Source organism: Trachurus japonicus, chromosome 3, assembly GCF_045865225.1.
Source record: "Trachurus japonicus isolate A0001 chromosome 3, Traja_1.0".
Taxonomy (NCBI): Eukaryota; Metazoa; Chordata; class Actinopteri; order Carangiformes; family Carangidae; genus Trachurus; species Trachurus japonicus.
The window spans coordinates 3989563-4061651 of record NC_140909.1 but is presented as its reverse complement, the minus strand read 5'-3'; the positions used below and the strand labels follow the sequence as shown (position 1 = coordinate 4061651).

The following is a 72089-nucleotide window of genomic DNA, read 5'->3' as shown; positions in this document are numbered from 1 at the left end:
AAAAAGCTCCGGCCACTCAAAGCTCCTCTTTGTCTGCTGCTTCCCCACCGGAGCTGTTTGAGGACAACCTGCTCACTGAGAGATGACGAGGCAGCAGAGGCCGGGTTGTCTGTGCACAAACACACACACACACACACACACACACACACACACACACACACACACACACACACACACAGACACACACACAGAAAAAATGCACGTCGCAGACACACTCCAAAAGTGTGAGTAACAAGGTCGAGCGGGGTCAGAGCAGGACGATTCCTCTGCAGCAGCTTCCTGTAAGTGTAAGTCCCTCTTTTGGAAAAGTGCCCTGTCTGTGTGAATATCATCACCTCACCCCCCCTCCTCACCCCTCCCCTCCCCCCTCCTCACCCCTCCTCACTCCCCTCCCCCTCCGGCAGCTTAATCAGGAATTCATTAACGAGATGATCTGCAGCCTCTGTTTTAGAAGACAATCACTCAACAGTTGGTCGTGACAACAGGAAAAGACACAGACGTTTTCACATGGGTCACAAATTCTGTGCACGTCTGCGAAGCCTCGTCCTGCAACACACCAACAAAGTGGCTATTTTTTCATTGTGCAGGGTAAACAAGATGCAGACTTGTTTCCTACTTTCCTACTTTTCCCCCCGTCGGCTGCAAAACCTTCGTCTTGTGTCTTAACTTTCTGCTACGGCTCTTGTGTTGAGGTCGGTTTGACCCGAGTCTTAAATCAGCTGTAAAACACACTAAAAACTTTTTTTTCCCGATCCAATTTGTTTTTCTTCTCTTGGTTACGTTGTTAGGCTTCCTTATCCATGAAAATGTTGGTTTTAATATTTTTGTTATGGACCCCTGGGCCTTTTTTGTCAGTTTACCCCTTGTATTTAATTGAACCTTCCTCTTGTAGCTTTCTGCTGCATCTCTTGTGTTAGTGTCGCTTTTGACCCGAGTCTTAAATCAGCTGTAAAACACTAAAAACAATTACTTATCATCCCATTGTTTTCTCATCTCTTGGTTACGTTGTTAGGCTTCTTTAAGGTTGGTTTTGCACTTACACATGAATTCAGTTTTAACTCTCACACTACAAAAACTCAAAATCTTACCAAGAATATTTGTCTTATGTCTAGTCAAAATGTCATTTCTAGTCAAAACAAATCTCATTTTACTTAAAATAAGACTCATCACATTAAAAAGTAGCTTGTTTTTAGACAATTTTTACTTCTTTCAAGCAGATTTTCACTTGAAATAATCTGATAGTGGATCAAGTTTTTCTTTCTTATTACAAGCACAAAAAACTTGCTTTCACTGGCAGATTTTTCTACGCATTTCAAGTGAAAATTAGTTTGAAACAAGTGAAAATGATCTAAAAACAAGTTCATTTTTAGGTGATGAGTCTTATTTTAAGTGGAAAGAGTTAAGTTTTTGCAGTGCATTATTGTTCTTACCGTTATAACCGGGTCAAAATTGACCCTAACAACACAAATGTCATAATTTTAACCAGAGCATTTTAGAATTTTGTGGAAAAAATGTTTTTGTTTTATTTTGTTTAAAGTGACTATGAGGAGTTTTGGAAAGCAAAGAGTTTTCACACTATTTTTAGATTAGCCGCCTATGGACTGGTGTTGAAAATTAGCACTTGTGCTAAACACACTCAAGCAAAGCATCTGGTCTGTCCACTGGAACAGTCTTAATGTATTTGTGATGTCCATATCAAATAAATAAACATAAACATAAACACTACATTTCCCATGAGCCTCCAGGTGCACGGTGAAAATTCTTGGACCGGTGCAAGACGGACGAATGTGAAAACATTTGCCAAACAATGTTTTCAGGTTGATCAGGTTGGAAGACGATCAGATACCATCGTAGCTCCGGCCATAAACGATGCCGACTAGCGATCAGGCGGCGTTATTCCCATGACCCGCCGGACAGCGTCCAGGAAAACGAAACTATCGACTTTCGATATATTTATTGAAAATGGACCCATTAAAGGGACAACCAGGAGTTTAGTTAAAGCGAAGTGTTTTCTCACTACATTTATGAGCCTCCGCACCGTGAAATTCTTTGACCGGTGCAAGACAGACTCATGTTTTCATTCATCAAGAATTAAAGTCAGAGGTTGGAAGACGATCACATACCGTCGTAGTTCCCACCATAAACGGAGATTCATACGGCGGCGTTATTCTCATGACTCGCCACGAAACCGAAAGTAAAGAAACGCTGGTCGGCTCGCCCAGCATTTCCACCACCACTAATAATAACAAAATAACCATAGAGACAAAACCATAGATTTATCTAAAATGGACCATTAACAAGTGGTAACGTAGATTCATCCACATTAATATCAGACTCTTTTAGAACCAAAAACAAACTCCTCGGGGGAACTTTAAATAGAGGTTCCTGACAAAGTCAAAAAGTCTTGATGCAATAAACACATTTATGTGGTACTTTTATGCATTAACAACCTAAAAACGGGTCAATGGCGACACGAATACAAGAGGAAGGTTAAACCCCCCCCCACAGGGAAATGGACCGCTCCTCCTCTCCATGTTGAGTGACATCACAACCTCCAAACTGTGGACAGTGTGTGTGTCTTAAAGACTTGCTGTGCCATGCAAACACACCAACAGAAGAAGTGCAGAAAAGGAAACACACGTGTTCTCAAAAACATATTTACACCTCCAGAGAAAAAAAAAGGAAAAAAAAGAAAAAAAAAATCCAGACAAGGTTTCCACATCTCTGAGGGAGGGGGGAAGGAGAAGGAGAAGAGAAGCAGCCTGCTGGCCAGAGCTCACGTCAGGTCTGACTGGTGGAGGTATAAACAGTGACTGGATGAGGACACACAGCTGTGTGCAGAGGTGGAGGGCGTAGGTCAGCAGCTTCACTGAGCTCTGGACTCAGCCTGATGTTCTTGGATCAGGACGGACGCTCAGGAAAAGGTCAGGGAGGTGAGACGTCCTCACACTGCCCAGGAGCTTCACTTCAGACTCAGTTCATCTGAACACGTCCTCTCAGATCTACACGGTGATCTAGTTTCTACATTGTCTTAGTCTTGAAGCAGAAGTAAGCGATCCGGTGGTTTTGGCTAATGCTGCGTTCCAGGCAGGCTTTTGAAACCGTAAATTACAGCTTCAAGTCACGACTTACGACTTTGTAGCGTTCCAGGCAACCCACTCGTGTTTCTCCGACCTGTTTTACCTGTGAAAGTCACTATAACAGCCACTCGTAACTTCTGACCCGTGAAGTCGTACCAGATCCAACTGGTACCACTTCACAGGTCGGAAAAACACGAGTTACGAGTTGCCTTGAACGCACCATAACGTCTTGTCAGCCGATGGAGTTAGCAGCCCCCGCCCTCGTCATGGATCTATTGGTCCTCGTCCCTACGTCGCCACATTCACGGCGTCCCTTGGCTGCACACACAGAGAGGACTGCCCCTTTATGCCGTTCTCTCTCCTCATTGGATAAAGGTTGTAGGATACAAGGAAAGTTTTCTCCTGGGCTCAGAGCAGAGCAGAGTGACTGACAGACCCGTGTTTCAGACCAAACACTCTATAGAAGTGATTGCTGTCGGAAGATACAACTATTTAAGACTTAGATTAAAGCAGATATCACTGGCACGGCCGTTTCGGCTAATGCTGTGTTCAAGGCAGGCTTTTGAAACCGTAAGTTACAGCTTCAAGTCACAACTACGACTTGGTAGCGTTCCAGGTAACCCGTAGCTCGTGTTTTTACCGTCCTGTTGTCTGTGAAAGTCACTATAACGGCCACTCGTAACTTCCGACCCGTGAACTCGTACCAGATCGAACTGGTATGACTTCACAGGAAGGAAAAACACAAAGTACGAGTTTCCTTGAACGCACCATGAGTTAGCAGCCCCCGCCCTTGTCAGGCATCAATTGGTCCTCGTGCTACGTCACCACATTCACGCGCATCCCTTGGCTGCACACACAGCCCTTCATGCCGTTCTCTCCCCTCATTGGATAACACTTGTATCCCACAAGGAAAATTTTCTCCTCGGGTTACAGCAGAGCAGAGTGACGGAGAGACTCGTGTTTAGGCTGAAATACTTCATGTAAGTGATTGCTGACGGAAAATAGGACTATTTAGGACTTATATTAACAAAAACATTCCACTGATATCTGCTTTAACACAAACATTCTGCTTACTTCTGCTTTAACTTTACTCTGAAAACTCTTCAGGTGGTGCTCAGGTATGCCTATTTTCCCACAGTTCTAAGATTTTTCTCAAAATTAGGCCCTATGTTCCCAATTGACTCTCTCTACCTGGCCTGTCTAGGCTCTACCCGGTCTTTTCACTAAATTCAACCAACCTTTTCTTCATTGCCTAAACCCAACCAATGGTGGGACCAAAGGGCTGTGGGAACATAGGGCCTCATTTTCAGTGACAACAAAAGTTAGAAATGTGGGAACATAGGGCTGTGGGAACATAGGACTGACCCCCAGGTAGAGACGTGATAGAAACATAGACAACAAACCCTCTGGACAGGGACAGACGTTACACAGATGTTACTTTGAGCTCTAATGTCGACTCCAGGTGAGTTGGACAATGTCAAGAAAAGAAATCAGTGTTGTAAGATTTGATGAGGACCAAAACCAAACTTAAAGGAGAGTGAATATTTGTGTTATATTCAGTACTTCACCAGAGATAAATAAATGATAATGTTTAGCCCCACTAACGTCAGACAGGATCTCGGTCTCATTTGAGACTTGAGTCTGAGTCTGTGGAAGGTGAATTCACCTCTGACGGATCAAAATGCCTCTGAATGCAAATGGACAGACCTCAAACCAATCACAGCAAAGATCCAGATCCAGACGACGTATGCAAAGTAACGAAAACATGATGCTAATGCTAATCTTGTGTTCACTTTTTAGTAAAGAAGAAGTTTTGCAGTCTCTCAAAATCGTATTAAGCGACAGCCAATCCAACGATAGCTGCTCTTCGCTGGCTGCCATGCTGCAGGTAAACAAACGTTTCTAGACGTCTATTCTCTGTCGCCATCACTTTAAAGGGACAACGAGGAGTTTCTATTTGGTTATAAAAAAGTCTCACGTTAATGTGGATGAATCTACGTTACCACATGTTAATGGGCCCATTTTTGATAAATATATGGTTTTGTCTCTATGGTTATTTTGTTATTTTAATTAATGTTGGAAATGCTGGACGAGCCGACCAGCGTTTCTTTACTTTCGGTTTCACGGACGCTGCCTGGCGAGTCATGAGAATAACGCCACCGAATCTCCGTTTATGGTGGGAACTACGACGGTATCTGATCGTCTTCCAACCTCTGACTTTCATTGTTGATGAATGAAAACATTCTTGGCGAGACGTCCGTCTTGTGCCGGTCCAATTTCACCGTGCGCGCTGAGGCTCATGGTAAATGTAGTATGAGAACACTTCGCTTTCCAAAACTCCTCGTTGTCCCTTGTATATTTTAAAAAAAATCCATTTGCAATTGGTTGTCAAGTTTTAGGTCTCAACAGTTTCTTCTCCGGACAGATCTGCAAAGAGACATTAGCAGGTTCCTCTGGGTTGACTCAGGATAGATCATGTTGTTTTACATCTGGTGGTTCTGTAGTTGAAGCAAAGCGACACGTCACTGTTCAGTTTGTGTCAACATCAAGGTTCTTTGTTTGTCTCCCTGGGGAGAAATTTGGTTTGGATGCAGGATGGCTACTGCTGCATAGACAATAAAAAAACGGCCACATGACAATAAATACATGAGACAGTGAAAACATAAAGAACAGCACAGTCAAACAGAACAAAAATGAGTGCAGACATACAGTAATAAAAACATACAGAAATCTGCACAAAACATTGGCCCCTCCTGAGCCGTGTTCGACCTTCAACAAATGTCCCCCAAAAAAAGTCACAAAGGCAAAATCATTCAGGTTTTGACTCTGCAAAGTGAAATAATACGTTGACATTTAACTTTGGAGTTGAACATATATAATTGATGAGAAGAATTTACTGATGATCTGAAACTTGAGACTTGTTTTGCAGCTCTGAACTTCAGTGTTGTTGATGAGAGGAGGAGTGAAGTGAAGTGAAGTGAAGTGAGTTCAGCTCTTCTCCCGGGGCGTGAGACACTTCAGACCTCTAACCCAGTCCCTGAAGTGCTGCCTTCATCATCATCATCATCATCATCATCATCATCATCATCATCATCATCATCATCGCCCCCTCATGTGTCAAGTCAAACCCTCGCTGTCACTCTCCAAAAACCAACCCCACCCAATCTGGTTTCCACGGTAACTCTGTATTGTGGCACCGTGTTGTGGAATCTGGGAGAAGTGCTTCGTCACGGCGCTCGTCTGCGACCTCTCGCCTCTCGGCCTTTTCATCATCATCATCATCATCCTCATCATCATCATCATCATCATCATCTTCCTCTTCTTCCTCTTCTTCCTCTTCTTCCTCTTCTTCTTCATCTTCAGCAGCAGCAGCAGAAACAGATGAACTTCACATCCTGTGCAGAAAAATTCAGACCGGAGCGATGACGAATGCTGACAACAACCTCAGATTATGTTGCTCAACCGTTTTATTTTCTTCCTGCAGCTGTCCGACACCGACGCTGCGTCTTCTTCACTGTAAAAACTCAAAATCTTTCCAAGAATATTTGTCTTATTTCTTGTCAAAATGTCTCAATTCTAAGCAAAACTAATCTCTTTTCACTTAAAATAAGACTCGTCACCTAAAAATGAACTTGTTTTTAGATCATTTTCACTTGTTTCAAACAAATTTTCACTTGAAATAAGTAGAAAAATCTGCCAGTGATAAGTAATAAGAAAGAAAAACTTGCTCCACTATCAGATTTTTCTACTTATTTCAAGTGAAAATCTGCTTAAAAATAAGTAAAAAGTGTCTAAAAACAAGCAACTTTTAATGTGATGAGTCTTATTTTTAGTATAATTAGATTTGTTTTGACTAGAAATGACATTTTGACTAGAAATAAGACAGATATTCTTGGTAAGATGTTGAGTTTTTGCAGTGTTGTTGTCAGACTTGGGTGTGACAGGCAGACGGTCATGGTCCCAGCGCTGCTCATCGTGCCCTCCACCCTTCTGCTGCAAAAAAACATCTGCTGCACCTTCCACATCTAAACCTTCTCAACTGTCTTTTCACCTATCACTCACTCCTCCACTTATTCCATCCATCCATCTGCTCTTTCTCTCCCTCTCTCTCCAAACTGCCCATCCATCCACATGGTGAAGCCGGGGTGGAGTACCACACATTAAAAAGAAAACAAGCGCTCCCAGGGTCTCTACATGTGTTCAAGTTTGGCACCAACTACAAAGGATTTTCTTTTTTTTTCTTTTTTTTTTACATTTGGAAATTGTTCGAGACTCTACACAACACAGCTGCTTTTCACAGTTTTGTCTCTTTAAAGCACAAACACATTACTCATAAGGCCTGGTGAAGAACTGGCAGCACACGAGCTATACAGGCTGCACAGGTCTGATGGATTCTTTCTGTGTATTGTTTTTTTTTACCTTCTAACTCAAAGGAAGAGTGTGCAAACATGTTTATTCACCTTTGTGCTGAGATTTAAAGATGAACAATGCAGGTCTGGTGTCTCCTCCTCTGTGTCTCTAACCCTCCTCTCCTCCATGTGCTTCTCTTTCCAACGAAGAAGCCAATCCATGGAGCGGTGGATAAGGTTATTTATCATCTACCATGTTACCATGTGTATATCTGTGTAGTCTTATCTGTCATCAACAAGAGATTAAGGTTGGTTTTCAGCCAAGAGACACTAGGTGGAAGGCAGAGAGCCTCCATTCTCCCTGGAACTAGTTACAAGTCATTGATTTAACCAGCACTAGGACTCTGGAGCTGGTTAATCAAGGTAAAAATGTAGCATAGTTAAGATAAAAGATTCTTTTCAGCAGGTGATTAGAAATGACTCTCCAGTTCCTCCTGTAAAGGCAAGGCCAGGCATCTTTATTTAGATACCCAAACATATTGTTTTGACGCTTCAGTGTTTGTGCAGAGATCTGCTGATTCTGCACATCAGCGTCTGTCTGCGTCGTGTCTTCACAGGTACAGATGCCTCAGCCTGGTGTTCACCGCTGCCTGAGGCCGGTGGCTCAAGGCGCCGTTCGCTGCCTGCTGCTTGCACAACATACATGAATCTTGGACCCAGGGGTCCGGGGTCGAGTTGCATTGTGGGTACTGTAGGCAGCAGGCTTTGATAAATAAGAGAGGAAATCTTCATAGTCACTTTTTTACTGTCCATGATGTGTTCCCTCCAGCTGTGTTGTAGGAATGTGGTGCTAAACCGGAGGAGCACATGTTTAATTAAATGTATTTCCCAACAAAATGTTTAAATCTAAAACTGCAGATGCATTTAGTGCAGCGGTTCCCAACCTTTTTTGGCTTGTGACCCCATTTTGACAAGATGTGCCAGCTCAGATTTTATATGTTGCATTTTATTTGAACTCGATTTCTATTTGAGAAAGTAAAAGTATAGAATACAGTTGTTGAAGATTGTGTTGTCTGTTGTGTTTTTAATGATAATTTTAAGAAGAAGAATAATTTGTACAACATTGTGGAAAGTCAGGATACTACAATTTGTTAAAACAATATTTTTATTACTCTTTTAAATCAATTACTGGACATTTCTGGCGACCTCATTTGAATTCCAGGCGACCCCACGTGGGGTCCCGACCCCAAGGTTGAAAAATACTGATTTAGTGTATGTTTCTTTTCTTTTACTTGTGATCAACTTGCAGAGCAGCAAAGTGTTTTGCTTCCTAAGACACATTATTGTTGGGTGGTGATGCACTGCAGAGGTTTTCATATAAATCTGACACACAACTTGGTTCCCGTGCAAACGCAGCTTAGATTTCAATAAAAACAGATGCAGGGGGATTATTATCTAACTCCGTGTTGAAATGATTGGAAAATGAGTGAAAACAAAACCAAATCTGAAAGAAAACATTAACTATGCTGCAGCGGCTACTGTTATTATTATCCCAGATTCACAGTATCAACCAAAACAAACAGAGGAAACAATCAGAGAGCAGAGAGGAGGTGTGTTTGTTGTTGAAATATGGATGTTAAGTCTGAGGAGGAAGAAGAGATGAGGCGAATCGTTTCGATATAAACCAGGCTGCAGTCCAGAGGCTCTGACAGAGGCAGCTCATAAATCTGACACTGAGACCGAACAGCAGGAAATGAAGTCATGCTCGGACCCCAAACACACCGCGCTGCTAAAAACTCCTCGTCTCTTTTGTTCACAAATATTTAGACTTTCTCTTCACACCAGTTCCTCCATCGTCTGCAGAAGCCTGCACCTCTGCAGTACAGTTACACTTTACTGACTGGAGTTACACTTTTTGAAGCAATGCCTCAGATTGTGCATCTTGAAACCGTCCTCTGTGTGTATGTGTGTGTGTGTGTGTTTTTTTTTTCAACAAGTGGAAAATATGTGGAGGCTTTTTCCACACGGGAAGAAAATCGGTGACTCAGTTTCGCTCTCTTTAAAAACAAGGACAGTGTTTTCGCTGTTTTCTTCCTCTGTTTCCCCAAAACCATCTGCTGCCTGCTTCAGTTCATCCCTCATCCCTCATCCCTCGGCCCTCGGCCCTCGGCCCTCGGCCCTCATCCCTCATCCCTCATCCCTCAGCCCTCATCCCTCATCCCTCATCCCTCATCCCTCATCCCTCAGCCCTCAGCCCTCATCCCTCATCCCTCAGCCCTCAGCCCTCATCCCTCATCCCTCATCCCTCATCCCTCATCCCTCATCCCTCATCCCTCATCCCTCAGCCCTCGGCCCTCGGCCCTCGGCCCTCATCCCTCATCCCTCATCCCTCAGCCCTCGGCCCTCGGCCCTCATCCCTCATCCCTCGGGCCACGGGCCTCGGGCCTCGGGCCTCATCCCTCATCCCTCGGGCCTCGGGCCTCGGGCCTCGGGCCTCATCCCTCGGGCCTCGGGCCTCGGGCCTCGGGCCTCATCCCTCATCCCTCGGGCCTCGGGCCTCGGGCCACGGGCCTCATCCCTCATCCCTCATCCCTCGGGCCACGGGCCTCGGGCCTCGGGCCTCATCCCTCGGGCCTCGGGCCTCGTGCACGGCTCGGTCCACGTGCACCATGGCACGAACCAACACACCACAGTCACAGTGTGACACACACAGTAGCTGCTCCAGACCAGAGCCCAGATGAGTAAGTTCAGCTCCTTTCCTGCACCAAAACATCATCGCCAACACACTCAGCTTCACTTTTTCTTTTTTTCTTTTTTTCTTCCCCTCACGTTGTTTTTGAAAACATTTCATTTCTTGACGGAAAAGTTCATTTCCCATAACTGAACCACAGACTCTTCATGAGTGAATAATTGTGACCAATCAGACATCGACCATGTTATGTGTATAGACGGTTTAACCACTGATATTTTTCCCTAGGGATTCAAAAACTACAGAATAGAATAGAATATTATAGAATAAACTTTATTGTCATTGCACAAGCAGTACAATGAAAATGAACCGTGCTATGCCTGAATATAAGAAAATAAATGCACAAGCGCATGTACATGTACACAATCATCCAGTCAGTGAGTAGAAAAATAAATTAAACATTTAAAATAACATTGCACAAATTGTCCCGTTATTGCAATATGATTGTAATTATCCATTAAATGCACAGGTGCAGCTGTAACAACATGATTTTGAATGTGAATATTTCCCGTTGCTGGAACAAAATTACAGTTTTTATAATAATAATAATGCGTTTATTTGAATAGCATCTTCCAAAACAGAGATAAAAGGTGCTTAAAGCAGAAGTAAGTGATCCGGTGGTTTTGGCTAACTTCCTGTCAGCAGATGGAGTTATCAGCCCCCGCCCTCGTCATGGATCTATTGGTCCTCGTCCCTACGTCACCACATTCAGGCGCATCCCTTGGCTGCACACACAGAGAGGACTGCCCCTTTATGCCGTTCTCTCTCCTCATTGGATAAAGGTTGTAGGATACAAGGAAAGTTTTCTCCTGGGCTCAGAGCAGAGCAGAGTGACTGACAGACCCGTGTTTCAGACCAAACACTCTATAGAAGTGATTGCTGTCGGAAGATACAACTATTTAAGACTTAGATTAACACAAACATTCACCTGACTTCTGCTTTAACATTAAAAACTGTTGTTACACAAATAAAAGTAAAATATAGAATAAAATACTAAAAGAATCACAAAAATAAGAATAACAATCAGTGAAAAGGCGAGTGGAGAATGAGACATATAGTTGTGTATCATCTGCATAACAGTTGAATTTGACGTCATATTTGCGGATGATTTTCCAGAGGGGTAATATAAAGATTTTGAATAAAAGAGGACCCAGAGTGGATCCCTGTGGGACCCCACAAACACAGAGTTAATCAGTAATGCCAAAAAATGATTCTTCATATGTGACGTGTCGTCATTTTTTGTGACTTTTTGTTGCCAGAGTGAGGAAGTAAATATTTATAAGACATTATATATGATGAAGGAATGTTAAAAAGCAGTAATATTAACCCTGATACTTAAATTACTGATAACAAACGACCTTTGTCCTCCTGCTGTTCAATTTATGAGTGGAAATCTCTTCCTTCAGTTTTCAGTGAGCAGCTGGAGTTCAAGTTGGATTCTGCTCCGACATTAAAACGGATCATGTTTTCTGGGAAAAGTTCTGCAGACTGAACGTGAATTACAGACACAAGAGAAGCACTTGTTTTTTCTTTTCTTTTTTTCTTTTTCCTCTCTAACACACTCACACACTTGGCAAAACCAGACGGATGACAAATAGAGAAAAAACACCACGATGGAAGTGGAGCAGGTGGACGGGAAGGACCCAGACTGTGTGTGTGTGTGTGTGTACATATAGTGGAAAGTGACTGGGATTGTGGTGAGACTGACCAAGGTGTGTAGTAATGCCGATTTTTTATTTTTTTTTTGCATGCAAACATTTGATTTACAGGCTTTTTTTTCACTGTGATGCATTTAGCAGAAACTTTTACTGCTCGGTCGGTGTCACACATCCAAAATATTTCAACACATTTTTTCAGCGGTGGAAAAATGGCAGAAGCAGTGACTCAGGAGACTGTGAAGAGAAATGATGATTGTGTTTGATTTCTCAACTCAGACAGAAATACATGTCAGTGACCTTCTGTCTGCAGAACAGACAGTCTGAGGTCTGGACTGTCACTGAATCGGGAACAAGCTGCTGGATGTTACAGCAGAGTGTGTTCACGGCATCTTTAGTGCCATTCTGCGGGTCAGAAATGTTAGGGTTTTCATTTAATTATAACAGTAATTTCATGTTCATTACAAGTTTTCTAATAGTGAATTGAAGAAAAACTTCCAAGAGATCCTTTAACTGCTGAAAACAAACTCAGGAAACAGCAAAAAGTTTTTTTAGTTCAAACAGATGGAAAAACAGCTGCAGTGGATCAAAAAAATAAAGATGTTGATAAAATGGTTGACAGTCAATAAAACTGTAAAATAAACAGCTGGTCAAAGATTTAAAAGCCAATAAAAAAAGACTTTAAGAAATCAGTTAATGCAATCAGATGAAAATATGGTCGATTTACAGCTTTTATCATAGAAAAGTAAAAAAAAAAAGATGAGAAGACATAAAAAAAATTATGAATAATGACAGTGATCAATGGATCAGAAGGATTTGGTCATTGGTTAAAACACTGAGCTCAGTGGAAAGACATTAAAATGTTCAAAATGAAATTACAAATCAACAGTAGGTAGACAACTTTTCTCCAAGCTGCGTCCAACTAGGAAAATATCTGTGATGCAAATCCTGAATTGTTCAGTCAAAGTCTTCAAATAGTTGAATTTCACTATCGTCGATGTGTAAATGTGTTTTCCAAAGAAACAGACTGCAGCAAAACAGAAAGAGACAAATATAAGTGAGATCTTTAACTGTACAGCCACTTATTTACTACCAGTTATTTTGTATTTTAGCAGATGCTTTACATTTAACCAGGATATTTAGCAGCAGGAGGCCTTAAAACACCACAACAGTTTCATATTAAACCTCTTTAAAGCTCCTTGTTACAGGATTGGAGGAATAGAGCCATGTCTGTCTTATTTCATTCTGGAGGTAATTCCCCTTCTTACCTACTCCGTCTTTATGCTGTACAGTTATATAAATATCTATTTTTCTTTTTATAAAGAAGCATTTTATGGAGCTTTATTCCCTCATTCTGGGAACGATGTACTGGCGATAGATGATGATGATGATGATGATGATGATGATGATGATCTTTACCTGTTGTTCTTCATCTTCTTTGTTGCAGTTGAACCTGATGAAACTAAAACGTCCACAGTAAAGTGCATAAGTACACTGCAAAAACTCAAATATCTTACCAAGAATATTTGTCTTATTTCTAGTCAAAACAAATCTCATTCTACTTAAAAATCAGACTCATCACATAAAAAGTAGCTTGTTTTTAGACACTTTTTACTTATTTCAAGCAGATTTTCACTTGAAATAAGTAGAAAAATCTAATAGTGGAGCAAGTTTTTCTTTCTTATTACAAGCACAAAAACTTGCTTTCACTGGCAGATTTTTCTACTTATTTCAAGTGAAAATTAGTTTGAAACAAGTGAAAATGATCTAAAAACAAGTTCATTTTTAGGTGATGAGTCTTATTTTAAGTGGAAATGAGAAATGAAACATTTTGATAAGAAATAAGACAAATATTCTTGGAAAGATTTTTTGGAAGAGTTTTTGCAGTGTAGATTTTCAGTATCAATGTGTTGTTTACATGACGGAGCTTCCAGGGAAGAAAGGTGATAATAAACCCCACCCAGGTCTGTTTGTGTGTTTGTTTATCAGCAGGATGCCGTTTAAAAAGAAAGAAGCATTGAATCCATTTGCACCAAACAGCCATTAAACCTCCGGGTGCATCCAGTTGTGTTTCCACATCCAGGAATCTTTTTCTCTTTTATCTCTCTCTCTCTGCCGGTGCCAGATCAGACCGGACTGTTTACACATCTGTTGGTTTAGTAGAAACAAAACAAACAACAAACTCCTGCAGTGCACTCTGTGTTATAGAAATCTCTGATTCTCATCTTTACATCTTTTTTTTTATTATTCATGTAAGAAAATGTCTTACAGATGAGCAGTTGAAACAGATTTACATGAAAGGGAACCCCAAAGAAGCTGAACTGCTTATAAATAATATGTTTATGTAGACAAACTTTGTGCAATCATGTGCTATGGGATAGTGCAATTTAAGTCGGTCCTGCACTTTATTGGGGCATCGTGCAGTCAAATTAAATTCAATCTTGCACTTATGCACTCGTCACTTTAGCAAACAGCACTTTAGCACATAGCACTTTAACTAGCACTGTAGCGCTTTATAGCTTCTCAGTAATCTGTTGGTCCCCTTCCCCACTCTTTTAACCATCTATGGTCAGTTAAAGCAGAAGTCAGGTGAATGTTTGTGTTAATCTAAGTCTTAAATAGTTGTATCTTCCGACAGCAATCACTTCTATAGAGTGTTTGGTCTGAAACACGGGTCTGTCAGTCACTCTGCTCTGCTCTGAGCCCAGGAGAAAACTTTCCTTGTATCCTACAACCTTTATCCAATGAGGAGAGAGAACGGCATAAAGGGGCAGTCCTCTCTGTGTGTGCAGCCAAGGGATGCGCCTGAATGTGGTGACGTAGGGACGAGGGCGGGGACTGCTAACTCCATCTGCTGACAGGAAGTTAGACAAAACCACCGGATCGCTTACTACTGCTTTAAATCTCAGGCAGCACAAAGGTGAATGAACATATTTGCACAAGGCGAGCGAGATACATGATTCTGGGCAAAACATGATTATGGCGGAGGTTACATTATAAATAGTAGGGGAGAGTGGGGTAATTTGTGCCATGGGGCAAGTAGTTCCACCCCTGTTATCTAGAAAACCATAGAAGAAGTTGGTCATGTGACCACATATTTTTGAAGGGGCATCCATTTCACTCATCCTATCAAGAAGGGAGACACATGGCTTGAGAGGAAAGCACATTTATGTTTAAAAAACAAGTTTTTGCCCTCCAAAGTAAAATTTCTATGATGAAGGTTTTTTGATTGCCATGTTTGAACAATTATAGATAACTTTGAAAACAGTTCACACATGTTTTAGTGCTTTATTAAGCTACACCATGAGTCTATACAGTTAGCATGATGCCAGCTCAAAACAGCTGGGGAATCCTTTTTTCTCAAAATGCTGGGCTTGGGGTAATTTGTGCCAAAGGGCCTGGGTTAAGTTGTGCCAGTGGCAGTGCTGTCTGTGTATAGGAGAAACATGGCAGTGGGCACGGATTTGCTTGAAACTTGACATGTGTGATGAGGGACCGCCCCTGAACACACCTGCCCAGTCTGGTTGTGCTCGTAGCCTGGTGGATGAACAAAACATGGCGTTTCTTTGCACCACAGCCCCCAGCGTGCCTCAGGCCTCCGCGACTGCATGGGGACAAGCGAGGGCCCGATCATCGCCGCTTCTGGCTTTAATTTTGTATTGAATGTCTTGCTTTTATATAGCATTAACATTTGTGAGATTAAAATGATCTGTTTTACTTCAATTATCAATGGCACAATTTACCCCAGTGTATTCTCTCTAATGGCACAACTTACCCCGCACTGGGGGCAAGTTGTGCCAGAATTTTTTTTTTTTTTCTAAAGCTATATTTCTGAAACAGTTGATTTAAGATTCAAAGTGATTGTTCCCAGGGATGCACAACATCCTAAACTATATGTACATATATTAGTTGGGGGCATTATTATAGTCCCCTTGCTTTAAAGGCAATTTAAGTAAAAATTGGCACTACTTACCCCGCTCTCCCCTACATGATAAGACGAAATACATGACTGTGGCAGAAGTTATATTATAGGTACATAGGAGGACAGGAGTTTATTTCCAATATTTTTTTTCTGCTTCTGCTCTCTGGTTCTGGTTCTGGTTCTGGTCTCCCTGACCTCTGACCCTCTCAGCCCGTCACAGCTCTGGTCCTGTGGTCCTGTGGTTCTGTCTCAGCCGGTTCAGATCCCAGACGCTCATTCAGCTTCATCACTCGATGCTTTTTTTTATTTTTATTTTTTGCTCCTGTGGTTTCTTTTCTCGCTCCTTGAAAGTGAAGTGTCCAGTGTGAGAGTTGCTCACCGCCGCAGCAGCCGGGCGGGTCATCATCCCCCTCAGCTCCAGCCAGACCCCTCCCCTCCTCTCTTCCCCTCCTCTCTCCTCCTCTCTTCCCCTCCCCTCCCTTCCCCTCCTCTCCCCTCCCCTCCCCCCCCCTCTGTGGCGGTGTGTCTGGGTATAAAAGCAGCGCGCTCCCGTCCTCTCGGTCTGGTGCACCAGTTGCGAGCGAGGCGGCAGAACTGATCCGCCTGGAGGAGCTGCAACTGGCACAAGGGACAGAAACCAAACTTCTCCAAGCAGAAACAACTTTAAAAACTCATTTTCCCTTTTTCTTTTTTCTCTTTTTCACCTTCAAATCCTCTTTTTTCCCCCATCGCCCACCATGCCTGGTGGCCCCCTGACCGGGCTGCTGGTCGCGCTGTGCGTCAGCAGCGCAGTCCACGGTTTGCCCAAGAAGGAGAAAAGACAAACGGGTCAATACCAGGTCTATCCCGAGCTCATGGACCGAGCGGCTCTGGCTGCAGGTTGGTACAAGGGACGTTCAGGGACGTTTGGAAAAAAACAAAAAACAAACCTTGAGTCTCCTTCATGTATAATCAGAAGAATCAAAAGTCAAAAATAGTTTTATTTCTGCACAGTTCTGCCCATAAATACCACGAATCATGATTTTTATCCGTTTCTGTTTGGTCTGGAAACTTTAAAGATCAATTTAAGATGCAAATACAGAACAATCCTCATGTGACGATATTGATATTGATATTGATATTGATATTGATATTGATAGTAATATTGATAGTGATATTGATATTGATATTGATAGTAATATTGATATTGATGTGATCTCCAGTTGGCTGTGAGGAGAACGGCCGCTCGTACAGACCCAACGAGCAGTGGGAGAAGCCGTACCGCGGCAGCACCCTGGTGTGCACCTGCGACGGAACCGCGGGCATCAAGTGTCACAGTAAACCTGAAGGTCAGTGACACAGAGTTTATCATCACCGCTTGTTTGTTTCAGAGCCAGAAAGTGAAGCAGAAATCTGTGTAAATCTAAAAGAAACGGACCCGATCTGTGGGGAACATCTGGCCACCGCTGTGCGTCTTTACGCACGGCGGCGGCTGCAGGTTGTAGCGACCCAACAAAACAAAGAAACAAAGAAACAACCAGTCTGTTAACCTTTAGGTTGTTTCTGTGTCTCTCTCAGTGGAGGAGTCCTGTTATGACAAGAACAATGACCGGACTTACCAGGTGGGTGAAACCTACGAGAGACCGAAGGACGGGATGATGTGGGACTGCACCTGCATCGGTTCTGGTCGCGGGAAGATCAGCTGCACCATCGCCAGTGAGTTCAACACAAAACAATCTTATCAGCGCATTTCAAATGAAACTGGATAAAGTTGTTTGGTTGATGCATTAAACTTCTGTGTCACATCCAGATCGATGCCATGAAGGCGGGAGGTCGTATAAGATCGGCGACACTTGGCAGCGACCTCACGACAGCGCCGACTACATGCTGGAGTGTGTGTGTCTTGGAAACGGCAAAGGAGAGTGGACCTGCAAACCCGTGGGTGAGTGTGTGTCTGAGATGAACTCTCTTCATACATCTAGAGCCTCCTCGCTTTCTCTTCCATCTGCTGGTTTAACAGTCTGGCAGTGAAGGACAGGAACTGTTTAAACAACATTGTGAAAGTCTGCTCGAGAATGACTGGCACCCAACTCACTGAGTTGAACTCCCTTTGGGAAAGACGGGCAGCATGCATCATTAACAATCATGATCATGTTCTGCACTGCAAAAACTCAACATCTTTCCAAGAATATTTGTCTTATTTCTTGTCAAAATATCTCATTTCTAGTCAAAACTAATCTCTTTCCACTTTAAATAAGACTCATCACCTAAAATGAACTTGTTCAGATAGTTTTCACTTGTTTCAAACAAATTCACTTGAAATAAGTAGAAAAATCTGCCCCACTATCAGATTATTTCAAGTGAAAATCAGCTTGAAAGAAGTAAAAAGTGTCAAAAAACAAGCTGCTTTTTAATGTGATGAGTCTTATTTTTAAGTAGAATGAGATTTGTTTTGACTAGAAATGACATTTTGACTAAAAATAAGACAAATATTCTTGGTAAGATTTTGAGTTTTTGCAGTGAGGCCTGTGAATTTATCTTGATGCCATCAGGTCGGTGTTACATGCAGCCTCTCAGGAAGACCAGTCGCTATTCTAGGTCTTTTGTGCTTTCTGCCATTAGTTTGTTGAATGCTGAGCTGGCTTGAAGCTGTAGTTAGTACAAGTACTGTTGTTGACTATGTGTTTTTTTTTTATGTATATTGCCTTATTTATGTATTTATTGTCCTACTTTTTATCTTACCTGATCTTAATTTGCACTGTCTTGCACTTTCCTAATTCCTCCTCACTTGTAGCCTGTGTATGCTGCTCGTGCAAATGAATGTGGTGCAATGGTCGACTGTAGAAACAGAATCGCCCTATGGGATAAATAAAGTCATCTCAACTCAACTCAACTCCTCCCACATGAACTCTCAGAAGTGTGGGGGAAAATGTGATGTGTGTGTGTGTGTGTGTGTGTGTGTGTGTGTGTGTGTGTGTGTGTCCAGCTGCCACCTACACACACTGACAGACAAACACACATCATCATTTCTCAGAAGCATGACAGTGTTTGACATCCACACAGTCAAAGCAAACACAGTGTGTGTGTTTGTGTGTGTGTCAGAGCCACTTTCCCGTCTTACACCACAGTTATTGATCGGATGCAACTCTAACTAAATTATGACTCTGTTGTGTGTGTTTGTGTGTGTGTGATGTGCAGCCGAGCGTTGCTACGACAACAACGCAGCATCATCGTACGTGGTCGGGGAGACCTGGGAGAAGCCGTACCAGGGCTGGATGATGCTGGACTGCACCTGTCTGGGAGAAGGAAACGGACGCATCACCTGCACCTCAAGGAGTGAGCAGAGCACACACACACACACACACACACACACACACACACACACACACACACACACACACACACCTTTCTTTCTATCTACAGCTCTCTTAGTAATAAGCAAAACACGGAGGAAAATCTAAAGGCCGTCATTTGTCACAGATTTACAGAATCCCTTAACTCATTCTCTACACTCAGATTTCATTCTGTACTTCAGTTCCTTAAATAATGTGATATTAATACACAAAAAAATCACATTAATAAACATTTACTGTCTGAAATGACCTTATCCTTGTATCTTGACCACTTTTAAACACATTAATTAAAAAAAGGGGATATACACAAACTACAATTCCTTTTAAACTGAAAATTATTCCCATTTTTACCATTTGAAATATGTTAAAGCAGTACTTAAGAACTTTCAGTATTGGTTGAGTTTGGCGGCGCCAGTGGCCCAAAGCGGTAGTGTTTTGCCTGAAGGAAGACTCCATTTCCCATGAGCACCAGCGTGTAGCGCCGTAAACATCCTGATCTCCAGGTGCATGGAAATGAACAGAAGACGTCCAAACTAAGTTTCTGTTTCCAGCGGATCATTTCACAGTAAACACACAGACACAATCATTGCTGCTCCCTCCTCGTCGTGACTCACTAAAGTGAAAGTGAAAGTAAAGTGAGAGCAGGGTTCCTACCATGCTCCTCAAAGCTGCTTAGTGCCAGTGAAGGCGATACAGACCATAATGATACAGACCCCTCAGGCCACGACAGAGGTGTCATTCAACTTGTTGTAAGTCGATGTACCATCACAAAAGTTATGAAAATATTATATGAAGGTTGAAAAGTTCCTTAGTGTTGGTTTAAATTCATTCAATTCTAAGAGACACTGTTTTAACAATAGATACATACGTCTGTTTCTATATCTATGGTTTTAACTGCATTTTAAACTGATTTTATTATTTCCATGAGCAATATGAACTGCAGGGCCGGCTCAAGTCTCCACAGGGCCCTAAGCAAAATGTTATTATTGCCGGCAGATCGCTGTAACGACCAGGACACCAGGAGGTCGTACCGCATCGGAGACACGTGGACGAAGTCGGACACGAGTGGAAACCAGCTGCAGTGTCTGTGCTTAGGAAACGGCCGAGGAGAGTGGAAGTGTGAGAGACACCAGGCAGGACGAAGTGAGTGAGACTTTATGTTAAAGCAATACATCACGACAGGCCATGGTAGCTACTCTAAGGGGGTTCTCGTCCGCTTCGCGTCGGGCCGAACAACGCCCCTTAGCCATGGTAGAATGAGCATAGACCACGGACTGGAGTGATATATTGCTTTTATAAAACGGTTACCAATAATGACAATATGAAAGAGGGATACGCAATCAATTTCATGTAGTTTTATTCAACCAGAAATACATATTATCCAATAAAATAGCCTCACTGTGAAAAAACTAGTCCCACCTCTCCAGACGTTAGCTCCAAGTAGCTCTGTCACTGCTCAGTCCCCTCTACCATTGTTAACCCTCTGGAGGTCAAAGTTCACCTTCAACATGTCAATTACACTACTTTACTACATTTTTAACATCGTAAAAACATCGACTGTCTGTTGCTACGGACTGCAACAGTCCATTGTCATGGATACGTGACAACAACTTCCATTCATACCAGTCATACGTGCCTGAGGCGGAGTGATAGCCTACGCTGTGATAAGGCTTTAGAATAGTAGCCGTGGTAACTGCTCATTATACCACGGTTAACAACCAATCAGATCGCCGGATTTCACCTTTACGTTTTATAAGATCGATTAACCCTCTGAGTGTTTCACGGTCCTGATGAACCTCTGTCGTCCACAGCCACCGGCACGGCCGTGTTGACCCCGACCCTGGCCGTGATCGAGAACCAGCTGGAGGTCCCCGCCGAGGGAACGTGCCGCACCGACTCCGGAGCCAGTTACTTTGACGAGCAGCGCTGGATCAGGAGCCAGGGCAGCAAGCAGATGCTCTGCACCTGCCTGGGCAACGGCGTCAGCTGCCAGGAGCGGGGTGAGCATCGAGGTTCAGTCAATATTCACACCGTAAAAACTCAATCTTTCCAAGAATATTTGTCTTATTTCTTGTCAAAATGTCTCAATTTTAGTCAAAACTAAACTCTTTCCACTTAAAATAAGACTCATCACCTAAAAATGTACTTGTTTTTAGACAGTTTTCACTTGTTTCAAACAAATTTTCAATTGGCTCTATGCACACACTGCAAAAAGTCAAAATCTTTCCAAGAATATTTGTCTAATTTCTTGTCAAAATGTCTCATTTCTAGTCAAAACTAATCTCTTTCCACTTAAAATAAGACTCATCACCTAAAAATTAACTTGTTTTTGGATCATTTTCACTTGTTTCAAACAAATTTTTACTTGAAATAAGTAGAAAAATCTGCCAGTGAAAGCAAGTTTTTTGTGCTTGTAATAAGAAAGAAAAAGTTGCTCCACTATCAGATTTTTCTACTTATTTCAAGTGAAAATCTGCTTGAAAAAAGTAAAAAGTGTCTAAAAACAAGCTGCTTTTTAATGTGATGAGTCTTATTTTAGGTATAATTAGATTTGTTTTGACTAGAAATGACATTTTTGACTAGAAATAGGACAAATATTCTTGGTAAGATTTTGACTTTTTGCAGTGCAGCTCCACTACTTCCTGAACTTAATACTGCTCCTTTGTTTCCTGTTTTACGTTATTGGACAAACTGATTAATCCAGGTGTGTCTGGCCATTGTGACTACTCAGACACACCTGGATTAATCAGTTTGTCCAATAATGTAAGACAGGAAACAAAGGAGCAGCATTAAGTTCAGGAAGTAGTGGAGCTGTGCATAGAGCCTATTGAAATAAGTAGAAAAATCTGCCAGTGAAAACAAGTTTTTTGTGCTTGTAATAAGAAAGAAAAACCTGCTACACTATCAGATTTTTCTACTTATTTAAAAAAATAAAGAAAAATAGGCTTGAAAAAAGTAAAAAGTGTCTAAAAAAAACAAGCTACTTTAATGTGATGAGTCTTATTTTTAGTATAATGAGATTTGTTTTGACTAGAAATGACATTTTAACTAGAAATAAGACAAATATTCTTGGTAAGATTTTGAGTTTTTGCAGTGCAACTTCTTGCTTTTCATTCAAACTAATCGATCCTCTTCGCTCACTCTTCTGGTCTGTGCAGAAGCCAGGTCCCAGGTGTACGGAGGAAACTCCAACGGTCAGCCCTGCGTGTTCCCCTTCGTCTTCATGGGCAAGACCTACTACTCCTGCACCTCGGACGGGCGCTCCGACGGACAGCTGTGGTGCTCCACCACCTCCGAGTACGAACGGGACCAGCAGTACTCCTTCTGCACCGAGAGGAACGGTGAGACTGGTTTTCAACTTTATATTATAAATAACTCTGAACTGTTTCCATCCACTGATTCTCCTCCTTGGATCAGATTAGTCTGGTTTGATGACACGTCCAGAACTACATGCACAATACATGGAGGAGGTTGATGCATAATCACTGATAATATGATAAAGTTCAGTTGTGATAATGTCATGATTCATTATTATTAAAACTACATTATATAGACTACTAATAAATGATGCATTGGGCGACTTAAAAGGGACATATTATGGAAATATCACTTTTTGAAGGCTCTTTAACATATATTTAGGTGTTTGTCTTGCCTTCTGGCCCCAAAATGTGAGAATTGACACAAAAATCTGTAATTTTCAGGCTCTCTAGGTTGAAATCCATATGGTTTTACGAGCTGTTCCCTCATTTGTCTTCCAGTGATGTAATTAGTTTTCAAATTTGCATAACCCCGCCCCTACCTGGTACCAGTAGAAGGGGAGGGGCAAGTAGTGGCTCATTTGCATTTAAAGGGACAGGCGCTGAAACCAGCCGTTCTGAACAGGGCTGTTTTGAACGGATGAAAATGGTATTTTTATCAAAATATGTCACAGACATGTCTTTAAGACACCTGGGAACTATTTTAATTTGTGGAAAAGGTTCAGAATATGTCTCCTTTAAAGTTTCACATTTCTCAGTGTTTTTCCCTCTTTGGGCCTCATTGAAAGTGAATATCGGTGCAAATTCAGAAACCAGAATCCAGAAACCAAAACAAACACTGGCTGACTGTTGTGTCTGGTTTCTCGGCTGCAGCCATTGTGGCGACGCGAGGCGGAAACTCCAACGGCGCCCTGTGCCACTTCCCCTTCCTCTACAGCGGCCGCAACTACACCGACTGCACCACGGACGGACGCCGCGACGCCATGCGGTGGTGCGGCACCACCCACAACTACGACGGCGAGCAGCGCTTCGGCTTCTGCCCCATGGCCGGTGAGTCTGTGTGTGAGTGTGTGTGTGAGTGTGTGTGTGTGTGTTTTCAGATACTGTGAAGGTTGTAAAGACAGAAATAAAGGCTTTGGATTTATTCCATGTTTGTTTACATCAGGCCTTTTATCGATTACAATCTCACTCGGGCCAGACATTCTCGAATGAATCGAAAAACAAGTCATGTTTATTCATTGTTTCCTTTTAACATCTGGTCACATTTGACACACACTGCACAAACTCAAAATGTTTCCAAGAATATTTGTCTTATTTCTTGTCAAAATGTCTCATTTCTAGCCAAAACTAATCTCTTTCCACTTAAAATTAGACTCCTCACCTAAAAATTAACTTGTATTTAGATAATTTTCACTTGTTTCAAACAAATTTTCACTTGAAATAAGTAGAAAAATCTGCCAGTGAAAGGAAGTTTTTTTTGTGCTTGGAATAAGGAAGAAAAACTTGCTCCACTATCAGATTCTTCTGCTTATTTCAAGTGAAAATATGCATGAAAGAAGTAAAAAGTGTCTAAAAACAAGCTGCTTTTTTGATGTGATGAGTCTTATTTTAAGTAGAATGAGATTTGTTTTGACTAGAAATGATATTTTGACTAGAAATAAGACAAATATCCTTGGTAACATTTTGAGTTTTTACAGTGCAGGCTCATCAAAAAGTGCATGGAAACAATGAAAACTGAGCAGAAACTGAGGTAGAAGCAACATTGAACTCCACTTTTGAAATAAAAATGGACTTTAACATAACAATTCAACAAAGTGCATAAAAAAAACTAAATAGTGCCCAGTATTAGCAATAACTTACTTCCATTATGGATTAAAATGTGGTTTCTTGGCTGCATCACTGTTTGAATATGCCTAGTTTAAATGATATGAAACATGAAATCACGATAAAATGATAACAATATGTGAGTTTCTTTCAGCACATTTACACTCGGTGAAGTCGGGTCATGGGGTCAAAGTTAGAAATGTTCACATCTTTGTTTCACTAAATGCTTTGGTCTTAATCTTGTTCTCACAGATGATAATTACCGCCGGCTGCACGGGTCACTTACAGACTAAATAACCGGCTCTTAGAGCAGATGAGGCGTTCACGGTCATGGGAGAGTAAAGTTATTACGTAACGTTACAGTTCAGAGCCGAACCGGACCACGGAGAGTTTCTCCCCGAGCAAAAGTCTTGAAACTGAACTGTTTTTTTTTAATGTTTTTGTCACGTAGCTCACGAGGAGGTGTGCACCACCGCCGACGGAGCGATGCACCGCGTAGGAGACAAGTGGGACAAACGCCACGAGGTCATGGGTCACATGATGGAGTGCACCTGCCTGGGGAACGGCCGCGGAGAGTGGAGCTGCATCGCTCACTCACAGCTGCGAGGTCAGAGTCAAGACACAAGGAACAGAAAAAAAAAAGATGATGATTGTTACAGTTTTTCTCCGTTGGTTTGACTCATTTCTCTAAACAGAAATGAAATTCTCAAAACTCTAAGATCATTTGGTAAAACAGTGATACAGTTCAGCACAACACCATAGATCACTTGCAGAAGTGCATCTCTCTCTCAAAACAGTTCACTCGTGTGTCAAAACTAAATTTCCCTCTGATAGAAATTGTCAGTTTCCCTCATAAAGCGTCGTCCCTTTGGCATCGTGTTACTGCAGGTCAAAATGTTTAGATGTTTTGTCTCTATGGCAGAGGAGCATTGAAATTTTCCTAATTTCCTCCTCTCAGTCTGAGTCCTTCATTTACAATAGTTACCGGACTAGTTTTTTATTGTCTAGCTAACAGAATACAATTGTGTATAAAACTGAAAAAAACAAAAGAAAAACAGGATTTTAGGGTAAGAGTAGCCTATATGGTTTGACTTCACACATTGCACTCCTACTGCCAGGGAAAGGTAGCCATTTTTATTCACACATAATGTAACTTCCATACATCAGAGTAAAGGGTTAGAAAATGAATACAGCATAATATACTGTAATATAAACACATAATCAAAAACAAGGAAAATTATATGTAGCATATACATTGCTGTAAATAAATGGTATTCCTGGTATTATCTTCTTGATTTTGACAAGTGAACAGACTATTGTGCATGTGACGACTTATAGAATGAAATGATGCTGATGTTTTGGAGAGAACAGCCATTATATATATACAGTATATACATATTATGTGATGAAATGAATGAGAAATACAGTTCTGTTGTGAACATTTTGGAGGTTTGTCCATGTTGTTTTGAGAATGTAATTTCGGTTTCAAGAAATGAGCCAAACCAATGGAGAAAAACAAGAAAAAAAAACAGTCTCTAAAGACAAGAAGCTGGACCAGGAGAGAATTAATGAGGTGTGTGTGTGTGTGTGTGTGTGTGTGTGTGTGTGTGTGTGTTTTATCCGTGCAGATCAGTGTATTGTCGACGGTTTGACCTACGAAGTGAACCAGGAATTCTCCAAACGCCACGACGAAGGCTACATGATGAACTGCACCTGCTACGGACAGGGACGCGGGCGCTGGAAGTGCGACGCCCTCGGTGCGTTCAGGGGAATTAAAATCACACTTACCTCATCATCTGTCCTCCGCTGACTGGACAAGACTGTGTGTGTGTTTATTTTATTCTACAACAGATCAGTGTCAGGAGCCACAGACCAGAGCTTTCCACCAGATCGGGGACACGTGGGAGAAGGCCATCCACAACATCCACTACCGCTGCTATTGCTATGGCAACGGGATCGGAGAGATGAGATGCGAGCCTCAGCAGACCTTCCCAGGTAGGAAACCAATCCTCACCCCCACCACGTCTCATCTCAAAGCTGGAAACTAAACGGCTTCAGTCGGTGGTTCAGTGAGTTTATGGCGTCCATGTTTTTGAATGTGGGTTGTGCAAACTGAACTGGACCAGAGAGGACATGCAGAAAATAAACAGAAACATTTAAAGTAGTCAAGGTTTTCCTGCAGTAACAGTTTGTACATGCAGATTATAGCGCAAACAGGAAGTGTTTTGACTCTTTTATGATGCAAATATACAAAGATAATAATAATAGTAACCTTTTATCTTATCTTATCTTATCTGCAAAAACTCAAAATCTTTCCAAGAATATTTGTCTTATTTCTTATCAAAATGTCTCATTTCTAGTCAAAACTAATCTGTTTCCACTTAAAATAAGACTCATCACTTAAAAATTAACTTGTTTTTAGATCATTTTCACTTGTTTCAAACAAATTTTCACTTGAAATAAGTAGAAAAAGTTTTTTGTGCTTGTATTAAGGAAGAAAAAGTTGCTCCACTATCAGATTTTTCTACTTATTTCAAGTGAAAATCTGCTTGAAAGAAGTAAAAAGTGTCTAAAAACAAGCTGCTTTTTATGTGATGAGTCTCATTTTAAGTACAATGAGATTAGTTTTGACTAGAAATGACATTTTGACGAGAAATAAGACAAATATTCTTGGTAAGATATTTGAGTTTTTGCAGTGTATATAGAGCCCTTTCAAAACAGCGTTACAAAATGCTTTACAAAATGTTAAAACAAAATGTTAAAACAAGCATTATGTTGGTATTTTATTTTGAAAATCTCAGCATCATTTTCTAGGTCATGGGGAATCCTGTTGTGAAAATCAAACATCTGACTCAGTCAGAGGCTGAAAAGACTTTGATCCTTAAATCTCTGCACATGACACAAGATACAAGATAACGTGGAGTCATCACGGACAAATAAATGTGAGGGTGGGGGGGTTGTTAATGCTTTTATTTCAGCAGTTTCTCAGCGGTTTGTCCTTTATAATTTGTTGTTTGGACTCATTCAACCCCTCTGTGACATTATTCTGACATCATCAACCTCCTTCCTGCCTGAAATGAAAAGTTCACTTCAGGTTTTTTGTTTTATAAGTTTTTCTTCCTCGACTTTGAAGTCTAGAAAATGAAAAAGTGTCGGTCAGCTCTGCCTTCCCCTCGGCCTTTGTAGTCGAAGGTGGGGAGGGGGGGGGGGGGGTCAGTTCTGTAGCCTTAAACACACTTCCTGTCTCCAGTCGCTCCGTCTGCTTAGGTAAACAACACGTTGCTTAATGTGAGACTTTGTTCTGCTGCTCAGTGTTTGTCCCGCATCAAACATTGACCCAAAAAGAGTGGCAGACGAAAGTGCACTGCAGAAACGCAAAATCTTACCAAGAATATTTGTCTTATTTCTAGTCAAAATGTCATTTCTAGTCCAAACAAATCAAATTATACTCAAAATAAGACTCGTCACATAAAAATGTGCTTGTTTTTAGACACTTTTTACCTCTTTCAAGCAGATTTTCACTTGAAATAAGTAGAAAAATCTGACAGTGGAGCAAGTTTTTCTTTCTTATTACGAGCACAAAAAACTTGTTTTCACTGGCAGATTTTTCTACTTATTTTAAATGGAAAGAGATGAGTTTTGACTAGAAATGAGACATTTTGACAAGAAATAAGACAAATATTCTTGGAAAGATTTTGAGTTTTTGCAGTGTGTGTGTGTGTGTGTGTGTGTGTGTGTGTGTGTTAGTGTGTGTGTGTTTGTGTGTGTGTGTGTGTGTGTGTGTGTGTGTGTGTGTTTGTGTGTGTGTGTGTGTGTGTGTGTGTGTGTGTGTGTGTGTGTGTGTGTGTGTGTGTGTTTGTGTGTGTGTGTGTGTGTGTGTGTGTGTGTGTGTGTGTGTACTGTGTCTACCAAGGCTGGATAAACTGTGATGAATATAGACCTGCAGTGTTATGTGAGACTCTGGGATGTCGGTGTGGGTGTGTGAGCCGGGTTAACACCGTCTGGTGGTTCGGTTAAAGAAGCCAAACCTTCACCCACTCACCCTCTCTTTCTCTTTCTCTCTCTCTGTCTCTGCAGGTAACACTGATGTGTTAGATTTCTTTTACAACCTGTGAGTTTATTCCCACAGCTAATAGCTACTTTGCCCCCCCTCCCCCCTCTGTCCCCCCCCTCTCTCTGCCTCTAGACGGCCACAGACCCGTCCAGGTGATCATCACCGAGGCTGGAAAGCAGCCGGACTCTCACCCCATCCAGTGGAACGCCCCCTCGTCTGTTCACATCACCAACTACATCCTCAAGTGGAGAGTGGTGAGTCACTCTTAGACTTATTAGACTTTCTATTCTGTTGTCAATGCACAAAGTCGTTGCTTGGCTTCCGGGAAGGACACAGAAATAAACAATATAAAAAGGACAGTAAACAATACAAAAATATAAATATAAGTATGATCTACAGTATACAGTGCAAAAACCCCAAATCTTTCCAAGAATATTTGTCTTATTTCTTGTCAAAACTAATCTCTTTCCACTTAAAATAAGACTCATCACCTAATAATTAACTTGTTTTTAGATCATTTTCACTTGTTTCAAACTAATTTTCACTTGAAATAAGTAGAAAAATCTGCCAGTGAAAGCAAGTTTTTTGTGTTTGTAATAAGAAAGAAAAACTTGCTCCACTATCAGATTTTTCTACTTATTTCAAGTGAAAATCTGCTTGAAAGAAGTAAAAAGTGTCTAAAAACAAGCTGCTTTTAATGTGATGAGTCTTATTTTAAGTAGAATGAGATTTGTTTTGACTAGAAATAAGACAAATATTCTTGGTAAGATGTAGAGTTTTTGCAGTGTATAATTGGTGCAAGTAAAAAAGAGCTGAATAATAATAATAATAATAATAAAATAAATAAAAGTGTATTAAGAACATCGTAGTAGCAGGGGGGAGATTATTGCACACATCATAGGTATAAAAATGTATCAGAGGTACATAGGAGTGATACATGAGAAAATATTGCACTGAAATGTATTAGTCCATCAGAAAGGAGAGAATCAGAAATCTAAAATGAGGTATTGACTATGGGATGGGGGGTGGGTGAACACACTCTTCTTTTTTTCTGTGTGTGTGTGTTTGCCAACCGGTAGCTTTACTAACGTTGGACAAACAGTGTGAATGAGGTCGAGTCTTTGGGGGAAATGTTGACTGAAGTTTGAGCCTCGACAAACAGGATGATTTACGTCGCTGCAGTTTTTAGACACTCCAAGGAAAATATCTGTTTTTTTTTCCCCTCTGAGGACTTCAAAGTCTGACGAGCTGGTTGAAACGGTAACGAAACCTTTAACTGAAACTCAAACACATTTCCCTCTGGAGCGGGTTTGTGTGTTTTGGACGGCAAAGTCCTCACACAAAGTCCTCATGTGGATCTCCTGCTGAGAAAGTCTGGAGGTTTTCCGACAGCGTGCGCAAAAAAGAAAGAAAGAAAAAAGATCCCAGTCTAAATAACTTCTAAAGGAAAGTCTGAGCCGGCATCCCATCCAAAACACACACAGGCTTCATTTCATGAATTAAGTAATGACTTCAATTAAGTTACATAAGCACATAATATCTCTTATTTATCTTCATCACACTGCCAGAAATGTAATCTATCTATCTATCTATCTATCTATCTATCTATCTATCTATCTATCTATCTATCTATCTATCTATCTATCTATCTATCTATCTATCTATCTATCTATCTACACTGCAAAAACTCAAAATCTTACCATGAATATTTGTCTTATTTCTAGTCAAAACTAATCTAATTATACTAAAAAATAAGACTCATCACATTAAAAAGCAGCTTGTTTTTAGACACTTTTTACCTTTTTCAAGCAGATTTTCACTTGAAATAAGTAGAAAAATCTGATAGTGGAGCAAGTTTTTCTTTCTTATTACAAACACAAAAAACTTGCTTTCACTGGCAGATTTTTCTACTTATTTCAAGTGAAAATTTGTTTGAAACAAGTGAAAATGATCTAAAAACAAGTTAATTTAAGGTGACGAGATTTTGGGACATTTTGACAAGAAATAAGACAAATATTCTTGGAAAGATTTTGAGTTTTTACAGTGTATCTATCTATCTATCTATCTATCTATCTATCTATCTATCTAAACTGACCACATAAACATAATAGATAAGATAAATAAATAATAGTAAAAGAAGGAGAGAATAGAGAAGAAAAAAAAGAGTGTAACAGAACGTTACCACACAGAGTTGTTTTAGAGGGAAATTCATGTAAAACCTCTGATGCACGTTGCCTTCAGGGACAGTTTTTCATCAACAGTCTCTGTATTTCCCTCTAAAACAACTCTGTGTGGTAACGTTGTGTTATTATCTCATAGCGTGGTGAATGTGCAGCTCACAACTTGTCCACCAGAGCGTTGTGGAGTTGTTGGATTGTGTATTTGATGAGTTTGATGAGGGAAACCAAGAAATCCCATAATGAGCCTCCGTAGCGTAGCTCTGAGCAGCTCACGGCTCTGCTCCGCCGTTCTAAAAACAGCTTACACCGACAATTAAAGGTAACAAACCTACTGTACTGCTATGACTATAGGGATTATGGCAATGGGCCAATTTGCCAAAATGTTGAACTGTCCCTTTAAAATCCACTTCTTTAAAAATCTTTTCCTTCCGTCTGGTAGAAAAACGCCCGTCAGCCCTGGAGGGAGGTGTCCATCCCCGGCTACCTCAACTCCTACACCATCAGCGGGCTGCGACCAGGCATCATGTACGAGGGTCAGCTGATCAGCATCCTGCGCTACGGACGCCGCGAGGTCACGCGCTTCGACTTCACCACCACCCACGGCTCCTGTGAGTGGACTCGAACCTACAGATTACAAATGACTTCAGTCCATAAACATTCATTCACTTTATGATTCTATGTTCTACACTGCAAAAACTCAAAATCTTACCAAGAATATTTGTCTTATTCATTTTCTAGTCAAAACAAATCTCATTCTACTTAAAATAAGACTCATCACATAAAAAGCAGCTTGTTTTAGACACTTTTCTACTTCTTTCAAGCAGATTTTCACTTGAAATAAGTAGAAAAATCTGATAGTGGAGCAAGTGTTTCTTTCTTATTACAAACACAAAAAACTTGCTTTCACTGGCAGATTTTTCTACTTATTTCAAGTGAAAATTAGTTTGAAACAAGTGAAAATGATCTAAAAACAAGTTCATTTAAGGTGATGAGTCTTATTTTAAGTGGAAAGAGGTTAGTTTTGACTAGAAATGAGACATTTTGACAAGAAATAAGACAAATATTCTTGGAAAGATTTAGAGTTTTTGCAGTGTAATCTAAAGAGCCGATTATATTAATTAAATGTATTTGTTGTTTTTTGTTGTTTTCTCTTTCTTGCAGTGGAGACATCGGAGGGAGAGACGACGGTCCCTCCCCCGGTCGTCGACACGTCCGAGTCGGTGACAGAAATCACCTCCAACAGCTTCGTGGTCTCGTGGACGTCGGCCTCGTCCACCATCTCCGGCTTCAGGGTGGAGTACGAGCTCAGCGAGGAGGGGGCCAAGAGGGAAGTCCTGGGTGAGAGAGGGTCTTTAACCAACTAGTGGTTTCTCTGAAGGAAGATGCACTGCAAAACCTCAAAATCCTACCAAGAATATTTGTCTTATTTCTAGTCCAAATGTCATTTCTAGTCAAAGCTAATCTCATTATACCTCAAATATGTATATTTATACCATACCATACCATACCAACTTTATTTATAAAGCACTTTAAAAACCCAGTGGACAAAAGTGCTGTACAAAATCACACATAAAATATACAATTGGTATAAGACACAAAATGTACATAAAACATAACAGAATAAAATAAAGAATAAAATAAAGTGCATTTAAAATAACACTATATAAAACCAATAAAACAATTAAAACATAGCGCATAGGTAAATTAGTCAAACAATAAATAACTAACAGCAGATTAAAAGACATCAATTTAAAACGGGGTCAAAGGCCGTGGAGAACAGGTGGGTTTTGAGGCGCTTTTTAAAAACATGCAGCGATGGAGCTTGTCTGATGTCAAGAGGAAGTATACATTAAAAAAGTTGCTTATTTTTTGACACTTTTGACTTATTTCAAGTCTATTTTCATTTGAAATACATGTAAGCAATCGGAGCAAGTTTTTCTTTCTTATTACAAGTACAAAAAACAGATTTTTCTACTTATTTCAAGTGAAAATGAGTTTGAAACAAGTGAAAATGATCTAAAAACAAGTTAATTTTTAGGTGATGAGTCTTATTTTAAGTGGAAAGAGATTAGTTTTGACTAGAAATGAGACATTTTGACCAGAAATAAGTCAAATATTCTTGGACAGATGTTGAGTTTTAGCAGTGTGTAGTGGTGTCTAGGCTGATGGATGGTTATATATTATTATTATATATTATATATTATTATACTATTATATAATAACTGTCCGTGTCTCTCCAGATGTTCCCCGCTCAGCCACATCTGTCACCATCGCCGACCTGCTGCCCGGCCGCAGATACAACGTCAACGTGTACGAGCTTCCTGACCAGGGCCAGCCCAACCTCATCCTCACCACCTCACAGACCACAGGTACCGAGGACACGCTGTCCCCTCAGCGCCGCTCCACTTAAAGGACGATTCCGGGGCTCTAGTTTCTTAATATTTTAGGTCTAACAGAATGAATGTTTAGATTTTCTTTTTTTATGATTCAACTTTTATTGAGTTTTAAATTTTTTACAAGACCAAACTAAAAACCAGTAAAAAAAAAAATGCATGCATGTCTATTCATTGTCCCATGTGAGATTCACTGTCTACAGGTAGTCCTCCAGTAAACAGATCCCTGTAATGAGCCCAGTCCACCTCCACCTTCATTTCCATGCCAGCCCCCCAAGAACAGCCCATAATGATCAGTGCATGCAGATACATTTTAGCTACCCTGTAAAGAATATAGTCTTAAAAACATTCGCCATTTCTCATTACATTTATCAATAGATTTTCTTTGTAACATGTCCTGCAGTAGTTCTGTTTGTCCCTGCATCGCCACAGCAGCGTAGAATGGGAGCGGACAGATCTTAGGCTGTTTACATCCCATAAAACTGCATTATTTTCCACTGACAACGTCAGATCTCTTCAAACACACACCGAGGGGTTTGTTCACTTCAAGAAAGACAACATGTTGGTAAAAGGAGCTGGAATACAAAGTCTCGCGCGAGAGACAAGTTGACGCTCTCAATTTGTTTATAGGTAGAACAAATAATATCCAGATTTACTCCGACTGCTACGAAGACGTTGTGGCTCTGAGTTGATTTTCCTTTGTTGATAAAACAAACGGGAGCTTCAGACCTGGAAACACACTGAGCCGTGAACTCGACTCTCACATGAGACTTCGTATTCCAGCTCCGTTTACAAACATGTCGTCTTTCTTGAAGTGAACAAACCCCTTGGTGTCGGTTTGAAGACGTCTGACGTTGTCTGCGGAAAAAGAAAAAATGCAGTTTTATGGGATGTAAACAGCCTAAGATCCGTCCGCTCCCATTTTTTTTTCTCCTTTATTTATTCAGGGAAGGTCAGACAGAACTACTGCAAAACAGGAGACATTAAAAAGAAAATCTTCAGATTCATTCTGTTAGAGCTAAAATATTAGAAAGTAGAATTTTCCCAGAATTGTCCTTTAACTCTGCAGATGTTTTTTATTTTTTATTTTTTATCATTTCTGACGTTTCCCTTTGTTCCCAGCTCCTGACACGCCCTCTGAACACACCGTGGAGGAGGTGGGAGAGTCGTCGCTTCGCATCAGCTGGTCCAGACCTCAGGCGCCCATCACTGGTACGACCTGACCCCCCCCGACCCCCCCGACCCCCCCTCTCTCCCTCTCTCCCTCTTTATCTCTCTGTATACCAGTGTGTTAATATGTTATGTTAAATATGTTATGTTAATATATGAATGGTTACGGCGGTTGCCCAGGTTACCGTGTGGTGTACACGCCGTCGGTGGAGGGCAGCAGCACGGAGCTGACGCTGCCGGACTCGGAGACCTCGGTGACGCTGGCCGACCTGCGGCCCGGTCTGCTCTACAACATCAGCATCTACGCCGTGGAGGAAAACCAGGAGAGTGAGCCGGTGTTCGTACAGGTCAACACCGCTGGGTCACGTCAGCCCGGTGGGTATACACACACACACACACAGACACACACACACACACAGACACACAACACACACACACACACAGACACACAACACACACACACACACACACACAGACACACACAGACACACACACACACTGCAAAAACTCAAAATCTCTCCAAGAATATTTGTCTCATTTCTAGTCAAAACTAATCTCATTATACTAAAAATAAGACTCATCACATAAAAAGTAGCTTGTTTTTAGACACTTTTTACTTCTTTCAAGCAGATTTTCATTTGAAATAAGTAGAAAAATCTGATAGTGGAGCAAGTTTTTCTTTCTTATTACAAGCACAACAAACTTGCTTTCACTGACAGATTTTTCTACTTATTTCAAGTGAAATTTTGTTTGAAACAAGTGAAAATGATCTAAAAACAAGTTTATTTTTAGGTGATGAGTCTTATTTTAAGTGGAAAGAGATTAGTTTTGACTAGAAATGAGACATTTTGACAAGAAATAAGACAAATATTCTTGGAAAGATTTTGACTTTTTACAGTGCACAGACACACACACAATGCAAAAACTCAAAATCTTTGCAAGAATATTTGTCTTATTTCTTATCAAAATGTCTCATTTCTAGTCAAAACTAATCTCTTTCCACTTAAATTGAGACTCATCACCTAAAAATTAACTTGTTTTTAGATCATTTTCATTTGTTTCAAACAAATTTTTACTTGAAATAAGTAGAAAAATCTGCCAGTGAAAGCAAGTTTTTTGTGCTTGTAATAAGAAAGAAAAACTTGCTCCACTATCAGATTATTTCAAGTGAAAATATGCTTGAAAGAAGTAAAAATTGTCAAAAAAACAAGCTACTTTTTAATGTTGACGAGTCTTTGTTTTGACTAGAAATGACATTTTGACTAGAAATAAGACAAATATTCTTGGTAAGATTTTGAGTTTTTGCAGTGCACAGACACACACCGACACCAACCACCACCACGTGTTCACAAGTTATTAAAAAGAAACAGAAGTTAATTTAAAAGATGTGATTTAATACTTTATAACTGAAGCACATGGCAGGTGTTTGTGTTTCATTAAGTGCAATCGGAGCAGATGATTGGATTCCTCCGAGCTTTAGGAAGGTTTGTCAGTGTTTGTGGAAAACTGAGCGTGTCAGAAAATACAGTTTCACAGCCGTAACTTTACTGTCGCAATATTTTTCCAGTCTTAAGTCTGGCCCCTGAATGACCCTCCTGGATTCATGGTGGGCTCATAAACACACACCTGTTCAGACATTGTTAAAATACTTAGGAAAGTAAAGCACACACACACACACACACACTCCATAACTCCTCAGGATATCTCTAGTGGGATTTCCAGTTCGGCCTCTGTCCCCCTCGAGCCTGGCACGGCCACAGATTCTGTTTTATTATTATAGAAGAGAAACGAAACCAGATGCTCAACAAAATTGCTTTTTGAAATTTATGTTACACATCTGGTTTATCTTATTTATCTTATATTTTCTGCTTTTTAAAAAAAAATAAAGTCATAAAGTCATAAAGTCATATATGTAATGGTTCAAAAATGTTTTCAAACTGTCAGTTTTAAATAAATCTGAGTAGACTTTAGCCTTTCAATTTCTTCATACTGATCTTCAACAATTCAAGTAATTTCAAACCATTTCATACTTTTCATATATTGTTTAATCTCTTCAAGATTTCTTCAGCAGTTTCTTAACTTAATTCAGCATAGTTTCAACAATTTATTCAGCTCATTCAGCTTCCAGCTTTCAGCATTCACCCGTATTTCCTTCAGGAAATGCATTTTCTTGTCCCCTGTCAATCAATCTGTCCGTTTGCTGTCCACAGAGGTGGTGTCGCCGCCCAGCGACCTGGTCTTCTACGAGGTGTCGGACACCAAGATCATCATCACCTGGACCGGCCCGCCCAGCGAGGTGTCGGGCTACAGGGTGATCTTCTCGCCCGTCGGCCCCGATGGCGCCGACATCCGGCCGCTGCAGCTGCCCAACTCCCCCAACGCCTACGCCGAGCTCACCCACCTGCAGCCGGGCACGCTCTACCGCTTCTACATCTACGCCATCAGCAACGGCGTGGAGAGCGAGCCCCTGACCGGAGAGAGGTTAACCAGTGAGTTTCACCACAGACACACGAGCTTAAAGGGGACATACTATAGAAGTATCACTTTTTGGTGGCTCTTTTGGGTGTTTGTCTTGTCTTTCAGCCCCCTAAATGTGATGAGTGACAAAAAAAACTGTAATTTTCAGGCTCTCTGGGTTCAAATCCATGTGGTTTTACCAGCTGTTCCCTCAGTTGTCTGGCAATGATGTAACTAGTTTTTGAATTTGCATAACCCCACCCCTATACCAATACATTTTTTGGTTCATATAAAGCGGTGGTTCTCAAACTTTTTTACACCAAGGACCCCCTAAATTGGCACAAATTAGACCACGGGCCCCCATTGGATAAAATTTTGAAACAAACACCAGAAATACACAAATATTTGTTCTTAGATTGAAGAATGTTCCTTTTTTTACATTCAAATTAGGACCAATGGCGTGGATTAGTGGTAAAAATTCTCAAAAAAAAAAAGTTTAAAAAGTGCTAAGATTTCTTAGAAAAGAAAAGTTAAAAAAAATTCTCAAAAGTGGTTATATTTAAAAAAAAAAAAGTTTTTTAAAAAATCTAGAAAAAGTGGTCAAATTCCTAAAAAAAAAAAAAAAAGTAGTAAGATTTCTTTAAAAAAAAAAGTTACATTTCTCAAAAGTGGTAAAATCTCAAAAAAGAAAAAAAAAAGGTTTAAAAAAATCTAGAAAAAGTGGTCAAATTCCTAAAATACAAAAAAAGTGGTAAGATTTCTTTAAAAAAATGTTCAATTTCTCAAAAGTGGTAAAATCTCTCAAAAAAAAAAGGTTTAAAAAAATCTAGAAAAAGTGGTCAAATTTCAAGAAAAAGTTGGAGCAAAAGCTAAACAAGCATGAAACAAACGCATACAAAAGCAATAAATTAGGTGTTACATATACAATAAATATAGAAATTTATTGAGGAAGAAAAAAATGAATAAAGAAACAACCACAAAAAGAAAAAACTCACCCCTCATCCATAGTGTTTTAAACTTTCTCTCCTCTCTCCTCCTCCAGAGCCCGACGCTCCCACCGACGTGCGTTTCACCGACATCGGCCACGACAGCGCTCTGGTCATCTGGGAGTCTCCGCGGGCCGTCGTCAGCGGTTACCGGCTGCTGCTGAGCATCGAGGGCTCCAGCCCGGTGGAGAAGAGGATCCCCGGCCGGGCCACCCAGTACCCGCTGAGGAACCTGAAGCCCGACACGCAGTACACCGCCACGCTGCACTCCGAGAAGGACAGCGAGCTCAGCGAGGGCGTCGTCACACATTTCACCACCGGTTAGCTTCTTTCATTTTCATTTTCTTTATTTATTGAATTGGGACAGTGCACATTCATCAACACTGACGCATTAAGTACCAGTGTCAATGTGCCGGACTTAGCACAACTGCTAAATTTCAGCCGCAGTCCCAAGGCAGGTTTCTAAAAGACATGACACACAGAAGACTTTAAAACCTTGTGATGATAAGTCATACAGTGGACAATTACAAGACAGAGCACAGACTGACAATATCAAGGCAAAACAGACGCAGACAAACAAACAAAATAAGAACAGACAATTTTAACCCACAGTTAAAGAACAATATACCATACATGCCCGGGAACAGACATCAGATTTAAACAGTATTTAAACTATATGAGTACGTTTTTAACCAATGTTTGAGATTTTTTTTTAAAGACTAAATAGTTGTCGCAGTTTCTGATAATTCTGAAAATGTCAGAAATGGATTCAGCATCATCAATAACCCCTAAAACCACTCCAATCTTGCCCAGATCAGCCAAGTCAATTTTGTTGAAATATTGCCCATATAGGCAATTATGCTAATTTATGCTAATTATGTCTGTTATGCTAATTGCCCAATATATATAAGTTATCATCCGGCAGTTTCTGAATACTGGGGACCCATACTATCTATTTCTAACATAAAACTTTGGGGTACTCAACATTTCTGGTACTCATTGTTGGCAAGTAGACTATCACAGCACAGAGACGAGAATAAACCGTGTCCATGTTGAATTTAAAACATCTTCTTCTCCTTCTCCTCCTCCTCTCAGCTCCACACATAGGAAACGCTCCGACCTTCAGCACCGAGATCACCGACACCTCCATCATCGTCACCTGGCTGCCTGTACGCCGGTTCAGCTACAAGGTAGAAACCACATCCTCCTCCTTCATCTGCTATGCACAATACAAAAGTCTCAGGCCATCACTAGCAAAGTATAAAGACCATACATGTTTATTTTTTAATCTTTTTTTTATTAAAATACAAACAGAAATACAGGAAATTTGAACACAAAAACCAATTTTTTCTGAGCAAAATGGCTTCAACAGGCTAAAGTCAGTGTTTACACTGCAAAAACTCAAAATCTTACCAAGAATATTTGTCTTATTTCTAGTCAAAATGTCATTTCTAGTCAAAACAAATCTCATTATACCTAAAATATGTATATTTATACATATACATACATAGTTATACATAAAAAAGCAGCTTGTTTTTAGACACGTTTTACTCATTTCAAGTCCATTTTCATTTGAAATAAGTAGAAAAATCTGACAGTGGAGCAAGTTTTTCTTTCTTATTACAAGCACAAAAAACTTCCTTTCACTGGTGTGAAGTGAAAATTATATGAAAAAAAGTTCATTTTTAGGTGATGAGTCTTATTTAAAGTGGAAAGAGACCAGTTTTGACTAGAAATGAGACATTTTGACAAGAAATAAGACAAATATTCTTGGAAAGATTTTGAGTTTTTGCAGTGTAGTGTGACCTCCTTTGCCACTGAAGACATCTGGAACTCCTTTGGGGGGGCGACTGTCCTGAAGTTTTCTGGGGAAATATGATTTTAATGGTTTAATTTTACATGTTTAAATGGAATAATGTGATTGAAACATGGTAAAGTTGGTTTCAATGCAGATTAGCAAAGCAAAGCTTCTAATGAGTTAAACTCATGCAACATGTGCAGGTAAATGCTCAGGCACATGTTGCACAAACTAATAAATGTGTTTACAGGTGGGAACAATTACATTCATTAGGTTTAAGAGAGCCAGATTCCTGCTATTGCTCAGGCCACTTTAGCCTGTTTGTTTTTAATACTGCATAATACACATTCCCTGTATGTTCTGGTTGTACTCTAATACAGAGACTGATAAATAATTACATATGGTCATTATAGCTTTGCTAAAACAACAAATCTATTAGTGGCCTTGTGCACAGTACTTTACTTTATGAGGAGATCATGTGTCAGTGTCGTGCATCTGGCTCTGCCCCATTTAGCCAAAAAATTAAAATAAAAAAGAGAGAAAAGGAAAAGGATTAATGCAGATTTCAGTTTAGGTTTAGGTAAGTGTAGGTTTCTGATCTTTGCATCTCTTGCTCTCTGCAGCTGTCCGTGCTGCCCAGCCAGGAGGGAGAATCCCCCCGAGAGGAAACGTCCGACTCAGGACGAGTCCAGATCCCAGACCTGATCTCAGGAAACCAGTACACCTACACCGTTCAGCCCATCTTCAACGGACGCAACCGTGGAAACCCCATCACCCGCACCGCCGTCATCTGTACGTAGCTACGTCAGTTTAAAGGGATAGTTCACCCAAAATTCAAATTTTACTCATTATCTACTACTCCCCCTCATGTGGACTAAGGGCTGGGAGAAGTTTCAGAGTCCTCCGTTCCTTCTCTGAGTTACAGGGGGGTCCGTGCAGCAGTATTTGTCCATATAACGGTTGTGAATGGACCTCACTTTTCTTCGTCCAAAAAGACACACCAAAAAACATCCAAATACCTCCATGCTGCTCGTATGTAATGTCCGTCTTGTATTGAAGCCCCAACATGAGAAATTGTTCCGCTGGAGGAGCAGTGAACTGAGACACTGGGAGCTTCCGCTACAAACGAGCTTAAAACATAGACTTATTTAATTTTTTTTGGAACAATTTTTCATGTCGGGGCTTCAATTAGAAGGATAAAACAACATTACAATAACTGAGATGTGGATAAATGAAACTATAATACAAAAGAATTTTCAATCAAAAGCAACTGGACTTGGTTATTTGTCTAGGAAGACGTTTCACCTCTCATCCAAGAGGCTTCATCAGTTCATGTAGCATCTGACCAGGCTGGGACTGGCCCAGAGGTGAAACGTCTTCCTAGACAAATAACTAAGTCCAGTTGCTTTCGATTGAAAATTCCTTTGAGATACTATGATCTGGACAAATGAGAATATGCACCGGCAAACTATAATACAGTATATTTAAAGCATTCTGAGATATGAAATCACAAATTTTTCTGATGATACCAATGGATTTCTATACTTTGTTATTGACAAGTTTAATATGCTCGGACCATCACAACCTCTCATCAATTAATACCCTTAAAAGTTTAGAGGAAACCTGGGTTATATCGTTATCCCCAGTTGTTGGTCCACTCAGCTCATGGTCTGTCTTCCTGTCTCTCTGTGCACTATATTATGGTCTGTCTTCCTGTCTCTCTGTGCACTATATTATGGTCTGTCTTCCTGTCTCTCTGTGCACTATATTATGGTCTGTCTTCCTGTCCCTGCAGCCCTGTCCCCTCCCACTGACCTCAGAGTGGAGTCTAACCCCAACAGAGGAGATCTCACTGTGCACTGGGTTCCCTCCAGAACAGCAGGTAAATATTGACTGTGTATCGACCGTCACTGGATCACGCCAAGTCTAGACCTTGGCCCTCTTTTTTTTTCTTTTTTTCAGCAGGACAAACGATCTCTTCCCGGTATTTCTTTGTCACTTCTCACAGTGACTCAAAAATAGCAAAAAAAAAGTATATAAGTAAATACTTATACAGAATACTCAGAATAGCAGCTCTGAAGCAAATAACAAGAAATTGGCAAAAATCCATCTCACCTTCTTTTAATAATTGGAAATTAACTGTAAATAATATTTTGGAAATGGAAAAAAATTGATATAGAATCAGAAATCAAGAACCAGAATGTCTGAAAAGATGGAATAAGTGGATTGATTATATAAATTAATAAAACTGAAGAGTCCAGCCCTGAAGAAATGTTAACTAGATCTCCGAAGAGGAAAGAGTGCTTGCACGTGTATGTGTAAATACATAATATATTTTTGTTCTATCTTGTGCTTTTTTTTTCTTTTTACTGTCTTTGTCACACCTCTTTTTTCCCCTTGTATTATTATTATTCCCTTTTTTTTCTTTCTCTCATTTCTTTTACCATGAACTTTTTGGTAACACTTTACAATAAGGGTCCCTTAATTAACGTTAGTTAGTACATTATTAAGCATTACTTAACTGTTTACAGATATATTAACAATCATTATTATGTATTACTTAGGATTAGGAAACACATTAATTAATGTAGCCTGTTAGTAAGCAGTTAATTAATGTTTATTACTCAAAGTTAATAAATTATTAAGTAATAATAAGAGTTGAATAATGTAACTAGTTATCATTATGTATGCACTACTCAGCATTAATTAACACATTATATATTAATGCTTAATAATGTACTAAGGTTAATTAAGGGACCCTTATTGTAAGGTGCACTGCAAAAACTCAAAATCTTTCCAAGAATATTTGTCTTATTTCTTGTCAAAATGTCTCATTTCTAGTCAAAACTAATCTCTTTCCACTTAAAATAAGACTCATCACCTAAAAATTAACTTGTTTTTGGATCATTTTCACTTGTTTCAAACAAATTTTCACTTGAAATAAGTCGAAAAATCTGCCAGTGAATGCAAGTTTTTTTATGCTTGTAATAAGAAAGAAAAACTTGCTCCACTATCAGATTATTTTAAGTGAAAATCTGCTTGAAAGAAGTAAAAAGTGTCTAAAAACAAGCTACTTTTTAATGTGATGGGTCTTATTTTAAGTAGAATGAGATTTTTTGACTAGAAATAAGACAAATATTCTTGGTAAGATTTCGAGTTTTTGCAGTGTGTTACCAACTTTTTTTATTTTCTCTTGATGTTTTTCACTACAAATTGCATACATTTTGTAGGAATGCTCCAATGCTCTAAAAAGATGTGTATTGGAACATGAACTAACGACTTGTGCAATCCTGCAAAACACTATAAAAAGGAAAAACAACCACCCTGGTGACATGCCGTGCTGTCTGCACCGTGTGTGCCCCCTCCCTCTGCAGGCCTCAGCGGCTACAGGGTGACCAGCACGCCCACCAACGGCCAGCGAGGAAACTCCCTGGAGGAGTTCGTCCGACCCGACCAGACCTCCGTCGTCCTGGAGAATCTAAATCTGGGCGTGGAGTACAACGTCAGCGTCTTCTCCACAAAGGGAAACTTGGAGAGCGTTCCCGTGTCCACTATTATCACACCAGGTACGAGCCGCCCGGACGGCATTCACTCATTCACTCATTCATTCATTCAGTCATTCATTCACACACGTTATTATCAACGGGAAACGAACACACTGAACAACGGCGTCCTCATAAAAGAGAGAGAGAGAGAGAGGAAGATGAAACCTAAACTAGAGCCAAGTATCATTCCTCTTCATGCTGGAAACTCGCGTACAAATATATTCTTAAAGGGATAGTTCAACATTTTGGCAAATTGGCCCATTGCCATAATCCCTATAGTCATAGCAGCAGTAGGTTCGTTACCTTTAATTGTCGGTGCAAGCTGTTTTTAGAACGGTGGAGCAGAGCCGTGAGCTGCTCAGAGCTACGCTACGGAGGCTCATTATGGGATTTCTTGGTTTCCCTCATCAAACTCATCAAATACACAATCCAACAACTCCACAACGCTCTGGTGGACAAGTTGTGAGCTGCACATTCACCACGCTATGAGATAATAACACAACGTTACCACACAGAGTTGTTTTAGAGGGAAATACAGAGACTGTTGATGAAAAACTGTCCCTGAAGGCAACGTGCATCAGCGGTTTTGCATGAATTTCCCTCTAAAACAACTCTGTGTGGTAACGTTGTGTTATTATCTCATAGCGTGGTGAATGTGCAGGTCACAACTTGTCCACCAGAGCGTTGTGGAGTTGTTGGATTGTGTATTTGATGAGTTTGATGAGGGGAAACCAAGATATCCCATAATGAGCCTCCGTAGCGTAGCTCTGAGCAGCTCACGGCTCTGCTCCACCGTTCTAAAAACAGCTTGCACCGACAATTAAAGGTAACAAACCTACTGCTATGACTATAGGGATTATGGCAATGGGCCAATTTGCCAAAATGTTGAACTAACCCTTTAAAAAAGAAAATTGGCACAGCTTTAAAAAAAAAAAGAATAAAAAGGTTGGAGTGCCTCCAGAACAACTGTTTCTTAAAGCTGCATTAATGGACTTTTGGCCACAAACACCACACACCCCTGATGCTATCACCTTTAGAAAGCCACTGCAGTGAAAAGGTTATCAGAGAGACAGGTGAATAGATGACATCCCAACATTTCAGTCTCATGATAAAAGCGTCTGACGTGAACAAGTGGAGTGAGACGGAGCCCAACGGGAAATAAAAACCAAAAACCAAAACAATGAGGCCAAAAAAATCCACTGGGTACACTCACTGTTTAATGCAGCTTTAATCAATCATCATAACCTCCTACTAACTAATATGATCATTGGCTAACCTGCCATGCATGTAGATCATGTTCATTAACTGGGATGGTGATGGTTGTTTTATTTTTTTTCTTTGCATGCCCTGAACTGTAGAATTAATTCATCACTGCTTTAATTACACTGCAAAAACTCAAAGTCTTACCAAGAATATTTGTCTTATTTTCTAGTCAAAATGTCATTTCTAGTCAAAACAAATCTCATTCTACTTAAAATAAGACTCATCACATAAAAAAGTAGCTTGTTTTTAGACACTTTTTACTTCTTTCAAGCAGATTTTCACTTGAAATAAGTATAAAAATCTGATAGTGGAGCAAGTTTTTCTTTCTTATTACAAGCACAAAAAACTTGTTTTTACTGGCAGATTTTTCTACTTATTTCAAGTGAAATTTGTTTTGAAACAAGTGCAAATGATCTAAAAACAAGTTAACTTTTAAGGCGATGAGTCTTATTTTAAGTGGAAAGAGATTAGTTTTGACTAGAAATGAGACATTTTGACAAGAAATAAGACAAATATTCTTGGAAAGATTGTGAGTTTTTGCAGTGTAGAACATAGAATCATAAAGTTTAATGAATGAATGAATGTTTATGGACTGAAGTCATTTGTAATTTGTAGTTCTCTCCCATCTAGCATGCTGACTGTTAGACTCTGGGTCTCTGACTGCTTTATCATGAATGTAATTGATATAATTAATGTCATAATTTTTGGCTTTTGGGTTCTTTTTGTGTGTCTCATTTTTTTTGTTTTCGCTTGCGCTTTTACACCTGGCCTAACCCTTTCAGACATCCCCACACCGAGTCACATTGACTTTGTGGACATTACTGACACCACCATTGGCCTGCGCTGGACCCCTCTGAACTATGCTTCCATTACTGCTTACCGGATAACGGTTGTAACCTCGGGCGAGAGCTTGCCCATTTTTCAAGACACGGTGGACGCGTCTGCTGGTTATTACACGGTCCGTGGCTTGGAGCCGGGCGTGGACTATGACATCAGTATCTTCAGTCTTACAGACGACGGGGAAAGCCAGCCGACCACTTACACAAAGCAAACGCAAGCTGGAGCTGGTGATTTCACTCTTTCAATCCATCCGTTGGGGAGGGGTGGGGTGCATTATTAACAGCCCATTAGCCCATTTACTAAAGATCTCAGAAATGTCTCACTGCCATTGTGAATTTACTTTTACTTTTATTTATTCCACCTACAGTAGGGATGTCACGATTACTTGTTTTCACAATTAATTGTGGTGTTAAAACACCACGATTAATTGATCGTAAAGATTCATAAATACCGTTACTTTCCCAAAAAAGACTATGTCGGAACCGTATCGGCAGATATGCGCCAAAATAAAGGTAAATGCTCAGATATTGGTCCATTTAACTAACCTAACATTGAATTGGTAGGAATCTAAATGTTAGCGTGTCATTTTTAATAAAAACAAAAAGCAAAACAAAACAAAAAAACGATTAAAATAAACGCAAACATTTGGTATAGATGACAATTTATGACTTGAATATTTCAAACATTTCCCCTGGGGGATTAATAATTGGCCATATATTAATACACTGCAAAAACTCAAAATCTTACCAAGAATATTTGTCTTATTTCTAGTCAAAACAAATCTCATTCTACTTAGAATAAGACTCATCACATAAAAAGTACGGTAGCTTGTTTTTAGACACTTTTTACTTCTTTCAAACATATTTTCACTTTAAGTAAGTCGAAAAATCTGATAGTGGAGCAAGTTTTTCTTCCTTATTACAAGCACAAAAAACTTGCTTTCACTGGCAGATTTTTCTACTTATTTCAAGTGAAAATTTGTTTGAAACAAGTGAAAATTATCTCAAAACAAGTTCATTTTTAGGTGATGATGAGTCTTATTTTTATTTTTAGTGAAAAGAGTTTAGTTTTGACTAGAAATGAGACATTTTGACAAGAAATAAGACAAATATTCTTGGAAAGATTTTGAGTTTTTGCAGCGTAGATACTTGAAATATTTTGTGTAAACAATGAGTAATGTAATTATATTTGGACTATATTTGATTTTACACATTCATAGTGTTGTGAAATTAATTAATCGTGATAATCGACCGTAACACCGTGATTGTTTCTCTGACAATAATCGTACCAAGAAAATTTCTAATCGTGACATCCCTAATTCATTCCACCTCTTTGTTGAGCTCATATGTGTGTGTGTGTGTGTGTGTGTGTGTGTGTGTGTGTGTGTGTGTGTGTGTGTGTGTTTTTGTGTTTCTGCTTTAACTGTTTAACCCCTTCCTGCCCTGCAGCCATCCCCGCTCCCACCAACCTCCAGTTTGGAGGCGTGGGGCCGGACCACATCAGAGTGACCTGGACGGTCCCTCACGTCGCCACGCCCAGCGACATCTCGCGCTTCGTCATCCGCTACCACCCCGTCGCCACGGACGACGACGTCAAAGAGGTGAACGTGGGCGGGGCCACCAACACCTTCCTGCTGCAGAGTAAGACAACACAACGATCTGACACAGGCGGGCGACGCTGCCTTCAGGGCCTCGATGAGCTGCTGGTCCTCTTGTTTTAAGCTTCTCTGAGTGAAATGAATGAATGAATATGAATATCTCCTGTTTGCATCCAGACCTGCTGCCCAACACCGAGTACCGCATCAGCGTCGTGTGTGTGTACGGAGAGAGAGAGAGTGAACCCACCTCAGGAACTCAGAGGACCAGTGAGTATGACACTGAAACTTAAAGGGATAGTTCAACATTTTGGCAAATTGGCCCATTGCCATAATCGCTATAGTCATAGCAGTAGGTTCGTTACCTTTAATTGTTGGTGTAAGCTATTTTTAGAACGGCGGAGCGGAGCAACAGGCTGCTCAGGGCTATGCTATGGAGGCTAAGGGAATTTCTTGGTTTTCCTCATCAAACTCATCAAATACACAACCCAACAACTCCAAAAGACTGTCGTGGACAAGTTGTGACCTGAACATTCACCACGCTATGAGATAATAATGGAACGTTACGAGACGGAGCTGTTTTAGAGGTAAATTCATGCACAACCGCTGATGCGCGTTGCGTTCAGGGACAGTTTTTCAGCAAGCAGACTCTGTATTTACCCTGTATTTACCTCGAAAACGGCTCCGTTTCGTATCGTTCCGTCATTATCTCATAACGTGGTGAATGTGCAGGTCACAACTTGTCCACAAAAGCGTTTTGGAGTTTTGGGATTTTGTATTTGATGAGTTTAATGAGGGAAACCAAGAAATTCCTTTAGCCTCCATTGCGTAGCTCTGAGCAGCTCGCCGCTCCGCTCCTCCGTTCTAAAAATACCTTACACCGACAAATAAAGGTAACGAACCTACTGCTATGATTATAGCGATTATGGCAATGGGCCAATTTGCCAAAATGTTGAACTATCCCTTTAACCCTCCTGTCGTCCTTCTGGGTCAAATTGACCCAATCTGTTCCCTTCCTCCGTCCTTCCTTCTTTCCACATTCCTTCCTTCCTTCCTTCTGCTTCCTTCCTTGACCTAATCTGTTCCTTCCCTCCATTTTTCTTTCCTTCCTTTTTCCCTTCCTTCCGTCCTTCCTTCACTGCAAAAACTCAAAATCTTACCAAGAATATTTGTCTTATTTCTAGTCAAAACAATGTCATTATACTTAAAATAAGACTAAAAGCAGCTTGTTTTTAGACACTTTCTTTTTTCTTTTTCTTTTTTTTTTACTTCTTTCAAGAATATTTACACTTGAAATAAGTAAAAAAAATCTGGAACAAGTTTTTCTTTCTTATTACAAGCACAAAAAACTGCTTTCACTGGCAGATTTTTCTGCTTATTTTAAGTAAAAATTAGTTTGAAACAAGTGAAAAGACCTAAAAACAAGTTATTTTTTAGGTGACGAATGAAAAGAGATTAGTTTTGACTAGAAACAAGACAAATATTCTTGGAAAGATTTTGAGTTTTTGCAGTGTTCCTTCGTTCCCTTCGTCCTTGCTTCTTCTTCCTTCCTCTTTTGATCTAATTGACCCAATCTGTTCCCTACCTCCATATTTCTTTCTGCCCTTTTTCCTTCCTTCTTTCCACAATCCTTCCTTCCTTCCTTCCCCTCGTCCTTACTTCTTCCTTCCTTTTTGACCCAATTGACCCAATCTCTTCATCTAGCTTCCCTTCCTTTTTCCCTTCCTTCTTTCCTCCCATCTCTCCCTTTGTCCTTCCTTCCTTCCTTCCTTCCTTCCTTCCTTCCTTCCTTCCTTCCTTCCTTCCTTCCTTCCTTCCCTTTGTCCTTCCTTCCCTGACCCAGGAGGACAACAGGAGGGTTAAGGAAGGATGATGGCTGAATAATACTTTATTTTAATAATAAAATCAGACAAAATGTACATGAATACTGTCGTGCACTAAAGATCACCACTTTAAAAACCTTGTTAAACAAACGAAACAGGTTAAAAATGAACTCCTGATCTCCTGTCCCCTGCAGCTCTAGACTCGCCCACCGGCTTGGACTTCTCCGACATCCGCACCAACTCCTTCACGGTTCACTGGGTCGCTCCGACGGCCTCCATCAGCGGCTACCGCCTGCGCCACCAGAGGACGAGCGGCGGCCGCCACAAGGACGAGAGGCTGCCGCCCACCAGGAACCACTTCACCCTGACCGGGCTCACACCCGAGACCGAGTACCTGGTGTCCGTCTACGCCGTCAACGACAACCTGGAGAGTCTTCCTCTGACTGGGACTCAGGCCACCAGTAAGACCCCAAACTGGTTTCTATAGGATCACACTCGCTTTACACTGCAAAAACTCTAAATCTTACCAAGAATATCTGTCTTATTTCTCATCAAAATGTCTCATTTCTGGTCAAAACTCATCTCTTTCCACTTAAAATAAGACTCATCACCTAAAAATTAACTTGTTTTTAGATCATTTTCACTTGTTTCAAACTAATTTTCCTTTAAAATAAGTAGAAAAATCTGCCAGTGAAAGAAAGTTTTTTGTGCTTGTAATAAGAAAGAAAAACTTGCTCCACTATCAGATTTTTCTACTCATTTCAAGTGAAAATCTGCTTGAAAGAAGTTAAAAAAAAGTGTCAAAAAACAAGCTGCTTTTTAATGTGATGAGTCTTATTTTAAGTAGAATGAGATTTGTCTTGACGAGAAATTACATTTTAACTAAAAACAAGACAAATATTCTTGGCACGACATTTGAGTTTTTGCAGTGAAAGTGCTTTACAAATGTTAAAACAAAAATGTTAACGCACATTTTTAAAATATTTATACAGTATATGTATATAAGCATATGTTGGAATTTTATTTTGAAAATCTCAGCATCATGGAGGATCCTGTTGTGAAAATCAAACTTTTGACTTTTGAAGCTACTTTTAATGCATTGAGTCTTATTTTAGGTAGAATGAGATCTGTTTTGACTAGAAATAAGATATATATTCTTGGTAAGATTTTTGAGTTTTTGTAGTGCATCTGCTCTCCTTTCATTGTAATTAACTTTTTCTCGTCTAATCCTTCCCAGTCTCCGATGCTCCCACCGATCTGGAGGTAACATCTTCCACCCCCACCAGCATCACCATTCGCTGGGAGGCCCCGTCCGTCACCGTGAAGAACTACAGGATCACCTACGGAGGAACAAGTCTGTCTTTGTCTTCTGTGGTTCATATTTTCCTCTGAACCTCCGTCGCTCTCTGACTTTAACACTTTTCTTTTCTTCTCTCTTCTTTCCCCAGGTGGTGAGACCCCTCAGGAGTTCACCATCCCGGGCTCTCAGACCACGGCCACCATCACCGGTCTGAATCCCGGCAGCGACTACACCATCACGGTCTACGCCGTCACCGGACGAGGGGACAGTCCTGCCTCCAACACCCCGGTCTACATCACACACAAGACAGGTGCAGCCATAGATATATACATATATATACGTATATATATAAGAAGACTAGATGACTCACCCGCCGCTGCTGCCCAATGACACGGTGCAGTCAGTACGGCGGCCATCTTGGGACGGGCAACTCTCTCCCTCAGAGCATTAAGCCTATGGTGCATCTTCTGCTATAAATAATGACCACAACTTGCTCAGTTTTTGTCCGATTTCCAAACGGTTTGATTTTTTTTATGAACGTTTATGCAGTTATGATGCAGCATACTTAAAATCACGGATAATTTTAATCATGTACTTTTGTTTATAAAAGTAACATTATAGTAACATTATGCAAATAGTTAAAGTAATAGCTACATACTGCACTGCAAAAACTCAAAATCTTACCAAGAATATTTGTCTTATTTCTAGTCAAAACAAATCTCATTATACCTAAAATATGTATATTTATACATACATAGTTATACATAAAAAAAAGTAGCTTGTTTTTAGACACTTTTTACTTCTCTCAAGTCTATTTTCACTTGAAATAAGTAGAAAAATCTGATAGTGGAGCAAGTTTTTCTTTCTTATTTCAAGCACAAAAAACTTGCTTTCACTGGCAGATTTTTCTACTTATTTCAATTGAAAATTAGTTTGAAACAAGTGAAAATGATCTAAAAACAAGTTCATTTTTAGGTGATGAGTCTTATTTTAAGTGGAAAGAGATTAGTTTTGACTAGAAATGAGACATTTTGACAAGAAATAAGACAAATATTCTTGGAAAGATTTTGAGTTTTTGCAGTGTGATTTATTTTTCACAGAGTTATGAATAGTTTTTTTAGTGCAGAGGACAGGATCACCCACCTGAACTAATGCAAGTGTCTGTGCGAGTTGCCCCTCCCAATATGGCCGACTGTGAGTCCGATCCTCCCCCTCCTTGGGTGCAGCAGCAGCAGCAGCAGCAGCTGCAGCAGCAGCTGCAGCAGCAGCAGCAGCAGCAACAGCAGCAGCAGCAACAGCAGCAGCAGCAGCAGCAGCAGCAGCAGCAGCAGCAGCAGCAGCAGCTGCAGCAGCAGCAGCAGCAGCTGCAGCAGCAGCTGCAGCAGCAGCGTGACGGACGGACGACTGTTTGTTTCTGTGGAGAAGCAGAAACTGAACTGTGGTGCAGCTGAAACTAAACCTAAAGCCTGTTAATGTCTCTCTGTCTCACTAGATACCGAGTCGCCCACGGACATGAAGGTGACCGATGTGAGCGACAACGCCATCACCGTGCGCTGGTCTCCGGCTCAGGGACCAATCAAAGGCTACAGAGTCACCAGCGTCCCCAAGAACGGCCTGGGACCCTCCTACTCCGAAGTGGTGGCACCGAGTAAGACCACGGCGCCCGCTCTGCTCCAAACCGGACTGTCGCTGTTTTGTGTCGGATAATTTATTGTTTTTCCAGCTCACAGTCATCCATCGTCTCCTCATCGGCTTCTTTCCCGTCCTTCTAGGCTTTTTAACTCAGTAATCATCATGTGCAGATGCCATTTTGGCTTCTTAATATCTGTAATCATGTGACAGTGTCTCTCCCTCCTTTTTAAATCTTATTTTAGACCTTGCTGCTCTTATTCACTGACACAAGTTTGTAACGGGTTGTGCAATATTGTTGTTATTGTGTATTTTTGTGCATGATGCGTGGTTGTGGTCTTGTGTTGTCTTCCGCTGCTGGTAACATTGTAATTTCCTGCGAAGGATTAATAAAGTATCTTTAACTTTAACTTTACAGATCAGCACGAGATGACCTTCACGGGTCTGATGCCCACTGTCGAGTACGTGGTGAGCGTCTACGCCCTCGGAGACGACGGCCAGCCCTCTTCCCCCGCGGTGGAGAACACCATCACTGGTTAGTTCCAAACCTTCCCAATGTATGGATCAATTACCTGTTAATTAAGCATTTAAAGGGACAGGCACTGAAACCACCTGCTGAGAAAAGAGTTGTAATGTTTGATCCTTGGACATGTCTTTAACCCTCCTGTTGTCCTCCTGGGTCAGGGAAGAAAGGAAGGAAGGATGAAGGGAAAGAAGGAAGGAAGGACAAAGGGAAAGATGGGAGGAAAGAAGGAAGGGAAAAAGGAAGGGAAAGCTAGAAAGAGGGAGGGAACAGATTGGGTCAACTGGGTCAAAAAGGAAGGAAGAAGTAAGGATGAAGGGAAGGAAGGAAGGAAGGAAGGGAAAAAGGAAGGAAAGATGGAGGGAGGGAACAGATTTGTTCAAGGAAGGAAGAAGGGGAAAAGGAAGGAAAGATAGATGGAGGGAGGAAACAGATTGGGTCAACTGGGTCAAAAAGGAAGGAAGAAGTAAGGATGAAGGGAAGGAAGAAAGGAAGGAAGGAAGGGTAAAAAGGATTGTGGAAAGAAGGAAGGGAGAAAGGAAGGAAAGATGGAGGGAGGGAACAGATTTGTTCAAGGAAGGAAGAAGGGAAAGAAGGGGAAGGGAAGGAAAGAAAGATGGAGGGCTAGGGAACAGATCAGGTCAATTGGATCAAAAGAGGAAGGAAGGACGAAGGGAAGGAAGGTAGGAAGGAAGGAAGGAAAGAAGGAATGGAAAAAGGATTGTTGAAAGAAGGAAGGGTGAAAGGAAGGAAAGAAGGAAGGATGGAGGAAGGAAATAGGATAACAGGACGGTTAAGACACCTGGGAACTGTTTTAACTTGTGGAAAAAGGGGTCAGAATACGTGAATGTCCCCTTTAAGCCTCATGGAGCTCATGTCTTCTTCACTGTCAGACTCACTAACCTCCTTCCCTGCAGCCATGGATCGTCCCAAGGACCTGACCTTCTCCGACATCGACTCCACGTCCATGCGCATCACGTGGGACAGCCCCGACGGCTCGGTGACGTCCTACCGCGTCCTGTACTCCAGCTCCGAGGAGGGGGAGCGGGAGTACCGGCCCGCGCCCCGCGGAGACCAGGACACGGTGCTGCTCCGAGGCCTTCGCCCCGGCACCGAGTACACCGTGAAGGTCATCGCCCTGCACGGCCGCACGCCCAGCACGCCGCTAGTGGGAACCCAGGCCACAGGTGGAGAGACAGCAACATCAATTAATGCACTGCAAAAAAAACTCAACATCTTAACCAGGAATATCTGTCTTATTTCTAGGAAAAATGTTATTTCTAGTCGAAAGAAATCTAGTTATACTTCAAATATAAGACTCATCACATTAAAAAGCAGCTTGTTTTTTGACACTTTTTACTTCTTTCAAGCAGATTTTCACTTGAAATAAGTAGAAAAATCTGATAGTGGATTAAGTTTTTCTTTCTTATTACAAGCACAAAAAACTTGCACCACTATCAGATATTTCTACTTATTTCAAGTGAAAATTTGGGTAACACTTTACTTGAATAGGTATTCATAAGATTGACATAACAGCTGTCATAAACATCAATGAATACTTATGACAGCTGTGGTTAAGTGTCATTCAGTAAGTTATGTCACTTTTGATGCAAAGTTGACATTGTTTGAGATGTTTTTGTTCTGACAACTTGACATAATTTATTTAAAGTTTGGTGATTAGGTCTGTTATGACAGTTGAAATTGTCTTTATGTCAAGTTGTCAGAACAAAAACATCTCAAACAATGTCAACTTTGCATCAAAAGTGACATAACTTACCGAATGACACTTAACCACAGCTGTCAGAAGTATTCATTGATGGTTATGACAGTGTTATGTCAATCTTATGAATACCTATTCAAGTAAAGTGTTACCAATATTTGTTTGAAGCAAGTGAAAATTATTAAAAAACGAGTCCATTTTTAGGTGATGAGTCTTATTTTAAGTGGAAAGAGTTTAGTTTTGACTAGAAACGAGACATTTTTTACAAGAAATAAGACAAATATTTTTGGAAAGATTTAGCTTTTTTGCAGTGTGTGCAGGACTTCATTTAAACGTCTAAATGTGTGTTTTGTGTGTGTTTTGCTTCAGTCATCCCTGCTCCGACCAACCTGGCGGTGTCAGACGTCGGCCCCTCCACCTTCACCGTGTCGTGGCGCGCCCCCACCGCACGCCTGTCCGGCTACCGCGTGGTCATCACCCCCAGGAACGTCAACAGCCCCTCCAAGGAGATGAACGTTGCCCCGGACACCACGCGGGTGGTCGTCCCCGGCCTCATGGTAATAATAATAATAATAATAATAATAATACATTTATTTATAGAGCACTTTCCATCAAAGTGCTTTACAGAGGAAAGCACAAGCAAATACAGAAAAGAAAAACAATTTCAATGTAAAAGATAAAATACAATTTAAAAAAAATAGATACATAAAAACAATTTAAACGAACAATTTTAAGAATTATAAACAATATAAACAATAGAGAAAAGATGTGTTTTCAATTTAGATTAAAAAATGTCAAGTGAGTGTGCAGAGGTTGTTTCACTGTTCACATGGGTTCATACGCTGGGTTTACATTACAGGTTTTCGCAAAATAAAAGCAAAGATAAAAACAATTTGCTATTTGTGAGTGTTTCCATTGGATGGTGTTTTGCAAATGAGCCGTAACTCTCGTAAAGTCTATAGTCACGCGATATCTCATAATTATTGATTGATTGATTGATCATATTTATTTCAAACCAAACAAAAATGACACATACTCACATACAAAATAACAAGAACATCCACAGGACACCATTATCTTAAATTCTCATCCCGTGATACTTCACTTTGAGGAAGATGGACGTAAGCGTCTTGCGTTTCCATGGTGTTGGGACAGTGACCTCAGCTTGTCTTTAACAGAAGACAAAGGCAGCACTTGATTGCTCAAAGGCAAAGCCCTCATGTGTCCATAGCAGACCAACTATGGATACAACATGTCAGGATGACCGGGATACGTTCAATCAGCTGTGTGATGTTCTCCAACTGAAATAACTGTTTCCGTAACACTTTTGCGATACACTCTTATATCGATACGTCTGAAAAACCACCTCATCAATTCAATCAATTGAATTTATTTGAAGTGGGACAGTGCAAGTTCATGAACGAAACATAAAAATCGTAAACAAGCCGGATTGTAGCCACAGGCTCATTTCCATCCGCTGTCCCATACATAGATGTTCCCTGGTACAAAATACAATAAATAAAAACAAAAGCATGTTATAAAATAGCAGCAGTCAGTTTACAGTACAATAGATAACAATACAGATTCGGTGCCGTAGTACGACAGTAGTTACAAAAGTGCAACCGTGTCATGAGATAAAGTGCTTACAATCATCAAAGTGCTTAGAAGGTCCTAGGAGTAATGTCTCATTGAGCTGTGTTTCAATGCTGATTCATGAGAGCATAAAAATGTTTTAGCGATATTTGAGAGGTTTTTACCAGTTTTTATTGCGATATTTAGGTTTTGTGCATTTGTAGGGGAAATGGAAACGCACCTATAGTCAGACAGTGAATAACTTCACGCTGTCTGTCTGCACGTTAACAGGTGGCGACCAGGTACGGCATCCAGGTCTACGCTCTGAAGAACTCTGTCACCAGCAGACCTCTGGAGGGAGACGCCACCACACTGGAAGGTATCGAACCTGCACTGCTCATCATCATCATCATCCATTCATCATCATCCATTCATCATCACAGACAGTGGTCAGACAGCGGAGCAGCTTCTCACACAGGCTGCTACAGATACAGGAAGTCTTTACACTGTAGAACAAACAACAGCTGAAAACCTCTGCTCATAACTCACAGTCACTACGCACCTTATCTTTCTACACACAGTTACACACATTGCACATTTTCTACTTTGCACTAAAGTCAACGCTGCCAATTTGTTTGTTGTTGTATAAACTTTTGTACATCACATTTTATTTTATTTGCTATTGCTATTTTATTATGTATAGTTTGTTCTTTATATTCTTATACTATATGTTGTTATCGTCACTGTGTGTCTGTGTAATGCTGCTGCTGCACTGTCATTTCCCAGCTTGGGATCAATAAAGTCTATCTATCTATCTATCTATCTATCTATCTATCTATCTATCTATCTATCTATCTATCTATCTATCTATCTATCTATCTATCTATCTATCTATCTCCTCCCTCGCTGTAGATGTGAGTCCTCCCCGTCGCGTGCGCATCACCGACGTGACCGATGCTTCTGTGGTGCTGAACTGGAGAACCAAGGTGGAGACCATCACCGGTTTCCTCATCGACGCCGCGCCCGTCGACGGATCGCATCCCGCCATCTCCAGGACCATCCCCGGAGAAACACGCACCTACACTCTCTCCGGTAAGACACCACACTGCAAAAAACTCAACATCTTACCAAGAATAAGAATATTTGTCTTACTTCTAGTCAAAATGTCATTTCTAGTCAAAACAAATCTCATTCTACCTAAAATAAGACTCATCACATAAAAAGCAGCTTGTTTTTAGACACTTTTTACTTCTTTCAAGCAGATTTTCACTTGAAATAAGTAGAAAAATCTGATAGTGGAGCAACTTTTTCTTACTTCAATATTGATATTGATATTGATATAATATTGATATAATAATATCAAGTGAATATTTGTTTGAAACAAGTGAAAATTATCTAAAAACAAGTACAGTTTTAGGTGATGAGTCTTATTCTAAGTGGAAAGAGATTAGTTTTGACTAGAAATAAGACAAATATTCTTGTAAAGACTTTGAGTTTTTGCAGTGCACACTCACCTGCTGCACATCCCAAGCAACAGAAACAGGTTATAGTTTAGATTATGGTAAGTAACACTGTTTTTTGTTTTGCTCCCAGGGCTGCAGCCGTTCACCAGGTACTCTATCAACATGTACACTCTGAATGGAAACACAAGAAGCGCTCCGTTCAACGTCATCGTTCAGACAGGTAGCTACAACTCAACTCTGGATGGATAAATTCACCACGACATTTTCACGTCTAATCTGGTATTTATTTATTTCTCTCTGTAGCTTCACCAGTGGTCCAGAGTCCCACCAACCTTCAGTTCACGTCTCTGACCCCCACCTCCATCTCCTTCACGTGGCAGCCCCCCCCCACCCAGATCACAGGGTACTACGTCACCTACGAGGAGATGGGACGAGCCCCGCGGGAGCTGAGCCCACAGCCCCACGCCGGACAGAACTACGCCACCATTCCTGGTACGAAGCTTTTAGCTTTTAGCTTTTAGCTTTTAGCTGCTGATAGATAGATAGATAGATAGACAGACAGACAGACAGACAGACAGACAGACAGACAGACAGACAGACAGACAGACAGACAGACAGACAGACAGACAGACAGACAGACAGACAGATAGATAGATAGATAGATAGATCAAGAATATTTGTTTCATTTCTAGTCAAAACAAATCTCATTATACCTAAAATAAGACTAATTGCATTAAAAAGTAGCTTGTTTTTAGACACTTTTTACTTCTTTCAAACAGATTTTCACTTGAAATAAGTAGAAAAATCTGATAGTGGAGCAAGTTTTTCTTTCTTATTACAAGCACAAAAAACGTGCTTTCACTGGCAGATTTTTCTACTTATTTCAAGTGAGAATTAGTTTGAAACAAGTGAAAATGATCTAAAAACAAGTTGATTTTTAGGTGATGAGTCTTATTTTAAGTGGAAAGAGATTAGTTTTGACTAGAAATGAGACATTCTGACAAGAAATAAGACAAATATTCTTGGAAAGATATTTGAGTTTTTGCAGTGTAGATAGATAGATAGATAGATAGATAGATAGATAGATAGATAGATAGATAGATAGATAGATAGATAGATAGATAGATAGATAGATAGATAGATAGATAGATAGATAGATAGATAGATAGATAGATAGATAGATAGATAGATAGAGTCTTATAGTAATTGTTCGTCCCCACAGGTCTGAGACCGTCCACTGAGTACATCATCAAGATCATCGCCCTGCAGAACACCCGGAGGAGCACTCCTCTGACCGGCCGCATCCGGACCCGTGAGTATAACGACACTTCATCTATCTATCTATCTATCTATCTATCTATCTATCTATCTATCTATCTATCTATCTATCTATCTATCTATCTATCTATCTATCTATCTATCTATCTATCTATCTATCTATCTATCTCTGAACTGTGACACATGTCAAAGTGATGCATTCGAAGGATGTGATAGAGAAGACGACGAGTCAAATTAGTTCAGTCAGTGCACATCCTATAAAAGCAGAGTGTTTGAATGGCAACTTTAATCTGCTAAACTGAACCAGCTGTTTGGCTGCAACAGCTCGGAGGCCTGAAGGTAAAACTGAAGCAGCTGATTGGTGTTGCACTGCAAAAACTCACAATCTTTCCAAGAATATTTGTCTTATTTCTTGTCAAAATGTCTCATTTCTAGTCAAAACTAATCTCTTTCCACTTAAAATAAGACTCATCACCTAAAAATTAACTTGATTTTAGATCATTTCACTTGTTTCAAACTAATTTTCAATTGAAATAAGTAGAAAAATCTGCCAGTGAAAGCAAGTTTTTTGTGTTTGTAATAAGAACGAAAAACTTGCTCCACTATCAGATTTTTCTACTTAAGTGAAAATATGCTTGAAAAAAGTAAAAAGTGTCTAAAAACAAGCTGCTTTTTATGTGATTTTACGTATAATGAGATCAGTTTTGACCAGAAATGAGACATTTTGACTAGAAATAAGACAAATATTCTTGGAAAGATTTTGAGTTTTTGCAGTGTTGGACTCTTAAAACAATAATACCCATTTTTATTTTGAATGCCTCCAGAAATGACATTCAAAATACATTGTGTGTGTTTGTAATATTGGGGTTTGACTTACTTTGCCACCAAGTGGAACCCACCCAGTGATGTTGCATATCTGTGGCCGCCTGCTGGATGAGATATGTCACTGCAGCTCTGCCTCACCTCCCCCTGGTCGTCCAGTCATTTTAGGAAAAAAGGTTGAACAAACTGCAACAGAAGCAAACTCAACTGATTTTGTATCGTCAGCATGTCCTGACCCAAACATATCCCATAATACGCCTATTCATTATTTTTCTCATGTGAATTGGGTAAAATTTTTAATCTTTAGATATCTCCATGAAAATTACTGAGTTGATTACTTACATTAAGACAAACAAAAAATGTATTACAAGTTTTTTGAAATTCTTTGTTAACATGAGCAAATTTGCATAAATTTGCATAAATTCCACCGTTTTCCACAGAATGTATGCACATTTATGCAAATTTGCTCATGTTAACAAAGGATTTCAAAAAACTTGTAATACATTTTTTGTTTGTCTTAATGTAAGTAATCAACTCAGTAATTTTCATGGAGATATCTAAAGGTTAAAAATTTTACCCTATTCACGTGAGAAAAATAACTAATTGGCGTATAAATGGGATATATTTGGGTCTTTTTCTAAACTTTCCCTAATGGGATTCTTCGGGGCTTTTTTTTCCCTCACTCAGGACATGTTGAGGATACAGAATCAGTTGAGTTTGCTTCTGTTGCAGTTTGTTCAACCTTTTTTTGGCCTAAAATGACTGGACTATGGTCTAACCTGCTCGCTTCCCTAACCCCGTCTCTCCCGCCCAGAACCAGACTCGCTGCTTCCCCTGCCGGCGCCGCACCGCCCCGGACTTATTGACGACAGGTTGGATGTGCCAGAAACTGATTTTGACAACACGGTAGTAGTGGCCAGCGGGCAGGACGGGGTCGGGGGTCAGAACCAGCGCGTGGAGTACACAGAGTACAACAACAACAACGGAGGCACCAACAGATACGACGGGAACGGCGGCAGCCCGCAGTTTCCCTACGGGCAGGTGCGCGAGCCGCTGGTCTTTGTGCCGCTGCCCGACGCAGAGGGCCGCAGGTTGCCCATCTTGAAGCTAAACGTGCCCGTCGGTGCTTCGTTTGGTAACGACACAGGGGTGCCTCAGGAGGCCCAGACCCAGACCACCATCTCCTGGAAGCCCTACAAGCAGAGCAACGCCTACCTGGTGTCCTGCCACCCGCTCACACACCTCAACGAGAAGATGTTCCAGGTAAGAAAACCTTATTTACCCTGTTTGGTAACACTTTACTGGAATAGGTATTCATCAGATTGACATAACACTGTCATAACCATCAGTGAATACTTCTGACAGCTGTGGTTAAGTGTCATTCGGTAAGTTATGTCACTTTTGATGCTAAGTTGACATTGTTTGAGATGTTTTTGTTCTGACAACTTGACATAAAGACAATTTAAACTGTCATAGCAGACCTGATGGACAAAGTTTAAAAATGATGTCAAGTTCTCATAACAAAAACATCTCAAACAATGTCAACTTTGCATCAAAAGTGACATAACTTACCGAATGACACTTATCACTGCAAAAACTCAAAATCTTACCAAGAATATTTGTCTTATTTTTAGTCAAAACAAATCTCATTCTACTTAAAATAAGACTCATCACATTAAAAGCAGCTTGTTTTTAGACACTTTTTACTCCTTTCAAGCAGATTTTCACTTGAAATAATCTGATAGTGGAGCAAGTTTTTCTTTCTTTTTTTGATCAAGGTATTTTTATTTAGTTTTACAAGTTATAGTTTACAATTTAACATAAGTACAACAGAACACACAGGGAGAAAAAAACAAACAAACCGTAAATCCCATCCACCCCCCACAATACCAGACATACAGAGTTCACAGTATGAGATACATAGTTCAGTATACAGAACTCATATAGCCAGATAACAAAAAACAAACAAACAACATATACAACAAAAAATAAATACAATAATAAAGATGACTGAGGGCAACAACAGAGGTTTACAGTGCTATATTGTCTGCTTCCATATCTTCAACAAACATTAAGAAAGGCTGCCATATGTTATAAAATTTTCTAGTAGACCCCCTGATTGTGTATCTGATCTTCTCCAACTTGATATGGTACATGATTTCCCTAACCCAATGGCTGTATGTTGGAGGTGCTGGGTCTTTCCATTTCAATAATATTAGTCTCCTAGCTAGGAGAGAGCAGAAAGCCACCATTATTCTTTCCCACATCTCTAGATGGGAGTCTATCTGAGTTACACCAAAAAGTGCAATGAATGGAGATGGTGCAAGCCTTTTTGCAAAGATCTTAGAAAAGGTCTCAAAGATGGGCTGCCAGAAAGCGCAAAGCTTTGGACATGTCCAGAACATGTGTAGGAGAGTGGCTGGATCACGCCCGCATCTGTCACAAGTGGGGTCTATATCAGCATTGATCTTAGAGAGTTTTACTTTAGACCAGTGCAGACGATGTACAATTTTAAACTGAATAACAGCATGTCTAAGACAGATGGAAGATGAAAAAATTCCCTGTATTATTTTGTGCCAAGTGTCGTCTGTGATTTGCTCATTTAAATCTGTCTCCCATTTATTTTTGAGGAGGTCCAAAGGCATCAAGTTATGAGAATATAGTATTTCGTATATTGTGCTAATGGTTCGTTTTCTGACTAGTTTACAATCAAAAATTGAATCCAACAGGCCAGTTGGAGGACGTAAGGGAGAACATATAAAGTTTGAGAATACAAAATTCCGAAGTTGCAGATATCGATAAAAATGTGATTTGGGAATGTGATATTTTTGTACCAACTGTTCAAAGGAGGCAAAACTGCCGTCAATATACAGATCAGACAGTGATACCATACCTCTTCTGGACCACATATCAAAGACCCCATCTATTAATGATGGGACAAACATATGATTCAGTGTAATTGGGGCAGCCTGAGAAAGATCTGTAAGTGCAAAGGATCTTCTGAATTGGTTCCAAATCTTGATTGAGTGCAAAACAACAGGGTTGGAGGTAAAGTTAGAAATGGGCTGTGTAAATGGCAACTTAGAACACAGTAAGGCTTTTAAAGAAGTGGAATTTACAGATGCCCCCTCCAGATTTAGCCATTCAGTGTCAGTGTTATCATTATCGTTATCCATCCAATATAACAGTACTCGAATGTTAACCGCCCAATAGTAATACAAAAAATTAGGGAGTGCCATTCCTCCCATTGAGCGAGGTCTCTGAAGTACACTTCTTTTTATCCGGGGCGGTTTTTTGTTCCAAATGAAACTTGATATCTGATTATTCAATTTCGTAAAAAAAGATTTAGTTAAAAAGATGGGAAGGCACTGGAATATATATAAAAACTTGGGCAGTATATTCATTTTTACTGTATTAATTCTTCCACCCAGAGAGAGAGGCAGGGGATCCCATCGTTCGATATCCTGATTTAAGTTTAATAACAGGGGCTGATAGTTAGCAGCATAAAGATCTTTATGTTTATCTGTAATCCATATGCCGAGGTATTTGAATTTTTTGAAGCTAATTTTAAAGGGGAGTGAATTTAAGGATGTCTCATCATTACTAGTGCCAACAGGCATCAGCTCACTTTTTTGAACATTGACCCTGTAGCCGGATAGTTTGCCAAATTCTTTTAGTAAGACCATTAGCTTAGGAAGACTCAAAAGGGGTTGTGATATATATAGTAGCATGTCGTCCGCATAAAGCGAGACTTTGTGCTCCTCCCCAGCTCGGTGAATTCCTCTGATATCAGTATTTTGCCTCAGAGCTAAAGCTAGTGGTTCCATTGCAACCGCAAAAAGAAGCGGTGACATGGGGCATCCCTGTCTTGTACCACGTTTAAGCTTGAAGAAAGGGGACAAATTATTATTAGTACGAACAGCAGCCATTGGAGAAGTATATAAAAGTCTGATCCATGATATGAATTTATTGCCAAATCCAAACCTCTGCAGTGTGCTGAAAAGATAGCCCCACTCCACCCGGTCGAACGCCTTTTCAGCATCAAGTGAGAGGACGACCTCTGGCACACCAGGTGGAGAGGGGCTATAAAGGATGTTAAAAAGGCGTCTGACATTGAAAAAAGAGTAACGGTTCTTAATAAAGCCTGTTTGGTCAGGTGATATAATGGAAGGCAGAACCCCTTCTAGTCGGCGTGCCAGAACCTTGGCAAGGATTTTTGCATCCGTGTTAAGGAGAGAGATTGGGCGGAATGAATTGCACTCTAGAGGGTTTTTTCCTTTTTTGAGAATTACAGAGATTACTGCTTGGCGCATGGTCAGAGGTAGGGTCTTAAGTGAAAGTGATTCTTCAAAAACTGACATTAGTAAAGGGGCAAGTTGGTCTGAGAATTTTTTGAAGAAATCTGTCGGATATCCGTCCGGCCCTGGGGACTTGCCGCTTTGCATAGATCTGATTGCAGATATTATTTCCAGGGCCGAGAAGTCTTTCTCCAATGAATCAGCTATGTTTGGGTCTACGGATGGAACATGTAGGGATCTTAAAAAATCCTCCAACACTGAGGGTGCAGTTTGACATTCTGATGTGTATAATACTTGATAGAAATTTTGAAAACAGGAGTTAATTTTGAGGCTATCTGTACACTTTGAACCTTGTTCATCATTGATTGCAGGTATAGTCTGATTGGCAGTTCTTTGTCGTAATTGATGTGCGAGAATACGTCCAATTTTTTCCCCATGTTCATAGCATCCGTGTCTAGATTTGGAGAGAAGATATTCCGCCTGTTGCGTTGATAGGATATCAAATTCGGTCTGCAAAGACAGACGTTTTTTCACTATGTCAGGAGATGGTTGATGGCTATATAACATATCTAGTTTCAGGATTTGATCCATTAGTTCTTTAAGGCGCACTGTATTTGTTTTCTTCTTATTTGCGCAATAAGAAATGATTTGGCCTCGTAAATAAGCTTTTAAAGATTCCCATATAGTTGAATATGACATTCCTGGCGTTTGATTAGTGTCAAGAAAAAATTGTATTTCAGATGAAATAAAGTTGGTAAAAGACTCTTCTGATAAGAGAAGAGGATTGAGTCTCCAAGGGCGGTAACTATTTTGTGTGTTAGGAATGCTGATTTTCGTGGTTAGCGGACCATGATCTGAAATGACTATGGCATCATAATCACACTTAGTTACAGAAGATAGAAGTCTTTTATCCAGGAAAAAAGTATCTATGCGAGAATAGCTCTTATGCACTGGGGAGAAAAAGGAGTACGCTCTAGCAGTGGGATTACGAAATCGCCATACATCCACTACACCATATGTTTTAAGAAAAAGCTGGATTGTGTGTGCTGATTTAGACAAGGACGTCTTTTTGGAGGAACTGCGATCTAAGGTAGGGGAAAGTACACAATTTATATCGCCACCAAGGATAAGATGGTGTGATGTCATGTTTGGTAGACGAGAAAAAAAATTTGAAAAAAATTCTGGATTGTCCCAGTTTGGCGCATAAATATTGGCCAGGATGACCGGAAATGAAAAAAGTTGCCCTGTCACAATAATGTAGCGCCCTGCAGAATCAGAATCGACATTAGCCATTGTAAATGGTATATTTTTATCAATGAGGATGGCTGCCCCCCTAGTCTTTGTGTGGAAATTAGAATGATAAACTTGTCCTGACCATCCTCTTTTTATTCGGAACAGGTCCGTTGTGCGCAAATGCGTCTCCTGAAGAAACGCAATATCGGTCTTAAGTTGTTTTAAGTGTGTAAATACCTTTTTTCTCTTAATTGGATGGTTAAGTGACTTCACGTTCCAACTCACAAAGTTCACTGATGAGAGTCCAACCAGCCCTCTAGTAGAATTAGGATCAGTCATAACCTACTGAGTAAGATATTTAGTGCACTTGAAATTTACATCTGGCTGAGCAAATAGAAAGTAAGAAAGACATACATAAAATAAATCCAAGAAATAAACAAGTCTGGTATAATCCCACCCTCCCCCACCCCACCTAGTGCCTAGAGAAACAAGGCAAACATGGTACCCCTCAAGAACAAATCCACACATATGTGTTTGTGTTGGGGAACTCTATAGAGCCAACTGTTCAGGCTCCCATCGAACGCTTCATGAAAACCAGTTCAGCGCATTGTTATTGTAGTACTACAACATCTGCTATGTGTTCAAGTAAGAGAAAATAAAAAATAAAAATAAAAATAAATAATTTAAACCCCACATCTCTTATGGAATCAATAGTTTAAAGGTGTTAAAATTAAACACTGTGGATTAGCCATCATATAAAATTAAAACAATTACATTTTGTAATCAACAGAAATATTCAGTCAGACAAATCCTGTCACTATAAGGCAACCTTTAAGTTGTAAGAAAAACAAAATCAAAGAACTATTAGGCTACAGTAAGCCTATGAATAAAGGTAATCAGCATTGACAAAGAAAGGAGAGAGAGAAGGGGTCTCTTGGCCCAGTCATTTTACATTTGTCTTCCACTTCGAACCTTGACAGCAGAAGCTGGTGAAACTTAACAGTCTAACAACAGTGACATTAGTCCACTGGGTGCAGCCAGTTTAGCTGCCTTTCCACGGACGAAAACAAATAAAGTATTGTCAGAATAGCTGAAAACACGAAAACAGTCTCACTCACGCTCCTCGGCGGGGATGATGTGGTTCCTCACGTAGGTCATCGCTTTTTCTGCGTCGGTGAATTCCTTTTCTTCCCCGTTGTGTGTGACGCGGAGACGGGCTGGGAACAGTATGCCAAACCGGACGTTCTGGCGGTTGTGGAGCAGCTTTCTGACCTCGGTGAACGCAGCTCTGGCATTGGCGACTCTTGTAGTATAATCCGGGAAGATAGCAACTGACTCTCCGTTGTACCGAAGTGGAGCACGGGTGCGCGCCCGGTTCAGTACCTCAACACAGTCCTGGAAATAGTGAAGTTTGGCTACTATCGCTCGTGGTTTCCCGCCGGGTTTTCTTGGAGCCAGGCTTCTATGTGAGCGATCAATGAGCACATCCTTGTCCAGCTGCAGCGCCTCTCGCAGCAGCTTTGAGACCGATGTCGTGGAGCTTGATCCAGGCGTCTCAGGCAGCCCCAGTATTCTGATGTTACACCGCCGCGCTCTTCCCTCCATGTCCTCGCATTTGTCTCGGAGCTCCGCCACCTCCGTCTTCAGGGTGTTCACCGTGGTCTGCAAAGTCACCACCTCGTCTGACCATGCTGACAATCCGGTCTCCATGTCTCGGACTGTGGTTTTCACTTGGTCGATCTCCGAGTGAATCGCCGCCGTGTTATTTTTAACTTCTGCTTTTAATGCCTGCAGCTCGTTTTTAAGGAAGTCGAAGTCGTCGGCAAGTGCGTTTTTCATTTCTGATTTTATCACCGCCGAAATTTCAGTTTTCAGCGAGAGAAGAATCTCCGACTTCAAGGACTTGGCGTCCATCTCTGGTTTAACGTTAGCTGACCGTAGATGTGGTGGAGATGGTCTTGCCGCGGTGCTAGTAGCAGTGTAGCTCCCGGCGGTGTTGGGCCTCGTGTTCGCTGCTCCAGTATATTGAAATTTTTTCAGATTCGTCGCCATTCACTCAAACGTAGACTTCCTCTCAGCTTCGGAAATGTTTTCAGAGCAGATTAGTCAATATTTTAATGTACTGCGCGCTTATTAACTTAAAATAAAAAAGAAGTTCGACGGGAGCTCAAACAAACACGTCCTACTCCATCGCCAGCTCAACAGCCCGCAAGTTTTTCTTTCTTATTACAAGCACAAAAAACTTGCTTTCACTGGCAGATTTTTCTACTTATTTCAAGTGAAAATCTGTTTGAAGACAGACAGATTTTGAGTTTTTGCAGTGTAACGACAGCTGTCTTCATTCAAGTATTCATTGATGTTTATGACAGCTGTTATGTCAATCTTATGAATACCTATTCAAGTAAAGTGTTGTTTTTAGGGTATACCATTTATTGATCAGTCAAATGAAAGTCTGGTTCCATGTGGATGAAGCTGGTCTCTGTGTTTCCCCGGTCCAGATCCGCCTGCCGGGCTCGGCCACCACCGCCACGCTGATCGGACTCACCCCCGGGGCCAACTACAACGTGATGGTGGAGGCTCTGCTGGGGGCCCTCAAACACAAGATCATGGAGCAGGTCGTCACCGCTGGAAACACAAGTGAGTCTCAACAACTCAGACACAGAGCGAGGTGATGCTATTGGACTAAAAAGTCCATTAGACAGCTGCAGCTAATTCAAAACGCTGCCGCTCGAGTCCTCAATAACACCAGGAAAGTGGACCACATCACCCCAGTCCTCAGATCTCTGCACTGGCTTCCAGTTTGTCACAGAACAGATTTCAAAATACTGCTGATGGTTTACAGAGCATTAAATGGTTTAGGGCCAAAATACATCTCTGACCTCCTGCTCAACTATGAGCCGTCCAGACCTCTCAGATCAACTGGTACTGGTCTTCTATCTGCACCTAGAGTCAGAGGTGAACAAGGTGAGGCAGCATTTAGTTTCTATGCTCCACTATCTGGAACAAACTCCCAGAAACCTGCAGCTCTGCCAGAACCCTCAGTGCCTTTAAATCAACATTGAAGACTTTCATGTTTGCTGAGGCCTTTCATTAACTGCACTGTGACATTATTCTGTTATTTTATATCTTTTTTTTAAAACTATGTTTTAGTTGTTCTGTCTCCCTTTCTGTTTTAATTCTTTCTCTTGTCTGTTTTTAAATAATGTTTACTTTTTATGTTCTTATTTTGCTAATATGTAAAGCACCTTGAGTTGTCTTGTTGCAGAAATGTGCTGCTATACAAATAAACTTGCCTTGCAATTGGCTGAACTAAACTTTTCATCCTCCTTTTTATTTCAGTCACAGAGGGAGGCTCGTCCGCTGACGACTCATGCTACGATGCCTTCACCGCCACGCACCACGACGTTGGTGCCGAGTGGGAGCGGATGTCCGAGACCGGCTTCAAGCTGTGGTGCAGGTGTCTGGGCCTCGGCAGCGGACACTTCAGATGTGACTCTTCCAGTAAGTTTTTGGGGACGTTTTTCCTTCCTGTTGTTCTCACTCTGTCATCACTGCAAAAACTCAAAATCTTTCAGAGAATATTTGTCTTATTTCTTGTCAAAATGTCTCATTTCTAGTCAAAACTAATCTCTTTCCACTTAAAATAAGACTCTTCACCTAAAAATGTACTTGTTTTTAGATCATTTTCACTTGTTTCAAACTAATTTTCACGTGAAATAAGTCGAAAAATCTGCCAGTGAAAGAAAGTTTTTTGTGTTTGTAATAAGGAAGAAAAACTTGCTCCACTATCAGATTTTTCTACTTATTTTAAGTGAAAATATGGTTGAAAGAAGTAAAAAGTGTCTAAAAACAAGCTGCTTTTAATGTGATGAGTCTTATTTGAAGTATAATGAGATTGTTTTGACTAGAAATAAGACAAATATACTTGGTAAGATATTTGAGTTTTTGCAGTGCACTCTGTCATGTAAGTATAACCGACCTCCTTTTATTCTGTCCATCATCAGAGTGGTGCCATGACAACGGCAACAACTACCGCATCGGAGAGAAGTGGGACCGCCGAGCAGAGAACGGCCACCTGATGAGCTGCACCTGCCTGGGCAACGGCAAAGGAGAGTTCAAGTGTGAACCACGTAAGGCGTCTTCGACTTCCTAAAGACACGATCGCTCTAGACCAGGGGAAGGAGATGTGTGTTTATTTTAACATGTATGTGTGTATGTACATCATCCACATCCAGATGAGTCTGTGTGCTACGACGAGGGAAAGACCTACCAGGTGGGCAACCAGTGGCAGAAGGAATACCTGGGCGCCATCTGCACCTGCACATGCTTCGGAGGACAACAGGTACGGCTCATTGGTTCACTGTAATGTCTTCACTGACTGGTGTTTATTCTGAAAACATGATTAAATATAAAATCAATCAATCAATCAATCAATCAATCAATCAATCAATCAGGCTTTACTTGTATAGCACTTTTCATGCCCACTGCAGCTCAAAGTGCTTCACATGATAAAAACAAGGAACATAGGGGACACATATTGAGACACACACACATTCACATACACACAATAATTTTACAACATTTTAGATTTTAGAGACATCGAGGAAACGCTATCTTACACTCAATCATTTGCAATGGGGAAAACACTTGACAAAATGAAGTAAAATAGATATATATATATATATAGATAATGAGAAGAATTTATTTTACCTTTATTTTACCAGGCAAATTGCTTGAGATAAAAAAAATCTCTTTTACAAGCATGGCCTGGCCAAGAAGAAAGAGACACTAGATAAAATGAAGTAAAATAGACAGGTGTAGTAGGATAAAATAGAATACAAATTAATGAATTAAAATAGAATAAAAAAGATAATAATAGTAATAAATAAATAAAAAATGAAATAAATTAAATTAAATTGAATGTTTTATAATGATACAAATAATAAGAATCAGTTAGGTCTTCAGTTTGCTTTTAAAAAAGTCCAGATTCTCTGCTCTCGGTCTGTTCCATAGGTTTGGGCCGTGATGATAAAATGAGGCCTCACCATATGTTTTGTTAGCAACTTTTGGAATAATTAAAAGGCCGCTGCGCTGCCTGAACACGTTTGATCACTTTTTATCTCTTCAGGGCTGGAGGTGTGAGAACTGCCGCAGACCAGGTTCAGATGTGGATGCCAGTCTGCTGCAGCCTGTCAGATATGGAGACAACACCCTACGCAAGGTGAGTAATGGAGCTGTTATATTTCACTAGGGGTGTGCCAAAAAATCGATTCACATAAGAATCGCAATTCTCCTTTAATACGATTCAGAATCGATATAAAATGTCCCAAAATCATAATAAAGTGGCACTTTTAATTTTGTTATTTAAGCACTATGTGATGTTGCTTTTATGCAACAGTTTCAACAATTCCATCTAAGCATGGATAAATGTGTAAAACTCAATACACTGCAAAAACTCAAAATCTTTCCAAGAATATTTGTCTTATTTCTTGTCAAAATGTCTCATTTCTAGTCAAAACAAATCTCTTTCCACTTAGAATAAGACTCATCACCTAAAAATGAACTTGTTTTTAGATCATTTTCACTTGTTTCAAACAAATTTTCACTTGAAATAAGTAGAAAAATCTGCCAGTGAAAGCAAGTTTTTTGTGCTTGTAATAAGAAAGAAAAACTTGCTCCACTATCAGATTTTTCTACTTATTTCAAGTGAAAATCTGCTTGAAAGAAGTAAAAAGTGTCTAAAAACAAGCTACTTTTTAGTGTGATGAGTCTTATTTTAGGTATAATGAGATTTGTTTTGACTAGAAATGAGACATTTGACTAGAAATAAGACAAATATTCTTGGTAAGATTTTGAGTTTTTGCAGTGTAAATGTAAGACACTTTGGACATTCTGTAAAGCAGACTGGAGTAGATCATGAGGATGCTTTGCACACCGACAGACTGAAGCAGAAATCATTAGGAATCGAATCGTTTTGAATCGAAAATCGATTTTGAATTGAATCGATGCCCCAAAAATCTGAATCGAATCTAACTGAATCGTGAGATAGTAAAAGATTCCCACCCCTATATTTGAGATGTATTGCAGTTTCTTAGCAGTTTCTGATCCTTTACAAACCCCAAGGACATTTTTGGTAAATGTCATATTACTGTTGAAACCAATCAGGCACAGGGTTGTTTGTATTGAGGCTTGTGATCTTCATCTTACCTTTGTTCGATCTTCCCACAGAACATCCACTGCCCCATCGAGTGCCTTCGACCCGACCTGCTGGCAGACGCAATCGCAAATCCTCGGGAATAAGAAAAAAGGAATCGGTCGTCTTGACATCTGCTTCGCTCCCTCACCGTCCAATCGCTGCACTGTTTCACCCTGTAGATGCCACGCTGTCTGTGACCGAACCGAACCGAACCGAACCAACCGCCTGATCACTTTCTGACACGTTCAGCTTCAGACGTTACACTGCCTCGCTGCTTGATCAGTCCCGATCCTTCTCTAAAGTCTTTTCACTGTCGACTGATGAAGTCTCTAAATTCATGCTCTATTGGAAAATGAAGACTCTTGACAATACAATTACCTTCTGTGTACCATTTCCTTCCTTTCACATGTGAGCCTTAATGGAATTGATTTTTTTTCCTTATAGGGTTCGTCACCATTCAGATTTATATATTTGTCAAACTGGCATTTATTTGTTTTCCATTAAAAAAAATAATAATTCAGAAACGTTTCCTAATTAAAAGAGCAGAAACTGTCAGAAAGTAAGCACTGTGTTAAAGAATGTCAATGTCGTTATTAACAATGTTTAAATTGTCCATGAAAATGTGCTTCTCTTTTCTGTAGCCCTTCTGTTCCTGAGGGGTCGCACTGTGTGTGATTGACAATCTGAATTCTAATGTCTTTATACTAATTTATCCCTTTAATCTCAACGTGTGAATGTGTGAACTGGGATGTGAGAATTTGAACCGTTCTATTTTTGTACTTTGTTGTCGGTGCCAAAGTTGTTTCTACCTTTGACAAGGAGTCCCTTATTTTAATAAAGCTGGAGAAATCCTGAAACCTAAACACGATGTTACGCTTGGTTTTTTGGTTTATGGACGAATTGGGTTTAGCATTAGGTGTGAAAAAAGGACTCAATGGGAGAAACTATGAAAGAAGACTTAAAAAAACAATTATTACAACAAATCTGACTGCTCATTAATAAAATGTTTAGTATGTCAGTATAAAGTAAGGGTAAAAACTTACAGACTGTATAAAAAAATGGACGTCAACGCACACTTAAAAAAAGACAGCAATGCAGGAGTGCTTTAAACCTTATTTAAAAAGAAGTCTGTATGGCAGTCAATCAATGCTCCTACTTCTCACTTGGTTTGTTAGCTCGTTAAATGTTTTGGTCTTAATCGCTCGTTTGAAGTCTTTGTCAACACAACATGATGTTCATTGTTCAAATTAAGCTCCCATTTTAAAAAAATAGGCAATAACTCACTCTAGAGATTAGATTATGTACTGTATGTCGACCTTGATGTAAAGATGCACAAGTTATAAACGTTACGACAACGCTATTATGTATTATGTGTATCTGTGGCATCTGATGCAGCGAACTGCGTTAGCATATCGACGTCATATCTGACGGTGCTTTTATGTTTACTGGGAAAAGTTAGAGTCAAAGGGATATTCCAGCGTAAATGTAACTCCTGCTCTATCTATCGCACCGTGAGACCGAGTAGAAAACCGCCTCCAGAGATCAAGTTTACCGACCGCAAACTTCTCTGTTAGTTGTAGCGACTTCAGCACAGACAGACAGATAGAAAAACACTGCTGTCTTTGTAGCTAAGAGCTAACCGCCATCAAAAACATAATGTTCAGACCAGCACCAAACTTAGTCAACAGTACAAACAGGGTCCAAGGCAGCACATAATACAAGGCGTCATACCATAGATATAGAAGCGTTTCAATGCAATCTATGCGTCATACACCTAGCCTCAC

General features: G+C 40.4%; 1 protein-coding gene across 2 annotated transcripts; it reads left to right on the top strand.

Annotated features, from left to right (window-relative positions):
• Positions 1-16320: 16320 nt before the first annotated feature.
• On the top strand, positions 16321-71168 carry fn1b (fibronectin 1b). Of its 2 annotated transcripts, XM_085805351.1 has the most exons (46): positions 16321-16634; positions 16958-17083; positions 17313-17450; positions 17545-17676; positions 18933-19070; positions 20084-20230; positions 20899-21087; positions 22246-22428; positions 23218-23394; positions 24620-24775; positions 25797-25925; positions 26020-26163; positions 28355-28476; positions 30842-31010; positions 31564-31740; positions 32643-32771; positions 33918-34007; positions 34146-34340; positions 36176-36454; positions 37465-37728; positions 38504-38598; positions 39830-39998; positions 41002-41088; positions 42581-42772; positions 44797-45081; positions 46303-46494; positions 46629-46718; positions 48466-48732; positions 49509-49625; positions 49720-49881; positions 51064-51219; positions 51619-51735; positions 52641-52910; positions 53813-54000; positions 55307-55394; positions 55928-56107; positions 56609-56698; positions 56782-56970; positions 57701-57790; positions 59393-59841; positions 66608-66746; positions 67449-67610; positions 68114-68239; positions 68345-68451; positions 69238-69330; positions 70338-71168. In XM_085805351.1, exons 1-46 carry the CDS (start codon positions 16493-16495, stop codon positions 70407-70409), a joined length of 7398 nt encoding a protein of 2465 aa, XP_085661477.1. In that variant the 5' UTR covers positions 16321-16492; the 3' UTR covers positions 70410-71168. The 2 variants fall into 2 exon arrangements, with proteins under 2 accessions (XP_085661477.1, XP_085661468.1); XM_085805342.1 differs by lacking the exon at positions 44797-45081.
• Positions 71169-72089: the final 921 nt, after the last annotated feature.

Excerpts from the sequence above, each read along its gene's own strand:
- fn1b (XM_085805351.1), top strand. The coding sequence starts at position 16,493 with ATGCCTGGTGGCCCCCTGACCGGGCTGCTGGTCGCGCTGTGCGTCAGC. Across the intron at positions 46,495-46,628 it reads CAACACCTTCCTGCTGCAGA|ACCTGCTGCCCAACACCGAG; the intron begins GTAAGACAACAC and ends GTTTGCATCCAG. Across the intron at positions 67,611-68,113 it reads CTTCAGATGTGACTCTTCCA|AGTGGTGCCATGACAACGGC; the intron begins GTAAGTTTTTGG and ends GTCCATCATCAG.